At 43.4% G+C, this 72,089-nt stretch overlaps 1 protein-coding gene across 1 annotated transcript; it reads left to right on the top strand.

Moving 5' to 3' along the window:
- The first annotated feature begins 30,430 nt into the window (after positions 1-30,430).
- Positions 30,431-60,200, top strand: LOC146857483 (gap junction beta-3 protein-like). The gene is made up of 2 exons (XM_085648021.1): positions 30,431-30,560; positions 54,570-60,200. The coding sequence occupies exon 2, from the start codon at positions 54,581-54,583 to the stop codon at positions 55,385-55,387; it is 807 nt and encodes a 268-aa protein (XP_085504147.1). The 5' UTR covers positions 30,431-30,560; positions 54,570-54,580; the 3' UTR covers positions 55,388-60,200.
- Positions 60,201-72,089: the final 11,889 nt, after the last annotated feature.

Here is a 72,089-nt window from a genome sequence, read left to right as displayed (position 1 = left end):
GTGCACTTCTGGATTTCTTGAAGGGAATCCACTGAAGGGAGTGGAAAAAACTAGAATGCTGATCATGTAAGTGGGGCAGGCCTTAGGCAGGATATTTGTTGATGCACATCTTTTCAAGGAAGACAACCTGCAGAGGTTTGTTAAGAAGTTGGTGGCTGGAGTGAGGTGGTACAGAGGAGAGCAGAGAGGACTGGGACTAGAGATAATCTCGGCCCCTGATATACCTCCATAAAACAAATTGTTGTCAAGAGATTTTCATTTTTGCTTTGTGTTTTTGGATCATCAGAGAAGTAATTTAGCTGGGGTAGACATTGCTGATCTGGGCCAAATATTTGGGACGACCTTTTTAAAAATGGTAGATCTGTTGCAGTGATGATATAATATTTCAGGAACCATGAGAGCTATATACTTTATTTTGAAGGTCAAATAGCCTTATAGAAACAGAAAATAACTCCTTAGAGCAACCCTTCCACCATTTTCCAAAATGGCGGCAATAATAGAGGAAGAAGAGCCATATACAGTAATGAAACAAATAAAAATGTTTTTTAATCCTTTTATGTGCACACCAAACGATGTTTATGATCTGAATATAAAAAAATAAGGTTTATCATCCTGTTTTAAATACATTTTCATGATTCACGTTATTTATTTGTTTCAGCAATTGCTCGTGGCGCATTTGCAGAATGTTGAGCATATCAACAGGGACATCTTTTTATAGCACAGGTTTGGCAAGTACATGTACATGTAAGTTCTTTGGGTACAGTCTTTAGAAATTTTGTAGGTTTTACCACCCCATCTTCCCAACCAAATTCACACAGGTCTTTCCCTACTTATGCATGATCCAAAACATTTACACATCTTCTGATCAAGTAGAACGCTCTTTTAATGTATCTATGCACAGAATATAACGCGAGACTGATCTCTTGAATTCACTGCACCGAGTATCGTCAAATGTGCGACACTCTGAGCTTGTTTTGTACACACGCACAAGGTATTTTTCTACTTCTTTAACCCTTTCACCACGGCGGGAATTCCGCCGCGGTGCTGGGGGGTGCGGGGGGCAGCGCGGCGGCGCTGTGCTCATGACGGAGCCGCTCCGTCATGAGGCACGGTTGAGCTGTGCTCATGACGGAACGGTTCCGTCATGACTCCGCCCATTTGCGTTGTCCCCCCGCACAGGCGGGGAAACAGCGCCGCGTAGGCGGAGCGGCCGCCAACGGCCGTAACATGACGGAACCGTTCCGTCATGAGCACACGGCAACCGTGGCTCATGACGGAGCGGCTCCGTCATGAGCAGGGAAGGGGTTAAGTCACATTTGTCTTCTATCTCAGCAGATTATTTTAGAAACTTCACAGGTTCAGTAGTTAAAGCTCCAAAGTTCCAGTTTTGCTCAGAGTGTCATCACCCGTATGAATATGTGCCTCGAGAAGAACTTAAAGCAGGATTTAGTGTCTTTTCTCACTTGTTCCATAACGTATCTAAACCTCTGACAATCCTTGATTTATGAGCATTGCAACAAATCTAAGCAACACAATAATAACATCTGTGTCATTTGATAATACAATGACTCAATTGGAACCATTTTCAACAGGCAATTCAACATGTGGTGTAACACGAAGGTCAGCGTCCTCCAATTTGCAGTTAAGTTCTTGAACAATATGACCCATACCTTTGAAAATATATTTCTGCATGTCCCAAATCCTCCTTGACAATCTTTCGACTTGCAATAATTGGAAAATCAGTGTTCACTAAAGCATCAGCAATGTTTGGCAAGTTAGCATCTTCAAGTTAATCTTCTTCGAAGTCGATGACCAGAATTTATCAAGTTTCCCAGGTACAGGTGTCAAATTTTTGATGCAGGCAAGGTCAATTGTTATACTTGTATATATCTGTCTGATTCTCTCACATTCTTTGACAGATAGTTCAAGATAATCGGCAAAGACAATGTGCACTTCTTGCAAGGTGCACACTGACTTTGATATCTGTAGAACAGTCTGAATGATTTTTCCGAAGTTTTGCATGGATGAAATCTTGATCTTTCGTAATTGTGACATATAGTCCATAACAACAGCAGTTTTCAATGAAGACACCTATTCGAATTGAAATTCTTCAGGTGAAAGTTTTTTTTTAGCTCTTGTACGAGTTTGTGCTTTACTGGTTTAGTTGCAGCATCTCCATCAAATAATGCATTTGTTGGAAGAAGATCATGCAACAGATTGTCTTTGATAAATTCACCCCTTGCTACATCCATCTCTCTATGTGCGTGTGAAAGTTGTTTTTTGTAACCTGTTTTGTAATAGCTAGAGTGTACAAAACTCTTACTATGGCAATTAAAGTGTGGAAGTTTAGCTTTAGTGATTATGTCCAACAGCTTTTTCTCTTTCAATACAATTCTCTCCCACTTCAGTTCTGTGTATAGTTTCAATCCATGTTCCAGGACATCTTGTAGACGTGTCTTTATATCGTTATACATATATTATTTGGTCATGAAGTTGTGTAGTTGCACAGGCTCATTCATTTCAAAGAGGTTTACTTCCTGCTGCACAAAATAAAGAAGGATGTCAATATGTTTATTCAAATGTTCCCCTCTCTTTTTCACAAGTTTGTGGTGAGGAACAGTTTCACAATGGTCCAATAATTTAGAATTTGTCATCTCTCTGAAAACATTACAAAATAGAAAAGACTTCATGCCATTGAGCACCATATTCACTTTTACGTGTCTAACCAACAATTCCCTTAGAGCTTTTCTGTTATCACTGGATAGTCTGTTACAGTTTCATATCTGGAGTCACAGCATTGAATCTCTCCTCTCTGTCATTCACCACAAAATGTCTTTGGATGAATTTCCTGTAGAGGTATGGTTTGTCTACTTCTAGCTTCTTCACTTTTTCCAAATACCAGGACCCATATCTAAGGTAGTTTATGCAATAGATTTCACAAAACACAGTAATCAGTGACTCCACAGTCTTCACATGCAGCTACCAATCACCTTCCCGACCAGCATGTACCATGTTTTTCACTACAGATATTATGTGTAAAACATTCCCCCAGTACTTGCACAGTTCTATTTTTTCTTCACATTCTTTGACAAACTCTAAAAACTTTGTTTCAAGTTTTCTGATTTTTATCTGAGTGTATTGAACATTGCCTGGCTTTGCATTATGTCTTTTGAATGAAGTGCACACTGTGCTGTGTTCACTTCTGAGATAAGATATGCAAAACCTAATTTGTCATTCTTGTTCAAGAAAGCATTCCAATGCAATGTTTCTATAGCCTCAGATATGATGAGCATACCTTGTAGCGAACTAACATAGGGGCATATTATCAAGAAACAGAGTTCAAATTATCGCCACTTTAGCGGCAGAAAACTGCAGCTAAAGCGGTGATAATGGGCTTGATAATATGCCCTTGAGACTTCCCATAGAAGCCCATGTTTTGGTGACTACATGGGCTTCTACGGGAATTCTCTGCGGCATATTATCAAGACCATTATCGCCGCTTTAACGGCAGTTTTCTGCCGCTAAAGCAGCGATAATTTTAACTAACCCTGGGCGTAGTTCGTGAAGTAGCACTTCACGAAGCTACGCAAAGTGCAGTTCGCACTACGCGAGCTACACATAGCACTTCGCGAACTGCGTAGTACCTTGTTCGCACTGTGCCAGATGTCGTTTTCAATGATTGCACAGTGCGGACTAGCAACCGGCACTGTGCAATCATTGAAAATGGCATCTTGCACAGTGCGAGCTGTAGTTTTCTGCTGCTCGAGTAGATTTTTACTCGAGCGGCAGCTTTCTCAACGCGAACTGGTAGTTTCTCATCGCGAGCAGTCGCGAGCATACACGACCACTCGCAATGAGAAACCTGACCTCCTCGCGTTGGGAATCTCGCCGGGAGGTTTATTTTCCATGCTCGCGATCGCCAACTTGATGTTGCTGATCGTGAACAAGGAAAAAGTCTCGCCGGGATGTCATTTTGCTTGCTCGCGGTCGCCAACTTGACGTTGAGGACCGCGAGCAAGCAAAAAATGACCGCAGCACTACGCTACGCGTGTTCGCACTGTGCTACGTGCAATTCGCGTAGTGCGAAGTAGCGTGAACTTCGCAAACTACGCGAGCGTAGCGTAGTGCTTTGCCCAGGCTTAATTTTAACTCCATGCTTGAGAATATGCCCCATAATGAGTTTCGATCAATACTGACTAGACATTTTTGCTACCAAAGATTTCAGCCTCATTAAGAGCATCGTCTATGTCACATCGACTAAGATACGTTTCTGCACACGCAAAGCATCTTTTGTCATGTGGCAAATGCCCATCATTGTATAAAGATCATCAAATTCTACTCAATTGCTCCTAAAAATGTGAGCTACAATACGGAAAACAGCTTCATCACAGAACTTTTGCAGGATAGGCTGGTCTTCAAGCTGAGCACACACATTTTGGAATATTTTAGAGATGTGATACTGTTGCATAGTTTGTGACTGGAGATGGTATTCCTGAAACGGTATTCTGGGATATCAGAGCATGAATTCCAGCCCACAGAAGAACCGGCTTTTCTTTATCCTTCCGTCCGTATTGAATAAGCGATGTGATAACTTCAGGTAAATCAACTTTGTGGACTGCAGCATTAGGTGAAAGAAGATCCTCAGCCCCTTTGAAACTTTCTGGTATACTGGGACGTGTTGATGGCTTTTGGTGATTTTGCACACGTTGGCAAGGCAGTTTGGTTATCAGTTTGCAGCTTCATTTGCTTATGCCTATAGCTGACACAGCTTGTTTTCCACCAGCTACTTCATTGTCACAGTCTTGAAAAAGCACCACGGCAGTATCATGTGTGCTGGATGTTTCAGACAAAGAAGAGCTCTCTTCAAAATCATAATTATCAAAAGCAGCAATTGTAAATCCTTCCATGGTAAAGTGACTTGGAAGTGGGGTGCTGTCGGATTCACAAGATTTTGTAGCATGAGCTGCTAACAAGTTCCTGCTCCGTTCTAAGTTATTAAAAACTGTTGATACACCAATCCTATTCATTGAAGGAATTAGCTCTCTACTTTTGCACATGTCATAGGTTTCATGGGCAGTTATGATGTGCAGCAGGGTTTTCTTTTTGCTGTGACCAAATTCATAAAACATGATTTGGAAAAGACAGCACATTTGCACAGCATAAGCCTGTTGGTTTTGGATTGTCTTCAACTCAATCGCTTATATCTTCAAAGCCATCATCAGTGTTGTCGGCTTCTGTTCCAAACTGAAGAACTTTAGCTTGTAACAGGTTTGTTTTGCTGATATTAAACAATGATGTAAAAAAATGTTAAGACATCAGGCATTCATGTTGACTCCCATGATTTACGGAGCACTGGGACATCACAAAAATTGTCATTAGGTCCAAAATCTAAATCTTTCAGGATGTTTCTTAAATGGTTCTGGCTGATTTTACTGCATCCTGTGCAGAGGTGGGTGGAGCTCATGATGTGGAATTCGGCAGAGTTGAATCAAACCTCTGTGAAATTCTGCTTTGTCCTAAACCCTAAATCCGCCAATCCGGGGTAAGGGAAGCCAAGCATAGGGGGCCATTGCATTGCACTGGTATGGGGGAGATGGGCTATTGACTCCCGAGGCTGAGCAGAGGTGCTTGGGGATGATGCTGAGAAGCTCAGCCTAGGTCTCCTGCGAGTTCCGAGTCCCGCCTACTACTGGTAAGCTATGGAGCTGAGGCTAGGACAAAACAAACATCGAATGGCTCCAGTAGAAGTCATAGAAAGGGGCCCCCTGACCCACCAGCACTCACCTACCTGTCAGTTTTTGGACCATGGAGTGTTTCAGAGACCTTCTCCTTGGCTGCAGCTGCAGCTCCTTGAGGTCGATGATATTCTCTCGCTGCCTCCTGCAGCCATCCTCTGGAATGGATTACTGCAGAAGCACGCGCACCACAGACTGGCAGCTCAGAATGCAGCTGTAACAACAACAAAGGAAATGACTTTACAAGTTAAGGTAGAGGTGGGTGGTAACCTCCGCTACACAGCAGCAGAGGCAGAGTTTTTTGCCAGACTCTGCCTTCCAAGTGGAACGTGGAGTGACAAAACTCTGCAAACTTCGCTGGCGGAGTGAAGTTAACCGCCCACCCCTAATCCTGTGATCTTATTTTGGAAGCAAGAACTTCAGGAGTCAAATCAGCTTAAAACACCATAAGTGGCTCATTCTTTTTGTTATACTGACAAAAATAAATTCTGTCATTGTACATTCTCACCGGAAAAATCTTAATTTCATTATTATGGATCAACACAGTTTCATGAATGTTGACCGCTATTTCTTTGATATCACTTAGTGTGAACCCGTAGCCAGCATTCAAGAGTGGCTTTAAAACTTTGTTTCCTTTTTCAAAGAATGTAAACTTAATTGCAGGCTGGTGGTTACATTGCTGCTGGAAGCTCATTGTACATTCATATTTTCAAATGTATGCATGCATGCAGTTCATGGGGCATTCACCTCTGCGGCACATACTCTCACCTTGCTGTTTAGATTAGCTACTTGGCTTGAAAACTAGCTGCAGATAAAAACATGTTTGCCCTTTGAGACTCACAGACTCTGTACCTTGTTCTTTCAAACCATCGGGCCCTTGGTCTGGCTAAACCACAGATAACATATTGAAGATCATCCGCTTTCTGATTAGTTGTTGGAGGTGGATGAGGGGTAGCCATCGATCTTTTAATTGGATGGGCATTGTGTTTGGTTGTCGTCGCTTTCTCAGAAGACTCGGATTCTTGTTGTGATTCGCTTGTTTCTGCTATTTTTTGACTCATTTTTTGTCTAGCTTTTTTTCCATTGTATATGACATGTAGCACTTGTTTTTACAATGATAAAATATTTGATCCTCTTCACCCATCAGTTTCAATCTTTTGTGAACTCTGTCTTGTTGTATTTCTGCAGCTTCTCGAGCTCTCTCTGTCCAGCCACAGTTGATGTTAGCTTTTCTTTCGGATTAGTTTCTCACATAACACATTTTAATTTGTTGAAGGAGTCCTCAGATTTTGTAGTTAGCAACACTCTGTCAGGAGGTAAAGGTCCTCTGCTACCACCTGTTTCACTCATGTTTAGGAATATTAATCAACCGAAAACCTGAAACAAAAATAATATTAAAATGAATTACCAATATGATGGCTAAAACCAGGGCAATGGAGGAGGAGCGTCGCCCCACTGGCTGAGCTACCATTTTGGAAATTGGAGGAAGGTTTGCTCTGAGGATTTATATTCTGACTCTATAAGACTAAATGACCCCCAAAACCTATGCTTTGGCATCAAAATGAAGTATATTGGTCTCATGGCTCCTGAAATATTACATCATCACCGTATTTTTAAAAAGGGCGTCCAGAAAAATTTGGCTCAGATCAGCAAGCTAAATCAATTCTCTAATGATCCAAAAACACAAATCAAAAATTAAAATCTCTGGACAGCAATTTCTTTACAGAGCTATATAAAGGTGCCAGGAAAAAGAGGGGGGGAAGCAGACCGTTAGACATATTAGAAAAGAGATTGAAGGAGCAGATGTTGAGTGGGAAAAAACTGGAGTTCATAGAGGCATTATGAGAGTCAAAGAAGAGAGTGGGAGGAGAAGAAAGAAGGAAAAGAGGCAGAATTGGGAAACAATCAGCAGATCAGAAAAGGGAAGAGAGATGAGAGGAGGTCATGGAAAGAGAACACACAAAGCTAGAGTTCTAGCAGCTGTGCAGAACAAGGTTCTGATTTGATTCTACTGGAGCCAAGATTATATGTGAAGGCGTGATTGGGGGCAAAATACATTTGAACTTATTTGCTATTCTTGTGCTTGGTCACATTTCCTAGAGAAGTGGGGAAGTGGTATTAATTAGCTTCTCACATGACATTTGAGTTTGTTGTAAGAAGGTAAGCAGGATCCCTTGTACGATCACATGCAGGATCACATGCAGCTACCAATCACCTTCCCGACCAGCATGTACCATGTTTTTCACTACAGATATTATGTGTAAAACATTCCCCCAGTACTTGCACAGTTCTATTTTTTCTTCACATTCTTTGACAAACTCTAAAAACTTTGTTTCAAGTTTTCTGATTTTTATCTGAGTGTATTGAACATTGCCTGGCTTTGCATTATGTCTTTTGAATGAAGTGCACACTGTGCTGTGTTCACTTCTGAGATAAGATATGCAAAACCTAATTTGTCATTCTTGTTCAAGAAAGCATTCCAATGCAATGTTTCTATAGCCTCAGATATGATGAGCATACCTTGTAGCGAACTAACATAGGGGCATATTATCAAGAAACAGAGTTCAAATTATCGCCACTTTAGCGGCAGAAAACTGCAGCTAAAGCGGTGATAATGGGCTTGATAATATGCCCTTGAGACTTCCCATAGAAGCCCATGTTTTGGTGACTACATGGGCTTCTACGGGAATTCTCTGCGGCATATTATCAAGACCATTATCGCCGCTTTAACGGCAGTTTTCTGCCGCTAAAGCAGCGATAATTTTAACTAACCCTGGGCGTAGTTCGTGAAGTAGCACTTCACGAAGCTACGCAAAGTGCAGTTCGCACTACGCGAGCTACACATAGCACTTCGCGAACTGCGTAGTACCTTGTTCGCACTGTGCCAGATGTCGTTTTCAATGATTGCACAGTGCGGACTAGCAACCGGCACTGTGCAATCATTGAAAATGGCATCTTGCACAGTGCGAGCTGTAGTTTTCTGCTGCTCGAGTAGATTTTTACTCGAGCGGCAGCTTTCTCAACGCGAACTGGTAGTTTCTCATCGCGAGCAGTCGCGAGCATACACGACCACTCGCAATGAGAAACCTGACCTCCTCGCGTTGGGAATCTCGCCGGGAGGTTTATTTTCCATGCTCGCGATCGCCAACTTGATGTTGCTGATCGTGAACAAGGAAAAAGTCTCGCCGGGATGTCATTTTGCTTGCTCGCGGTCGCCAACTTGACGTTGAGGACCGCGAGCAAGCAAAAAATGACCGCAGCACTACGCTACGCGTGTTCGCACTGTGCTACGTGCAATTCGCGTAGTGCGAAGTAGCGCGAACTTCGCAAACTACGCGAGCGTAGCGTAGTGCTTTGCCCAGGCTTAATTTTAACTCCATGCTTGAGAATATGCCCCATAATGAGTTTCGATCAATACTGACTAGACATTTTTGCTACCAAAGATTTCAGCCTCATTAAGAGCATCGTCTATGTCACATCGACTAAGATAAGTTTCTGCACACGCAAAGCATCTTTTGTCATGTGGCAAATGCCCATCATTGTATAAAGATCATCAAATTCTACTCAATTGCTCCTAAAAATGTGAGCTACAATACGGAAAACAGCTTCATCACAGAACTTTTGCAGGATAGGCTGGTCTTCAAGCTGAGCACACACATTTTGGAATATTTTAGAGATGTGATACTGTTGCATAGTTTGTGACTGGAGATGGTATTCCTGAAACGGTATTCTGGGATATCAGAGCATGAATTCCAGCCCACAGAAGAACCGGCTTTTCTTTATCCTTCCGTCCGTATTGAATAAGCGATGTGATAACTTCAGGTAAATCAACTTTGTGGACTGCAGCATTAGGTGAAAGAAGATCCTCAGCCCCTTTGAAACTTTCTGGTATACTGGGACGTGTTGATGGCTTTTGGTGATTTTGCACACGTTGGCAAGGCAGTTTGGTTATCAGTTTGCAGCTTCATTTGCTTATGCCTATAGCTGACACAGCTTGTTTTCCACCAGCTACTTCATTGTCACAGTCTTGAAAAAGCACCACGGCAGTATCATGTGTGCTGGATGTTTCAGACAAAGAAGAGCTCTCTTCAAAATCATAATTATCAAAAGCAGCAATTGTAAATCCTTCCATGGTAAAGTGACTTGGAAGTGGGGTGCTGTCGGATTCACAAGATTTTGTAGCATGAGCTGCTAACAAGTTCCTGCTCCGTTCTAAGTTATTAAAAACTGTTGATACACCAATCCTATTCATTGAAGGAATTAGCTCTCTACTTTTGCACATGTCATAGGTTTCATGGGCAGTTATGATGTGCAGCAGGGTTTTCTTTTTGCTGTGACCAAATTCATAAAACATGATTTGGAAAAGACAGCACATTTGCACAGCATAAGCCTGTTGGTTTTGGATTGTCTTCAACTCAATCGCTTATATCTTCAAAGCCATCATCAGTGTTGTCGGCTTCTGTTCCAAACTGAAGAACTTTAGCTTGTAACAGGTTTGTTTTGCTGATATTAAACAATGATGTAAAAAAATGTTAAGACATCAGGCATTCATGTTGACTCCCATGATTTACGGAGCACTGGGACATCACAAAAATTGTCATTAGGTCCAAAATCTAAATCTTTCAGGATGTTTCTTAAATGGTTCTGGCTGATTTTACTGCATCCTGTGCAGAGGTGGGTGGAGCTCATGATGTGGAATTCGGCAGAGTTGAATCAAACCTCTGTGAAATTCTGCTTTGTCCTAAACCCTAAATCCGCCAATCCGGGGTAAGGGAAGCCAAGCATAGGGGGCCATTGCATTGCACTGGTATGGGGGAGATGGGCTATTGACTCCCGAGGCTGAGCGGAGGTGCTTGGGGATGATGCTGAGAAGCTCAGCCTAGGTCTCCTGCGAGTTCCGAGTCCCGCCTACTACTGGTAAGCTATGGAGCTGAGGCTAGGACAAAACAAACATCGAATGGCTCCAGTAGAAGTCATAGAAAGGGGCCCCCTGACCCACCAGCACTCACCTACCTGTCAGTTTTTGGACCATGGAGTGTTTCAGAGACCTTCTCCTTGGCTGCAGCTGCAGCTCCTTGAGGTCGATGATATTCTCTCGCTGCCTCCTGCAGCCATCCTCTGGAATGGATTACTGCAGAAGCACGCGCACCACAGACTGGCAGCTCAGAATGCAGCTGTAACAACAACAAAGGAAATGACTTTACAAGTTAAGGTAGAGGTGGGTGGTAACCTCCGCTACACAGCAGCAGAGGCAGAGTTTTTTGCCAGACTCTGCCTTCCAAGTGGAACGTGGAGTGACAAAACTCTGCAAACTTCGCTGGCGGAGTGAAGTTAACCGCCCACCCCTAATCCTGTGATCTTATTTTGGAAGCAAGAACTTCAGGAGTCAAATCAGCTTAAAACACCATAAGTGGCTCATTCTTTTTGTTATACTGACAAAAATAAATTCTGTCATTGTACATTCTCACCGGAAAAATCTTAATTTCATTATTATGGATCAACACAGTTTCATGAATGTTGACCGCTATTTCTTTGATATCACTTAGTGTGAACCCGTAGCCAGCATTCAAGAGTGGCTTTAAAACTTTGTTTCCTTTTTCAAAGAATGTAAACTTAATTGCAGACTGGTGGTTACATTGCTGCTGGAAGCTCATTGTACATTCATATTTTCAAATGTATGCATGCATGCAGTTCATGGGGCATTCACCTCTGCGGCACATACTCTCACCTTGCTGTTTAGATTAGCTACTTGGCTTGAAAACTAGCTGCAGATAAAAACATGTTTGCCCTTTGAGACTCACAGACTCTGTACCTTGTTCTTTCAAACCATCGGGCCCTTGGTCTGGCTAAACCACAGATAACATATTGAAGATCATCCGCTTTCTGATTAGTTGTTGGAGGTGGATGAGGGGTAGCCATCGATCTTTTAATTGGATGGGCATTGTGTTTGGTTGTCGTCGCTTTCTCAGAAGACTCGGATTCTTGTTGTGATTCGCTTGTTTCTGCTATTTTTTGACTCATTTTTTGTCTAGCTTTTTTTCCATTGTATATGACATGTAGCACTTGTTTTTACAATGATAAAATATTTGATCCTCTTCACCCATCAGTTTCAATCTTTTGTGAACTCTGTCTTGTTGTATTTCTGCAGCTTCTCGAGCTCTCTCTGTCCAGCCACAGTTGATGTTAGCTTTTCTTTCGGATTAGTTTCTCACATAACACATTTTAATTTGTTGAAGGAGTCCTCAGATTTTGTAGTTAGCAACACTCTGTCAGGAGGTAAAGGTCCTCTGCTACCACCTGTTTCACTCATGTTTAGGAATATTAATCAACCGAAAACCTGAAACAAAAAAAATATTAAAATGAATTACCAATATGATGGCTAAAACCAGGGCAATGGAGGAGGAGCGTCGCCCCACTGGCTGAGCTACCATTTTGGAAATTGGAGGAAGGTTTGCTCTGAGGATTTATTTTCTGACTCTATAAGACTAAATGACCCCCAAAACCTATGCTTTGGCATCAAAATGAAGTATATTGGTCTCATGGCTCCTGAAATATTACATCATCACCGTATTTTTAAAAAGGGCGTCCAGAAAAATTTGGCTCAGATCAGCAAGCTAAATCAATTCTCTAATGATCCAAAAACACAAATCAAAAATTAAAATCTCTGGACAGCAATTTCTTTACAGAGCTATATAAAGGTGCCAGGAAAAAGAGGGGGGGAAGCAGACCGTTAGACACATTAGAAAAGAGATTGAAGGAGCAGATGTTGAGTGGGAAAAAACTGGAGTTCATAGAGGCATTATGAGAGTCAAAGAAGAGAGTGGGAGGAGAAGAAAGAAGGAAAAGAGGCAGAATTGGGAAACAATCAGCAGATCAGAAAAGGGAAGAGAGATGAGAGGAGGTCATGGAAAGAGAACACACAAAGCTAGAGTTCTAGCAGCTGTGCAGAACAAGGTTCTGATTTGATTCTACTGGAGCCAAGATTATATGTGAAGGCGTGATTGGGGGCAAAATACATTTGAACTTATTTGCTATTCTTGTGCTTGGTCACATTTCCTAGAGAAGTGGGGAAGTGGTATTAATTAGCTTCTCACATGACATTTGAGTTTGTTGTAAGAAGGTAAGCAGGATCCCTTGTACGCGATCTACTCCCTCTACCACTAAGGGCACAACAATGGCACTTGTCAGTGGAACACCTGGGACCATATTATGGATGTGGCACATTTTCCTGGATTGCACTGGGCACACCTTTCAAAAGGTACGCCCAGCGCAATCGAGGAAAATGTGGCGCATTATGGTGAATGTATTGCCCCCTGGGCAGCCGTGAACTCGTGCTGCCCTGGGGAGAGTGCATTCATGTGAAAAACGGAGCGGCTGCTTTAACGTCGCTCCGTGTTTTCACATTCCATGCAGCAGCCCGTCTGCACTTTTAAGGGGTTAGAGGACCACTTTGCAGGTGGCTGCAGTCAGGGACTGCGCCGCCTGCATGGGGATGTCTCTCTCCCGCCAGAGGGCTGCAATCAGGAAGCACACTTATATCGTGCCTCCTTTTAGGTGGGGCATAGTCAGTGCTCCTCCTGAGAGCTTCTTTCACTCTGCACCCCCTCTGAAATATGGCGCGGGCGCAGAAGCAAAGGGATTCACTCATTTGCATGGGGCATGCCCCATGCAAATGACGGAAAGCCCTCTGAAGATAGGGCTGGCGCTTTAAGTGAGCCAGTGCTTTCAGTATTACAGTAGGGGCCGCACAAGCATCTGCGGCCCCTTCTGTAATACCAAAGTGCCTCGGGAGCAAACAAAGCAGGCCCTCACGCCCACTGTGCCTCCGGGGACACTTGTTTAATACGGCCCCTGTTCCTATTTTCACGGAATTAGGACTACTACAGTTACCTTAACGCTTTATGACGTTTTGATATGGGTGTCACCTTTTGCTTTGTTTCTTAGGAGGAGAAACACCTCTATACAGACAAAAGCATTTTTGGTTTTGAGAAACCAGAAGGATATCATTAATAAAAACCCTTTACACTGCTAAAACAACCTTTCTGACCCTTCTTACTCACTCCAATCTTTATACCAAGACATGGACGAAAAGGTAGTTTCAGCCATGGGTAACCCCAGTGGAAAAAGGTACTTTTAGAGTGAGACGATTTCTTAGTGCACTGCTCTTTCCAGTACAGGTGTTTCTGGGGCCCTATATGGCAGGCATCTATGGTGGCGCATAGAGCACGCTAGTGGTCACAATGGGGGTGTCAGGTGTTTGTGAAACATCTTTGATACGTTGGATGACTGCCCTTAATATGACTTTCATTCATTACCTATTAAATTATGTTTTTGGGGGGGGGCTCCACTTTCAGCAGTTTATTGACATAGTTCACCCCACAGGAGCCCTCAATGAAGAGTCTTTGAGCAGGTCATGGCGTTTTGTATGGTTTTAAGGAATGCACTTTTGTTCAGATCAACTCACTGAGTTGTTGCAGACGAGCTCTGCAGATTGGGCATCCCGTAATTGTGGTTTGCCAGATTTGGGGTCTCACAAATCAGTATTAGAATTGAATAGTTATCCTAAATGTCGCACTAGCCCTATTACTAACGAAGCATAGAAGAGTTGCCAGAAAAATCTCCAACAATCAAGCCATTTCAAATATGCTTCCCAATCCCCCCACTAAAGTCAGGGAAGGTGAGGTTCCAAGGGATCTTCAGAATGCCATAGACGCCTGCTCATGTCTTTATAACCTGCATACGAGCTCGAGATATTTAGAGGAACTAAGATCACATTGGTCAATATCGAAGGAAATCGCCCCACGGTGCTTGGCACAGGCCAACCTGGAGTTCTGATACTATTTCACTCGTTGATGGAAAGGATAAAGAGAAGGATATACTCCTGGACCACTTGGAAAAATGGGCATATCATCCCCGATGTGGACACAATTGTGTCTCAGAGTGAAGTCAATAGTGAAAATGGTCAATACCTAATCATGTCGACAAAGTGCCCTGTTCGGGGCTCCTCACTTTCTCCACAGCTGTTTTATCTGCAACTGAGACTGTACCCCAAGTAATAGAGCAATGCCAGTTTCAAATGTGGGCAGATGAGACACAGATTCTGTCGAACAACTTTGAGGACTGGAACAGGATCTCAAAGTGTCATAAACATATTGTTTATTGGGCAAGGGATGGTCTGTGCCTCAATAGGTCCAACACCAAGAACATGGAAACTGTGAGCAAGTTATTCTTTATCCATGTCAGCAAATCGAAGCAATTCTTCTATACATGCTGCAGAGATTAAGGTATAAAAAACATGCATCAATTATTATGTGTGGCCTCATGGAGACAATAGAATAATAATACAATGTCAATTTCTATATAATATTGTTTGGGTCTTGAAGGATGTGTGCTGAAAGGGCCCGAAATCACTATTTCTTTTTTAATGTATAAGAAATATTTTTTTAGTGGGGGACGAGTTGAAGAGCGGGAGGGCATAGATGGCCTGAGGCTCATCAGCAAGTGAATTCCAGTTCAAAGGGGCTTGGAGGCCGAGGTAACAGGACTTGGATATTGAACAGGTCAGTTTAGGGGAGCGTAGAAAAAGTTATAGGTGCTATACCGTATGTTACATGTAGGTATGTGGTGTGAGGGCGTGTGAGTGATGTAAACTGGGGCCATCCCATATATGACTGTAGGGGTTACTAATAGTGCTGTGAAGGTTGCTAATAGTGTCCTGCTTTGTGTATCTGGGTATGCCTGGAGACACTGAAAGGGGTTTTGTGTTGCTAAATGAATGACCATATCTAGGGGTGAGCAGACATACAAAGTTGAGCCTGCCAGAAGTCTACTACAATGGTCAACTTTAGTCAAAACTAGAGCTTTGTTCAGGCCCTTGGCTGCATGCAAGGTGAGGTGGAAGTGGGCCTTTCATATAGTAAGCTGCAAGGCTGTGGTTGTGATAGAGATGATGCTTCTAGGCTCATACAGGAGTTGAATAACACGTCATGGGGAAGGAGGCATAAAATGCCTGGCTGAGAAAGTAAATAATAAATAAATTATCTCTCTGTTTTGGCCGAATTCAGTGTGAATTATCAGAGAGACGTTGAGTGGCGAATAGTGCATAGGCTGTCAGGGGAGCAGAGCTGGAAATCGGGGGGAAGGTTGGAAAATGGGGTGTCTGGGGAGCAGACACAACAGGAAAGTGCACGGGAGGCTAAAACTGGCACTGCAGGAACACTTACGGGCTGCGGCCCTAGTCCCCGCTCTGATAGCATTAATTTCACTGTACCCTACCTAGTCTGTGCTAGGGAGCCGTAAAATGAAATCCATACATAACAGAAATCCATAGTTAGGTAAGGGGGAAGGTGAAACATCCACCAGAGAAATGGGCCATTTCACCGTAGGGAGGCTGCAAACGGTTACGATCTAGATGGGCTTTGCCAATGCATAGTGTGCCGCTGCTTGCGGCCCCTGAGCAGTTTTCAAGCTTCAACAAGTCCTGCCCAGGAAGAGCGGGCCCTCCTGCAACTTGCAAGCAGCCACTGAGTTGTTACAAGTAAGGTTGTCAGGACAGAACCGGCCTTTGATTCCATCGGCCTTTGCCCTGCGGAGCTGCAGCCTTTGGGGCCGGTTTTGAAAGCCCAGAGCAGCTTCCGGTGCCTCTGCCCATTTCTATATTTCCCAGATATTAATTACAGCAGGCTCAGGAGGCTTCTAGAGAGAGAAGGGAAGAGGGGGACGGCGAGAATGGAGAGATCAGAGAGAGAGGGCAAACATAGACGGATAGAAAGAGAGACAGGGAGGACAGGAAGGGAGTGGGCTGGTTTGAACAGGTTTCCCAGGCTGAGATTGGCTCCCCAATCCCGCCCTGCTGGTTGGGATCCAGGAGGGGCTCGGGAAGGAGCCTCTTGACCTTGAATGGGGGACTGGCCATCAGGTCCATGGACCACGGTGGGTTTGGCAGTGGATGAGGAGAGTAGTGGAGTAGGGGCTGAGGACATGCTGGGGGATGGGGCTAGACTGGGGGGCCTGAAGCTCTACAACGATCTAGGGCTACCCAAAGGAGCCCTTGGCATGGCAGAGGGTCTTGTAAGTGGTACAGAAGGATGCGAGTGTCAAGCTGGCCCAGAGGACAAGCTAGAGAAGCGCCTCTGATCTGTACATCTGCACAGTGACAACAGTAAACCTTCTGCTCCTCGTGTCAACAGCAAGAATGTATATCCTCAGGACAAAATGGGCCGCTGACTCTGGCCGTAAATGTTTTGAAGTGTTGCAAACAAGCTTAACAAAACAAATTGCAGAGTTGCAAGCCACCGGATTTTTTTACTTGCCACACTGTGGCCGGAGGCAAATTGCTCTTACGCTACGTCATCTGATGGTTATTGACATTGGTCAAAGTGCAATAAAAAAGTATAGGAACTGTGATGCTGCGTGCAAGGGGGACGGGTGAGTGAGTGATCGTGGGGGCCTGGTCAAAGGCGAGTGCACAAAAACTAAATATTCTGTTATTTGTTTCGGTCTTTCACCTTCAAGTAACTACATATATAATAACTGACATCTTTGATGAAACTGTAATGCAAGTTATGTTAATCCGTGGGAAATGCACTATCGGCCACTATGAAACCTCAACTAGTTAATGCACTGCACCAGAGAGCCACAGAATTGAATCCTGGTTGGTGCAGTGAAGAATAGTCACTTCTGAATAACTAATGCTACAAGGTCCCAGTCTGTGACAGAAAGCACTGTGAACATTTAACTCACTATTTTAAACTTGCATTAAACATAGTATAAAATGGGCTGCTGCAAATCATATACAAAATCTTATAAAAAAAAAACTGTTTCCAAAAGATAGATCTTTTTGTAGACTGTGCGTAGTGCAATTTTTTAAATAACTGTCTTTTTAAAAGCACACACTTCACAGCTTAGCCCTTACAATACCCCACAAAAACAATAAATGTGGGTCATCAGGAAGCACGTTTTTTATAACTGTCTTTTAAAAGCACACACCTCACAACTTAGCAGATAGCTCCCTTGCAATACCTCTCAAAAAGAATAAAGGCGTGTCATCAGGAAGCTTCAAGTGATTCCATCAATTGAAGTCAATGCCAGGTTCAAAGCAGCATTTACATTTGCAGATTGGCCAGTTGTGCACATTTACATTTCTGTCAGGGACTCAGGCACCCTGGCAAGAAGGCTTCTTTAGCTGCTTGCTCTCCCTAGGGGCCCCAGCCCAGGAGACTCCCTGCCTTACACTACAGCTGAAGCATTTTATATGTCGGAATTAACCATAGGGGGAACTGTTTTCCTAAAATTAAACAAGTATGGCCATGCTGTGCCCCTCAGTCTCCCCCCCCCCCCCCAGTTCGACCACTGGTTGTTAATCACTTTAATTGCTCTAATATTGTCTGTTCCTAATAGTTTTGTTGACCGCCTCTTCTTTGCTGCCTATTAGCATTAATTTTTGAGGGAGTACACGTTCAGCCTTTGAAAGATTATCTGTATTATAGTTGAAGAATCCTGAACGTCCGTTCTTGTAGACAATACTTGAACATAACAGATATTCAGCGGTCTTTGTGAAAGTTTTATAACAACAAAGGTATCTGTGGGTTCCGCATTTCTTGTGCCTGCACCTGGCACGTCCGTAAGCTTTTGTGTTAGTTTTTGCCTTTGTTCTTAATAGTTCTGTGTTTCGTGCCTCACGGCCGAGCGTGTTTGTATATGTCCTGCGGTTGTAGCCTTGTTTGGATTTGTCTTTTCTTTAGCCACGTCTTGTTTTCTTTGGTTTTGCTTGGCTTTGGGTACATTCTTCCCGTTCTCTATATTGAAACTCTTGACCTGCTTTTTAAAGGATGGGTTTCTAGGGGTTTTGTTTATTATGTCATCTTTCTTGTCACTGTCTAGGCTAAAGATGTCTGCTCTACTTGTGGAGGCAGAAGTTGTCCTGTATGTCACTGTTTTGGGTGGTTTGCCAACTTTGTCAAACTTTTCTGCAGAAGCAAATATATCTCTTGATTTTTCACATTGTTGTGCTTACTGTAAAGTTAGTAACCATTGAAGACGAGTTTAAGTATTTTCTAGTTGTGCTGTTTCGGCAAGGAGTTTATGTTTCTCGTCCGCATGCCTTATGAGAATATCCATCATACCATAAAGGGTATTATGTAAATAATTTGCAGATTCTTTTAATACATTTTCATCTAGATCCTCAAATCCCAAGAGAACGGCGTATTTCTGAAGGCCAGGCATGGGGCCATAAATACTGCAAGAATGGTATATATTGATTACAAATATTTTTCTGCCTTGAGAAAGATCCGTTAGGAACAAAACATGTCAGCTGACCATTCACTATAAGTGTAACTTCTTAAAGCATCAATCATTGGATCCACACCTTGCAATGCTATTTTATTCTTGGTCTAGATGAACAGAGACACCTTTTACGTCTCTTTCATAATATATATTACATTATTGCTCTATAAATTATTGTTTTTAATAAATGCACTTTGAAACACAATTATTTCTATTAATAAATCTTTGGTTCCTTTTGTCACCTGTTTTACTTTTGTAACTTGTTCTTACTACTTTAATCTATGCAAAAATATTGACTTTGTTTCATTGCTTACTTGTGGAGTGCAACCTTGTATTTCACAAATTTAGGGCTGATATAATGGTTCTGTATTAGATTTACTTTGGAGAAAATAGGCACTAAGTCTAAGCCATAGGTACTCAATCATTTTCTGAGGGAGGGACCAAAAGGTACAGTAGTGGGGGCCACACTGGTGCTAGTGAGGTCTGATGAGCAGAAAAAAATTTGCATGGTGGACTGAGTCACAAAGCACACTACTGGAGTTTTATTCCAGATCACGGTCTTCAGAATAAGGGACCTAGTTCTGTGTGTGATGTAAAGTGCTCTGACTCCCTACAGTGGTATGAGAGGTGCTATAAAACAAATTAAATACATGTGACAGTGGGGCTATGGAGAGATGATAGGCTCTGTTGGAGGGCAGAAGTGAGGGAATTATTGAAGATTGTCAATCATTAAAGATTGACAAAAGATTGTTGTATCCTGGTGCATAGTAAGGTCATTCTTTACTATGCTTTGAAAGCTAAAACAATTCAATATATAATGACAAATGTGTTGTAAAAAACACAATTTTCCCCAAAATTTTATTGGTGGAGAGGCCCCCAAAGCCCCCTTTGTAGGGGGTCAGGCTCACTCGCTGCACTGGTTGTGCACTGTGCGGGGACGCGTCTGACAACATTTGGCAGAGCAGCTTTTAGTTTTCAGTCCAACCTTGGCAGGAACAGGAGCCTTGGGTTGCAAAATAAAACCAACCAATGTAAAGGTAGTTGCGAGACGTAGCACCAACCTTCCCATTAGGATTTTTCGATTTTTGCAAATATCATTAATATAAAAATACTAAAATCTTTAGTAATTCAAGTCTAGTCTTTGTTTGATGTGCACACGTGTGCAGTTTTTTTTCTTCAAATTACAGTTTTAATGTTTGACATTTAAATCATACAATTTGCCTGGGGGTCCCCGGCTTCCAGTAGTGACTCAATGGGTGTCCTCAGGAGTGAAAAGTTTGGGAACTGATATAGAACTGAGCAGCCAGTGAGTTTATTAAATGTGATTTGCGTGTCATAATGATATCTTAGTTTTAATCTCTTTACCAATTCCTGTAAAGTAGTTTTGATGGCTAATGAGCACTATCATTGGCAGATTCTGAGGTCAAGTGCAAAGGGAGGGCCTAGGTTACCCAATCGGAATTTAAATGACACTGGGACATCAAACAGAAGTATCCACCACACATGCTACCAAGTCTGCATCTACTGCTCCACGACCCAAAGAAAAGGACTTGGCATGTTCTATTGCCTCCTGGCAAAATGCACAATTCAGTCAGTGAGTGTTGTAAAAACACAATAATTTACTGAGGTAGACATACACCTCCACCCAATCCACGCTGTTAGATGAGGTCTAGTGTTTAGAATTTAGACATGACTCTAGGGGCTTTTACCTCTAATACTAGCTTCATAACTTTGAAAACTTAGGTTGATGGTAAAGACTGTATTAAAAGTTTAGACCCCTCCCCCATTTCGCTAAGGAGGGAATACCCTGGGCCTCACCACTGGAACCACACCCACCTTAGTTGTGTAATAAGCAAGGTGGAAACGGTGGAACCTGAAGATATGGGTCGAAAACTCAGCTTCCATACAATACCAAACTGTGTACTCCTAGCTAATCGCTTTTTACACCTAAACCTCTAATATTCTTTTTTTTTTAAAGATTGGAATTACTAAAAAAAATCAGGCAAATCACTGTGTGTGGTTTTAAAACTAGAGTGGACTACAACGATAATTGGATCCTACCCCCGGGGAGGCAGCACCCAGTCTCACAAGCTACTCACTAAATTGTGCTATGGTGGGAAAGTTGCAGACCCTGAAATGAACAGTCCTACATTGTATTCGTGGTTCTCATTCGTAACAAATTTGTTTAACTTTCGTCTCCTTTTTTGCTGTATTATGAGATGATCTTTGAAACAAGTTTTTATATGGGAATTCACCACCACTGACAGTTTCCCAGGAGAGATCCACAGTGCACTGTTATGTTTATGTTATGCTTATGTTTTGTTACCTGTTATGTTTTGTTATAAGTATGTTTATTGGTTAAAGACGTCAATCCCTGCCCTGGATGCCCTACTGTACTGCTGACTGAATACCTAATGCTGATTCTTTGTCACAGGTAAGCCCGGATCATGTGTGTGTGCCATGACATAGGCCTGTCTCATGGACCAGGAGGGGCACCCAAAGCTCTGCCCTCATAGTGGTGGAAGGCTACCGTGTTCACCAAGAATTTAGCAGCACAAGTGTGATGACAGCAGCATACCGTGTAGTGATCAGTATTTGTGAACAGGCCCTTTTTAACCTGTGTCACTGGAATGAGGCCTATAGGCTTACTCATCTTTTTAAATGTTCTGCTGCTGTGTGCTTAACTCACCATTGGCCTACATCAGGTAGAAGTGAAGTGCTATGCAGCACAGGAGTCATGATGCTGCACTGGTTGTCTGTGTGCCTGGGAAGGGTACACTACAGGGATGGAGCAGTGTTGTGCAGTATATGTGTGGTTAGTGCACGTTCTGAGTGCATGTATGACTGCCAAGGCCTCCTACTCTCCCTGATGGGTGAGAGGACATTACCGAGGGAAACCAAAACCACCTGCGCTGGAGCGTGGAGCACCAGCACTTGCCTGCTTGCCAAGCCCAGTGTGCAATGAGGAGGAAGAGAGCACAGGAGGGAGCACGGTCCAGTGGGGAGCCCTAGCGTATGGACTCCCTGTATGAGGTGTGAGGATTCGGCTGTACACTGATAGGGATGTAGTCCATGTGTAGGATCATTTTTGGCAACTCCAACATATGCCAGGAGAGAGCTGCCAAGGACGGAGCCGAGTATCGAGCGCTGTGCAGAGGACGCCAGGACCGCACCACCTAGTAGCAGTGAACGCATATTCCAGAGGGGGCTACCTTTGAAGTAATTGTGTGACCAGACTGCCAGGACTCGTGACCACCTCAGTGGTGACCCTGTATGCCAGAAGGAAGAGTATATGTTGCGTCTGAAGTTTCCGCAGCAATGCTGTGTGGCAGGAGGAGCTGCTGGGGCCAAATCACCAAAGATTTCAGGCTGCACCCGGGACTGGAGTGCGGCTCTGACCAGTGGGTCTAGCCACACCACGAGATCGGCCCTGACTGACCCCTGAGGACCAAGAGGATGCCAAGGAGGACATCACACCCTTGCTGGGCACCGAGTCAGGAGCTGAAGAACTGAATTCCCTCCACTGGGAAGAAATTGGCTTACAGTGACTACGCAAGCTGGAAGCTGCTCTGATCCATAGGGAGAGCCGCCCGCTCTGCTCAGAAGAGTGAGCCTGCACCTGCCAGGTGCCGGCACATGCTCAGCGAATAGCCAGACTTCGAGGAGGAGGATCAGAAATCATGAATGCCTGTGCGCAGGAGACCTGTTGCTAGGCAGAACACGTTCATGCTGCAGAAGCATGTAAGACTTGAACTAGGCCTGTGGGATTTGCTGCTGAATGTGCTGCCTGCACCATAGACACTTTCGGCTAAAGTCATGGGAGTAAAAGGGGAACTCTTGAGTATGGCCTACTGGTAAGCATTGTCTGGATGTGGCCACCAGTGTATGGGGGAATAACCCCGAGCATGATGTAAGAAAGTGTGGGACAGGGATTTGCCTGAAATCTACTGGAGCCCAGACCTCAAGGGGATTTTGTTATTGCTCATGAATTTTGTTATTCCTTTGAATGTATAGAGATGGAAATAAAATACTTATTTTTATCATGAAAGTAAGTATTGGACTAGACATTGATTTATTGTTCATACTGTGTGCACTTTGGTTATAAGTTGTGTTCTCTTACTTGTTTCCACGCTTCTCAACTTGAGGAGCGTTTGACTGCTTGTCCATAGCTACCACTGGGAGTCAAGTTAAGAAGGTGTAGTTGGCCCAGTTGCTTGGGATCCATAGTAGGTTGGCCCCAGGACACCAGGAGTAAAAGGGCTTAATTACCAGAGTTAGCTCGGCAGCCTCTGCATGCCCTGTTGCCCTCTGAACGGGGTTCTGACAATGTTAATGTTATGTTAATGTTATGTTTTGTTATGTTTATGTTATATCTGTGTTATGTTTTGTTACGTTGTCTTACAAAAACGTGTAGAGCCCAAGGGTTTCTTGGCGCTGAGACACCTAGGAGGAAGAGGAGAAATGGCTCAGGCTAATCCAAAGCTTGTTGAAACAGCCAGGCCTTCAGAAGTTTCCCGAACCTCAAGAGGTTGGGTTTGAGCCTGACGGAGGGAGGGAGAGAGTTCCATAAGATGGGGGTCAGGACAGAGAAGCACTTGAACCGAAGGATCGTCAATTTTATGCTCATGGATAAGTGGTATATAATTGGTAGGTAATGATCTCCGGACTATAATTATCAGTGATTTAAAGAAACACCATAACACTATTTTGCTGGCAAGATGGCTCAGTGAGTTGGACACTTGCTGTTGACAAATGCAGTGAGATCAGGTGGTTACTAGCTTGAATATTGGCCAAACAAGCTCAGCCTTTCATCTTTCTGTTGTCAGCAGACTAGAGTGCCATACAGTTGGTTAAAAGCAACTTCTATTATTTACAGTGCCTAGAACAGTATCAAGCGCTATACACAAACATTATTAACTTAACTGAAATACTGGAACGAATAGCCCTGTCTTGTATAGATACATCCTGCACAAAATGACCACAAAGACATTTACGATTGTAAAGATAAAATTACCAGTTAGCTGCGAAAACCTCTTTAACTGTTCAGTACCACAATTAATGGATCGTTGGAGTACTGATGTAAAACATTCAAAAGGTACACATCGGAACTATGTTATATGATACCAATGCGTACACCGTTGTATTCTAAACAGTTCTTAAACTTGTTTTGTGAAACTGGTAAGAAAGACATGTACCTGATTCATATATATATATATTCACTGAAAAAACCATAGGTTTCACACATGTTATAGTTAGGAATTAGCATTTAAAAAACCTTGCAAATTCACTTAAAAAACCATAGGTTTCACACATGTTATAGTTAGGTGGATATTTCACTCGTAAAAAACCAATGAAATTTCCCCCGTTATAGTTAGTTCAGATAACTATAACTCGCGCGCCCGCAATCCTGCTCATGACGTCACATATTACATCACTCATGACATGGTCAGTGGCATCACTCATGACATCACTGATGACATCATCCTTGTGATAGAGTGGCGGTCGCGCGAGTTATAGTTATCTGAACTAACTATAACGGGGGAATTTCATTGGTTTTTTACGAGTGAAATATCCACCTAACTATAACATGTGTGAAACCTATGGTTTTTTAGGTGAATTTGCAAGGTTTTTTAAATGCTAATTCCTAACTATAACGTGTGTGAAACCTATGGTTTTTTCAGTGAATTTGTACGGTTTTTTAAATGCTAAGTTATGTATGTATTATTATTTTTTTTATATATTTATTTACAATAAACTACGTATTAAAAATGTTTTTTTTTTTTTTGGTTTGTCACCGTGCGCGCACGGTGCGCGCACCCATGCGATTTTTTTTTTTTTAAATTTAAAAAAAAATTCTGCCTTCGGGGTCCTTCAGGGACCCCCTGACAAAGGCTAGGGGGTCAGGAACTTTCTACCCTGCCCCCTTTTCACGTTCGCCACCTTCCTTTTTCACTCTCGCACTGAAAACAAACAAAATGGCGTCCGACACTTCCTGATTTCGACTGATTCGAACGTTGACTAACATGTAACTACCAATCAGAATTACGCTCGCGCACGTTAGGGTGCTCGCACGGTGCGCGCACGGTGCGCGGCTATAGATATGTATGTGCTTTTAACTGCCATTTTCTCAGGAACTACTGAACAGATTGACTCCATATATGCAAAAGGCACATCCCTGACCTGAGGACTACCACTCTGCCAAATTTCAAGTAATTCTGTTCAGCCGTTCGGGCTGTACCTTCGACTAAAGGTCCTATGGGAAAATGCATGGGGAAAACGCGTTTTGGGACCCCTCTTTTTTTTCGGCCCCCACTTGACGAATGCCCCCGAGACTTTCAGGGTAGGAGCTGAGCGGAGCGCCCCATTAGTTTTGAAAATTTTGCGAACATTCGTCAACCGGCGCCAAAGTTATTCAAAATAGAATTTTCAGATTTCCTATGGAAACACGGTCCTAACTATAACTATCTACTGGCGACCGCCAGTAGATAATATATTACTGCTGCTATACCAGTGTAATCTAAACTGTACGTATTGTAAATTGTGAAGTGCTCTGATACCCATGAGTCACGTTCGCGCTATATAAAACTCTATAAATAAATAAAATAAAACTTTAGGGCATTCCCCTTCCCCCAAACCAGGGCTGCTTCTCTGGAGATATTTCCATTTCACCTCAGCATTTCCAAAGTGAAGCAAATTCCTAAACAGGGGTTAGGCAGGAAGCTGTGTTGGGCAGGATGGATTAGGTGCTTGACATGTCTTACTCACATTCTCTTTGTAAATAAAGGCTGGCCTCCCTAGGGCTCCTCTGTGCAGTTCTGTTCACACTCCCAGGTGCATTATGCTGTGGCTCCTGGAGGCTTTCCAACCTGTCCCCTCTGCTCACATCCTCTCCGTTGTCAGCAGACAGCAAGGAGAATCACAGTAAAGGGATACTGTTCACCAGGGGGCTGCCAAAAAAGGGCAAGACGGTCGCAAGGGGCACTGTGGCCTCCTACTTTTCTTTTACGGAGTTTTATATAGCGCGAACTTGACTTGACCCGGTATGGGGTATCAGAGCGCTTCACATAGCAGCAGTTGCGTTACATGAGAACACATTCATTTTTGTAAGGCACAGGGAGATTAAGTGATTTGCCCAGAACCACAGATGTTCAACGTCAGAGTTTGTTAGGCAGAGGGAGATCAAGTGATTTGCCCAGAATCGCAGATGTTCAGCGTCATTGCTGTGACTCGAACCCGGTTCCCCAAATTCGAAGTCAACCGCCCTAGCCGTGAGGCCAACTCCTCTCCACAAAGTTTCCACGGTCTAAATGTGAGGAGTTACCGAGTGGTAATAGCGCCCAATGAAAAAAGAGCTGCAACAGAAGTGCTCCATCAACTGCGATATTCCCGAATGATTCAGGAGGGGGGGGGGTGGAGGGGGGAGGGTGTGGAGGGGAGGGGAGGCCGGTCATCCAGAATTTGGGGCACCATAAATGATTTGCCCACATTTCTTTGTTTTCCTGGTGCACATTTCACTAGATATAATCTAGTGAAAAGTGCAGGTAAAAATTCTCCACAGTATCAGATTCCTGCACAACACGGAATATGGCATTTGCTGCAAACCCTGTTACAGCCCGAACCCAGCATTTCCTCACGGTTTACTGTATGAGTGTTGTTGTCTCCACAAGGACATTGCTCAGACAACAGCTATGAAAAAGCTAAACTTCTGGAGAAAAAATCTGCAACAATTTGGCTGGCTCTGCTGTCTTTGAACCGAGTGGAAAGGATCTTGCTATATGAAGAAAACTTTTCAAGGTCGAAAATAAATCGTGACATTTTGGACATTTTACAACGTAGGAAGATCGGAAACTTCTCAAAACTTCACCACCAAATTAAAGTTATGTGAACACTCTTCAGCGCCCTTAGGGGAGGAGGCCAGAAATTCATATAAAATTGGTCCCTCACTTCTACCCACGGTATGTCTTTAAACCAGGCAGCTTCAGATTGGTTTAGCTGCCAAATGACATCAGGGGAGTAGCCAGAAAATTAAAATACCCCCCACTTTGAACCTCACCTCTAATGACACTCCGCGAGCAGAGAAAATTAGCCTGTCCCTTGCTATATTAGTTTCTTTCACCCCTGCATCCACCGGTCTGTCTATCCATCCTTCCACCCATCCTGAAGCCTTTCACCATTTCATCCATCCTTTTATTATTCCAACAGGCCACGGAAATTACATCCATTCCTTCACATATTCATCAGTCCTTTTCCCCATCCATCCACCTTTTGACCTTTCCATCCAACCAATCAATGACCATCCACTTCCCATGCAACTCTGTCATCTTTGCACTCTCTTGTCCGTCTTTCCATCCGCTCACCTGTCTCTCCATCAATCCTATCTTCCATCCTTTCACCAACTGATCCTTTCACCCTTTCATCCACCGATTCATCCTTTCAACCATCCATCCTTGTACTCGCTCTTCCTTTTTTCTTCTCAACCACCATTCCTTTCACATTGCTATTTCCTTCCTTCTTTGCACCTTTCAGTACTTTCACTTTGTGCCTTCTCCAGTTTGTCCATTCCAGTTTCTAACTACCACAAATCTTTCTTTTCTGGTATTATTTTTTTTCTTATATGCTTTTCTAAAACACTATTTCCTGCTCTCTTTGTTACTTCTTGCTTTGTGTGCATCATTTATTTTCCTCTCTTGCTGAATGTGGCTCACCTAGCGACGTTCAAACCCCCACTTTGTGGCTCTACCTTTGGCTTTTGTCTGTACCCCTGCTGCAGAGACCAATGCAAAACTATTAAACCTTAAGAAGTTATCTCCACTTAAGCTGCTAACTGGGGGGCTCACGACGCCACTGAAGGACATGCCACGTCATCCTAGGAGTGCCTTGGCAGTTCGGGCTGGACTGTGCCCATCAGGAACAGGCTCAAGACTGGCTTGCATATGGCTGGGTCCAAACTGGGGTAGCGTGGTGAGCAAAAGAACAAGGATTAAACCCAGATCTTTGTGACTGGGGGTGAATGTTTGCATTGTTCAGCATTCCGTCCATCATTTGTTCCTTTCACATGTGACAACAGAGTTGACATAGTGTTAATTCCCTGTCAAAGGAATTAACTTCTGTTCCTCTGTGTCACCATAAGGGCACCAGGCAGAGGGAGCCCTATCCACAGAAGATGTCACAGATGGAGGTGGGCTAAGGTTGGAGGGTATGACAGGGCAAAGGAGGCGAGCACCAGGGGCCTTGACTCTTTTGCGGTAGGCGTTCCCCCCTTAACCATCCATGGAGATACCAACCCACTCTGTCCTGTTACAGAATAACATTCTATGTGGAGCCCTTGTCCCCTGCACACTTACAGGGCCATAATTGTCATTAGTGCAGCAGGAGCAGGGGTGCCTGGGCCAGGCCGCTGAGGGGCATAATAATGGAGTCCTGCTTGTCCTTTGGTCCTCCATGGTGGCGCACTCCATGTCTTTCTTACTTGCACTGGTAAAGCGCCCTTGCTACGCAGCAGGCCCTTGTTATTGTCTGATATATTGTTGATGGCACTAACCTCTACGACATTTTGGGTAACATATCACTCTGAAGTGGCAACAGGGTGAAATCTAGACATGCACAAACTTTCCAAACAAGTAAATACACTGGTTGTGGGGTCACGGTTGTTCCAACTCGACTTTGCATGTTTAGAGATAAAATATCATATTATATTATATTACATTATATTATATTATATTACATTATATTATATTATAATATAAGATGTGTCCATGGCCGTGCCTCACCTTTGCACCAGTGCTTGATATGAGCCAGTGGTTATAGGTAGAGGTGGGTGAAAGTTTGAGCCAGCCATGCTGAAGCCCGAAGCCTGGCTCTGGCTGAGCTCGAGGTCCTGATGGAGCCTCGTGCCCATAACGAGCCAAGCTTTCATGTGGCTCCCGCCTGCCCCTGCCAAACCCCCCACTCTACCCAGGACGTGGAGTTGTGATCAGAGCTGCTAATTGTGGAACTGGGGAAAGTGAGGTTCATTCTTGGGGTCTGCTCAACATCCTGTGATTCTAAGCAAATCGAGTTTGCACCATATTTTAAAGTGCAGAAAACTGCACTAAGAGGCAAAAACAAATCCTTATCATAAGAAAAGAAAAATCAATACCCATTGAGTGGCTGATTTGTACAAAGTGAAACCAGAAATCCTGGCTAAATGGCAGGTTCTCTTCTTAAATTGTGTCATTTTAAGCAAATATTTAGTTTCACCAAAACAATTTTGATTTATTGTTCACGTATGAAAGGACTTTGAAACATGGGAGTTCAGGCTACCAGTTTTACAAAACTATCAGTTTTAATAAGCAGGTGCAGCTGGCACAGGTAACAGATGTGGGGCAGTGGGGCGAGGTGGGGAGTGGACAGACAAAGGGATAGAGAAAGTAAAATAAAAAATAAATAAAAAAAACACTTACCTTGCGTTTGCCGACTTGGCAATGCAGTGTGCCCAAGGTAAGTGGTTTTCTTTTTTTTATTTTACATTCCCTAAACCATCATCTGTCCACTTCCCACCCCCCACCGTCCGCCCACCAATGTTACCTGTACCTGCCGTGCCTTTTAACAAGCACTTCTCACTGCAGTACAATAATGTGCCCTATTATCGTCAAAGCTTCCATATGCTGAAGAAATACACTTATCACATTTTGAAATGACTTTATTATATTTTACGTGGTTTGTTGCATGTTTTACATAGCACATATTCCCAGGGCTCGGCTCGTGCACGGCCTCTAAGATCCGAGCCAGCCCTCTGCCTGGTAACCTGTCGGCTCGCCCACCTCTAGGTACAGGTGAGGGTCGCCAGCACTCATTTTTCAGGAAATAAAGTTGTTTTTCATCAACAGACTTTTATCCAGGGCAAGAGAAATAAAAACTTCGAAGTGGAAAAGAAGGAGGAATAGAAAGTCGGAAAACCAGTGACGAAGTGAAGAAAAGGAACCTGCAAAAGTGAGATGAGAAAGGGGGTGGCTGGTTGTGGGTGAAAGAGGCACGAGGTGACATGAAGACTAGTAGCTTTCGGTTTTAGGGCCAGCGCGTGATTGTGAACAAAACTTTGAGTCCGGCACTTATTCTTCTAAAGATTAAACACTGCTTCACACCACTGTAACCGGCCCCAAAGCGCGGAGGAAGAGCGGGACGGGTTAATCTATAGAAAAGAATGAAGAAACGGCGTCAAGGAGCCGAGAGCCACTCGTGCACAATAGAAGCAATCTACAAGGAACACATGTATTTCCCAAAAATGTCATCCGCGCTGGGACGGTGGCCCAGCCTCCCTCGCTCTGAGCAACACGCACGTTACAAACCTCTTCAGCGAACTCAGCCTCGAAGTATTTGTCTCCCTCAAGCCAGAGAGGCCCCGCCCCGCCTTGGCACATTCGAAGGTAGGAGGTAATCCTTGCTAGAGACCGAAAGGCAGCAACCCGAGCGCGGACTCTCCTCGGAGTGACTTTTATTGAGCGGCGATCAAAGCGGGCTTTGGGCGGCAGAGATTTCGAGAGCGGCTCCGGGGAAACTCAGGTAAGAAAACCCCCCCGTCGGCTTGTGAAAGGTGGAACAGAGTCTGGAGATGGGGCAGAGTTTAAGAATTGACCGGGCCCGCGAGAGGCGACTCCCGGCGCCTGGAAGCCGCTGCAGGTCTTTTGATTCCACCCAGAGACAGGGAAAGCGCCTCGAAGTCTAGAGGTAGGGGGTACAACTGACCAGACCTAGCAGTCCCAGAACTGCAACCACCCTAATCCGTCATACATGTGGACAGGCAGAGCTTGGTTCTACCCCTTCTGTGATACCCGAAAAGACACATTTGGGGCTTATCCCCCCACCTCTGATCCACTGCGTGTTCAGGTAGAGTTGTAAACTGGGACAGCAGTTCTATAGGGCACCGCATCCTATATTTGACCCGTTAAGAGTGTTGCCAAACAAGGCCTTGCTCTCAGTGTCCACCTGGCATCTTGGGCGTCAGTATGGATGTGAGCAGTAATGGGGCGTCAGAATAACCCTCAAAGCCCCCCTCTTCCAAAATATTTATCAGCATTTTGATGCGCCATGATAATGTAGACTTTGTGGTATGTAAGGTTTGTTTCTGCTTGTTGCGTCGCGTGGGACAATGAGAAAATGTGTCCTTGTGACAAGAACAGTAACACGAGCATGGCCGATGTATAGTTGATATTCTGAGAACTGTGAATGTAACCATTATATGAAAACAGATTTCTCGTCACTGCTTGCGGACTTGTAAACTCAATGTCGGTCCCGTGCCTGGACGCGCAGCGTCACTTCTGTTTGACTTACGGTGTTTGCACAATCATGTCCTCTGCGGAGGGCAGGTCGCCGCCTAATCTGCCGCCACAGGCAGCTCCAGTGCGGGTTGAGTGAGGAGTTTATTCTGAATATGTACAGGGGGATTCTGCAGCCTGGCTGATGGTCTCGAGACTAGACTACCCCAGAATGGGGCGCGAGGAGGCCCCTGCATAGAAGGCATGGGGGAAAGGGATGCAGTCCATGGAAGTACCCCGATTCTTTATTGACGTCGACTGGGGGCGGGGTGTCATAGATTGTTTGGTCAAATAATGTTTTATGTGTCCCGAGTCTATAACACCATAGTAATGTTAGTTATTATTAGTATAATTATTAGTATTAATAACAATAATAATAAAACCCCGGATGGATAGGGAAAAAAAGACAAATCAGAGTGTATTGGAACCATTACCTGCGTGTGCCTCGGTGTCACTACACCTGCTGCACCGCTGATATATGCTCCTGCTTAACCTCGTATACTGACCTGAAGGCCAATTACAGGTCCCCAGAGAGACAAGGACTGCTTTCTAGCAGAATGGCATCATAGGAAAATATATCTCAACACCAAGGGCCATATGTCATTGCTATTTAACGAGTTTCACTCAAATTTGTTGCGTCTAGAAAAAAAGGTATTTTTTCTATTACAAGCAAAACTCTTCATTAATGCTGTCTACAAAAAATTGCCACATTCTAGGTTTGAAACTTGCACGTTTTGATACCTCTTATTGAAAAAGCAGAAAATAAAGTGCAGATTTCAAGACTAGAGTATTAGAGTTTTGAAGACTGCTGAACAGGGCCCTTTACTTTTCTTTGCACAATTTTCTTCGCAAGCTGTACTTGACTGGAATTCCGATTATGCGTTTTGCCCAACTATATAGTTTTCCAATATTTTCCTTAAGCTGTTAGTCCCTGTTTGGCAGCAGGTAAGGGAGAACTGGAATGAAAAATAATGAGTTATTCCTGCTGTTTTCAATCAAAGAAAGAAACATTATACTATTGCATCCAGAAATAGGCCTTTGTGGGTTTTCTAGTAAAAAACAGGATTCTATCATGTCAAACATGGGTCTGGCGCTTTGAAGGAAAGTGTAGGCTAATTCTGCACCTGAAAGCTAAAGTGCCATTTGTAAGTAAATGCAAATGCTCTATTTTTAAAGCACAATAAAACAAAATGATCTGCCCAGGATCACACAGTTTGGTCGAGCTAGAACAGCTGGTTAGGCGCAGGTCTTGAACAGCTGCAAGTTTTCCAGCCTTATTAAATAATGTACACAAAGAAGTAAAACTCGATCCAACCCTCCTGTTGATATAACGTTTTTTCCCCCTTTAAAAGTCATGATTTGAAGTTCTTGCCATGAGGCGTGACTTCACAAAGACCCCATCTGAAGAAGACCCTTGGAAGTACAGAATAACATTCTGGTGATTCTAGGGGGCACAGGGAAACCCCGGTTGGCTGCGAACTAGCAGTCTGCTTTCAGGAATGGATAGACAGAGGGTAGCCAGCCTGGCAATCTGCCCTGAATGAAAACTAAAAATTTCTCTGAAGAAACTTACATTATTTGTCCCCCCTAAATCCCACTTAAGATGGTTGGAGACTCGCTCTCCACCCACGTGGTATGACCAGGGGCTGGTATGAACACATTTTCCTAGGCTGCCTTAAGTACCGGTCCACCACTGGTGAACGCTTATCCGCCCACCGGGACAAGGGAGGCGTGTGAATCCACACTTTATCGAACTCACCAGCAACACCAGCCGCAGAAAGGTTTCATTCTAGGTATTTAACGACCATGCAAGATCTCCGAAAGAGACTCACAATCAAACAGGGAGACACCAGCAATGAGCAAACAAGAGGTTTCTGAGCTTTTTCAGGAAGGGGTGGAATGACCAGGGGAGGTTTATGTAACTGAAGCCTTGTCCCAGATTCAGCTTGCACAAGAACCCACGTGGACTCACTCAAGAAAGTAACAAGTATTGGCAATGCCAGTAGGTCTGGTTTCAAAGGAATGTTGGATGGCAATGGGAATCATTAGAAGAAAATAGCGTGGGCATGGGTGGGCGTTTGTGTGGAAGCAAAGGACTGTAGAATAATATTGGTGTAGGTGAAAAGGTCAAGGGACAGGTGCTCTTTCAAGCCAGACTTAAAAATCAGTGTAGGTTTATTGTTATCCTCCTCTCCTCTGTGTTGCTGCCAGGGAAAACACCATATGTTATCTAGTCATCTAACACATTTTATCAACATTACAATGTCATGTGTGCCACAGAAAGTTCAAGCTCAGGCAGCTGGATAACTAAACAAAGCTGTGTGGAGGGCAAGATCTTTTTTATGAAAGCACACAACTTCTGCCCAATCAAAGTGTGTACTCCTGGCTCCCAACATGTGGGTGGAGCAAAGGTCCCCCCTCAAGTGGTGCTCACAGAGTTGTCTGATGACCGCTGTGCAGACGGTAGAAGCGGAGAGATGGTTACAGTTGGGGACCACGCACTTACTTCACGTGCTAAGAGAGGTGAACAGATGAGCAGACAGACGGCACACATTTACAAACCATGCATCCATATGGGAATTATTCACATAATCAGAAGTCATCCTTAAAATCTGGCACGGCTATGGCCCTGGTGGGCCTACAGTTGAACAACCTCGAACCAGAACCTGTCGCTTTAAAGGTTGCCTCTTCCACTTGTGCAAGTCCTTCCCTCCTGGGTTGTGTCTTTATTCCCTTTACTGTGACTTCGACTCACCTCAGTCACCACCATCTCTTGACAAGCCCCTCTTATGTGTTGCACATTCTAGTCTCCCTGTCTGGGCCAGGATAGGATATGGAATGTTTTGTTCCCACCTCTGTCCTGGGCTGGTTCGGTGGCTGGCAGTGGGCGCGGCCTCTTCCCATGGATGCTTCAGCACACCGTCTTGTCAAGCTGCCCATCTCCATGAGCTTGGCATGGGGCGTGGCTGGCACATGGTGTACTTTACTTAGTATAATCTTCAGAAGTTTGTTTGCTACAGTTCGCTACTGGCGACCTGGAACGCATCTCACACCTCACACCTCTGTCTTGTGACAATGACACGGCAACGACTCTTGTAAGGATATGTAAAGGTCTGTGAGCGTCCTCCACACACTCACATCCTAAGAAAGGCGGCCACTGCACTCGAGTTTCCTAAAGGGCACCGTATCATTAGCTTCGGTAATCCGGCAGTTTCATTCAGGGCTCCATTGTGCCTGCCTGAAAGGAAACCTCTCGTTAATGTAATGCTGCAGCCCAGCCCAGGCCTCCAAACCTGCTCCTCCAGTCTGGTGAAACTCTAGGCTTGTGGGAGTCGCCCGGCGAGGTCTCACGGGTGAAGGGATGTTTGTCTGAATAAAGTACACTCACTGTGACAGGCAAAGCGGCTCAGACTTCCGCGGCCCAACGAACACGACTACCGTAACCAGTTAAGACAGAGTGGGTCACGAGTAGAAATAGATGGTCTTAAATAGCGCCTAAACTCGCCGATTCAGTCGGGGCCATAATAGACGCTGTTATCAACGAACTCCGATTTACTCGTTTTATGGACCGCGCATGATTGAAAAAACTGGATTGGAACCAGGGAATTCCAGACTACACATACATCGCTGCAGCCCGTGCACATACCCATGGAACTAGCTTGCAAAGTACATGCTTGTCAGACAGGATCGGGCAGGTCGTTTGAATACCTCAGCCAATGACCTACTCTACCTCATCACAAAGGCCGCTGCGGTGTGTGCCTGTTCAGAAGTCCTCGAGGGTGGGCTTTTTGGCTGCCAAATTAGCAACTACGGGGGGACATATTTTTATTTTGTGAGCAGAGACTTGTGTAGGCACCTATAAGTGTCCTACACGCAGATTCCTACTTTTCCTACGTCTAAGCCTATACTAACGTTCCCTGCAAACTGCCAATATTTCCTCGCGAGGGGTTGTTGGCATTGAAAGCAGAGGTTCTGTTCTCTGTAGTATTAACTTTAAAACCGTATTCCTCAAATCTTTGAAACTGGATAGATATTGCTGATATTCGAAGAAAGTTAAAATGTGTGCTTTTGCCTGGAAACATGCACTGAACAGAGAAAACCGTGACGTACATGTAGTGAACGTCATATTCGTGAGAGGTGACAGTTTATTTTCTGGATTTAACGAACACCCTGTTACTGGCACTATGTGGCCCTGCTTGTTTGAACTACTTATTTTAAACCACGTGTTGTGCACGATTTGTCATCGTGGTCACGTGCGACGTTACATACACTACGTACCAGAAGTAGGTCACTGTAACTCACAAACGCAACCTCAAGTGTTAGAGTAATACATTGAAACATGTGCGAAATATGTCGTTAAAACACTGATTAATTCTAATGTAATGATGATCAAATCGTAAAGTCCAAATACATGGATATATGTGGTTTAACAAATGGCCAGAGTTAGGTTTGGGCATTAATTGCTCAAAAACAAGGTTTTATATCACGGTAATCAACAAAAGTAAACAATTCAGCTGTGTGGTAGCACATTGGGATTCTTCTTGGCCAGGAACGTGCCAGCTTGTTCCCAGTGTGACTCAACAACATGTCAGTGCAGTCTCCCACCAGAAGTAGAACAAGCATTGGCATAGCCAATAGGTCTCGCCTTTGGGACCTTATAAGTGTTTAGCCATGCAACAGTTGCATAACTAAATACTTATAAGGTCCCAAAAGCGAGACCTATTGGCTTTGCCAAGCGGCCATGCGGCCGCGAAAGTGAAAGTGATCGCGATTACGATCACGAACAAACATCAAAGCGGCCGTGAAAGTGAAAGTAATCGTGGTAAAGCGCGGCGCGAGCGCCCGCGCACTTGCACTGTAGCTCTAGGCTGGCCTGGTAGCACTTTTTGGAGCCCTCTCAATAAGTCTCGCCAGACCAGCGCATGCGCTGGGTCAGGCGAGACCTAAAAAAACGTAGGGGCAGATTTACAATTTTTCATGTAGCGCACTGCAGCAGCCGCAAATGCTGTGCTGCGCTACGTGAAAAGGAGAGAGGAGAGCGCCCTATGTACTAAAATAAGGCACTCTCCTCCCCTCTCACTAGCGCCAGCACTGAAATCAGCTGTTGTGCACTACAAAACAATTTTGCGCCATGGTGCAAGGGTGTCTCCGTGAGTCTAGGAGCCCTTCCAGTACAAAAAAATATGCACAGACTCACTGTAACAATTTCCCCGCTTTGTATGTGTGCTGTAAAGTACGGTGCACATACAAAGTCGGAAAAGGAAGGAGAAATAAAAGCATTTCCCCTTCCTTGCGCCTACTTAAAACAAGCATTGGCATAGCCAATAGGTCTCGCCTTTGGGACCTTATAAGTGTTTAGCCATGCAACAGTTGCATAACTAAATACTTATAAGGTCCCAACAGCGAGACCTATTGGCTATGCAAAGCAGCCGTGCGGCCGCAAAAGTGAAAGTGATCGCGAGGTCGATCACGATCAAACATCAAAGCGGCCGGGAAAGTGAAAGTAATCGCGGTAAAGCGTGGCGGGCACGCCCACCCGAGCACATGCACTGTAGCTCTAGGCTGGCCTGGTAGCACTTTTTGGAGCCCTCTCCATAAGTCTCACCAGACCAGCGCATGCGCTGGGTCAGGCGAGACCTAAAGGGCGCAGTTTTATTTAGTAAATTGGGTTTAGCATGAGAAACCTTGGGCGGTTGCATGGGGACGCCCTTGCGTCACCCATGGCACGCCCCCATGGCGCAAACAAATGCAAATCAGCGCTATGCACTTCTTCTCCTTACTTTTCCGTTATTTGCAGCGCTAAACACGTTTAGAGATCAAAAGTAAATTGGGAAAAAAAGATTTTGCGTCGATTTGCCTCACTTTTGTGATGCAAACACAGCGCAAAATCTTAGTAAATCTCCCCCAGGTCTGTCCAAGGTAGACTGGGATGTAGGTTTGAGAAACAGAGGGCGAATCTGCTATGGTGTTCCTAAAACATTTACAGGTGAATCACTTTGGTAGTAGGAGTTGTGGGAGAATATCTCAATAGCCAGAGTTGAAGTTAGCGCGAAGAGGAAGACAAAACCAGCAAAGGCCTCTTGGACTAAAGACAGATTCTCCTGTCATTTACCTTTTCGGAGTCATACTGTCATCGAAAAAGCACACCAGAAATAGGGGTGTGTAAATTATAAGCCCGGAACATGACATTAGGGACCTCCACGCTTCAGGTTGCTAACCATGCAGCTTCCCAACTTTGCTTTGTCAGAGAATTCTTGCACAAAATTCGCTATCATGGCAGAATTTCTGCAGCTTTAAGTATAGGGTTGTTAAAAGGACCATGGGCGTTGAAGGGTGTTTCTGAATCTTCACTCGGTTTTCCTCCTGTTATGTCACCACTCGTTGGGAGAAGGAGGGTGGATGCATAAGAGAGATGCTGTTGCACCAGGAACAACGAGGAACGAAAAAGTAAAGAGAAGATTGGGAATGGAAGTTTAAAAAACATAAAAAGCAAGTGCTGGAAACAACGAACAAGCAAGCACGAGGTGGGACTAACACTGAAAGCACCAGAGGAGGCATTTGAGCAGAGCTTCAGCGCATAAGAAAGCGAGCAGGAAAACACATGCATGCTCTCACAGGGAGTGCTGAAATGAAATAGGAACAGTTTCCCTGAATGTCAGGGGCGTAACACATGCTCCTGTAGCTGGAGGTGGGAGTGGAGGGTAAGGGGGGGCGGGAGTGAGAGAGGAGTGTTCCACCTAAGGCCTATTTATATCAGAAAAATACACGTGTCTCAGGGGTCTCTCACCGCATTCTGCAGAGGGGCCATTTCTTTTTGTGTCACACCACTGCTGAATGTAAGCAGTGGAAGTATGCGCGTCATCCAATCAAAAGAACGGTAAGGGAGCGAGGAAGGCAAGCAATTGAACAAGAACAAATACATGAAAGTGGCAAGAAAGCCAACCAATGGTCTGTGTCTGTAGACTGCCGGGCAAGAACCCAGCGCCGTGCAAGAAGACAGCAGAGCTGACCGAGCCTTTCATCCTTTGAAAGGTGATAACATCAGTATCAACATGCTTGATAATAACACCTGTTATTTCAGAACCAAGAGTCAGTTCAATGTGCGGAGTGCATCGTGTAGATCTTTAGTGTTCTTGTAGTTCTCATAGTGCCAGCCTGTCAGTTTGTGTCTTCTGAGCAGAAGTCTCCCCACGAAGGTTGGTTAATTGAATGACATCAGACCAGAAAGGGGGTAAGGCAGGGGTGCGTACTAGCACCATTCCTGTTTACCCTCTATATAAATAGCCTGGGGGATACCCTATCTAGGGATTGTCTAGATATACCCATTGTTGGCAAACGGTCTATTGGCGTACTTTTATATGCTGATGACGCAGTTTTAATAGCTCGTACACCACTAGGCCTGCAGAGACTAGTCACGAGTTTCGTGTTGTATATGTCTAATTTAGACCTAAATGTAAATATCGCCAAAACTTTTACAATTAAATGCACTAAGCCTTCTACTAAGTGCCGTGATATTTTTATTGGTAACAACAGGTTGGAATTTGCCAAGTCCTTCTCTTATTTCGGTATTGTGTTTGAAAATAGGGGTTCGTGGGCTCCAGCTATCAATTCCAGAAAATTGCTCTTTGCTAAAGCTGTGGGAGCTCTTTTAAATTTTGCTAGGAAGCTAGGCAAGCGTCCCATTAAAGATCTACTGACAATTTACAAGGCAAAATGCATTTCAACTGCACTGTATGGAGCTGGCATTTGGGGCTATGCAAGTGTAGAGTCTATGCAGAAAATCGAGAACAGTTTTTAAAAATGTCTTTTAGCTGTCCCAGCCAGCACCGCTACGTATGTTTGTCACGCCGAACTGGAACTACCATATGTGTCCGACTTAATAAAAATACAGCCAATATTATTGTGGCATAAAGTCTGGAATGGTATTTCCACCAGTCTCAACCGGGAAGTGATAAACGACTGTCTGAATTTACAAGGGGTTTTACGTATTCCCTGGTTGGTGTATGTCAAAAAAAGCCTGTATGACATGGGTCATCCCGAGTTTTTTGATAAACCTGACCGTTTGACTTCAATTACGAGGAAGGAGTTAAAGTCCCTATGTTTTAGTCATCTGGAAATGCTTACATTTTCCTCAAACATTATGAAATCAACGGTCAGTGCTAATCAACTGATCCAGACCGAACCAGGGTTACAACCATATTTGTCTTTTAATTTGAGTATATACGCTAGGATGCTTTTGACGCGTTTGCGTCTAGGCAATTTTTATAACATGGTTTCATTCCCCCAAATTAATGATTGGTCACATCTTTTGTGCCCATGCCCGTGCGATGACATCTCCCCACAGTCGACAATACATGTCATATTTTTCTGTAAGTTTTACATCATAATCAGGAAGAGATGGATCATACCCATTTTAAAATCACATGGTCTGAGACAGTGTCGACCTGCATTCATTAAACTGCAATATTTGGATGATGAAATCAGTACTGGCCATATAGCTATATTTTTAAATGGGGTGGTTAAATCTAGAAACTCGATGTAATCAGCGTCCAGCGTAACTTATTCTCGATTTTATTCACGTTAGGGATGTTTAAAGAAATCTGTATTGTATTTTTGATGTTCTTACATGGATTGATACATCATGTTTTTAAGTCTTTGTTTTTATGATGTGCTTTTATGATTTAATTGTTTTTAAATCGAATAAAGCGTATTTTTAATTTTTTTGATTTTGATTTTGACATCAGACTCAGATTTTTTCATTTTTGCATTCTCCTGGGATGGCTATTCTAGTGGCCAATAATGCTACTGTTCCCGGGATGTTTATGGAAGGATTCTTCACTCGACAGCACCAAGCATGCTGAAACCTGTAGAACTATATCTTTAAATTACAAATAACGGTATGCGTTGTGCTCTGCACTGACTCTTGCATAGCAGCTGGGTGGCGCTCGCGAAGGCTCATCTATGACTGCCTTTGTGCTCAGAGGTTGGGACAGTTGTACAGCACGAGCTCAAATGACCAATACCCACATGTGAAGAGTGAGGTGAGAAAAGGGAAACTATGAGAGCAGGAGTGAGAGTGACGAAAGAGAAGGTCGAGAAAGAGAATGGGATGAACATAAAAGCACGAGTGCAGAGGAAGGAGACATGGGGAGAAAAACAATGTGATAAAGATAGAGTAAATGAGAGAGACAGGGACAGAGAGGGTGCAAAAAAGAACTGACGAGAGAAAGAAGGGATGAGCGGGACAGAAGTAGAGAGAAAGACCACGAAAGAAAGAGGGAGAGAATGGACCTTTGAGTCAATACAAAACAAGCACTGGCAAAGTTAGTCTAAGCAAGAGCTAGTGGCTTTGCCAATGTTTTTTAGCCATGTTATACACCAGCCTGGCTTCTGTTCAGCATGGCTAAAACATAGTGGCATAGAGTGGAGTGACATGGAGTGTCGGAGTGCAATAGTGATAAGTAGAGTGTCGTAGAGTGGAGTGGAATAAAGTGTTGTGTAATGGAGGGGCATAGAGTAGAGTAGCATAGAGTGCAGTGTTAAAGAGTGACGCAGAGTAGAGTAAAGTGGTATAGAGTGGATTGGCATTGAGTGGAGTGCTGCAGAGTGCAGGGGCATAGAGTGAAGTAGTGGAGAGCAGAGAGGCAGAGTGTGCAGTGATGCAGAACAGAGTGTTGTCGAGTGCAGTGGTGTAGAATTCAGTGGCTTAGAGAGCAGTGGCATAGACCACAGTGGTGCAGAGTAGAGTGCAGTGGTACAGAGTGCAGTGGTGCAGGATAGAGTGAGGTATTGTAGAGTGGAGTGATACGGGGTAGAAAGTAGTAGTGTAGAGTAAAGTGGTGTAGAGTGATGCCGTAAAGTGGTGTAGAGTGCAGTGGCAAAGATTCCGTTGTTCTGAGCAGATTCGAGTGGCGTACAGTCGATTGCCATTGAGTGCAGGGGAATAGAGTGGAGTGGTACGGATTAGAGTGCATTGGCATAGAGTGTATTGGCTTACTGCAGTGGCGTAGAGTGAAGTGTTGCAGAGTGACAGTGGAGTTTTGTAGAACAGAGTGAAGTGGTATATACTGGAGTGGAGTAAAGGGGCAGTGGCAAAGAGAGGAGGGGCGTAGAGCAGAGTGGTACAAAGTAGACTAGAGAGGCATAGAGTGAAGTGGTGTAGAGTACAGGGCGTAGAATAGAGTGGTGTAGAGCAGAGTGCAGTTACACAGAGTGCAGTGGCAAGGGTAAAATGGAGTGGTGCAGAATAGAGTGCAGTGAGGTGGAATGGAGTGGGATAGAGTGGAATATGTATGGTATGGTAGCACACCTCTATTACAGACAACACATCTTCAATTGAAATCATTACATTTGCACAGACATACAGTTTCACTGATAAAAGCATGCAGCGCACAAACGATAATGTGTGGAAATATCATCACCTAGTGTATTTGTTTGTTTTGATCAACATATTTGTTTCCACCACACTTCAGAATTACTAAAAAATGAGCTTCATTTGGGCTTTTCTAATTCTGAAATATCTGCACAGTTCATTAATAAACTGTCAAATTTTTTTGTGTTCTAGAAAAAAATAACATAGTACAGCCTTCCTCAGGCACTGCTGGGAGCCAGCATGATTGTCACCTAAATCTTCTCACTTTGAAGTCAAAGAACAAAAAGTAAACACCAAGGGGCATATCAACAAGGGCTTTATCTCTGCTTTTTTGGCTTTAAAAGCCAAAAAAGGAGAGATAAAACTAGCGCCCTATCAACAACAGGGTGCTAACATGCAAATTTGAATGTTAGCACCCTTTTACTCTACGCTTCCCCATGCATCTCTAATGAGATGCAAAGGGGGCATTCCAGAGTAAAATAATAGGAGAAATGTCGCTAAGCGACATTTCTCCTATTATCAAGAATGTCGCTAACCCTGTTAGAGACAAAAAAAGCAGCGCTAACCACGGTTAACGCTGCTTTTTTACGTCTGGTATTTTTCTGACTTAGCCATGATATCCTATGGAATAAGGATATCATGGCTAAGATTGCCTGTCCCTATCAACAAGGTAACGTGAGATTATCGCGGGGTTTCCAGCGATAATCTCACGTTAGCCTGTTAGCATGAGGATTTTTATCGCTATTGAGATAAGCGTTGCTAATAGCACGCTATCTCAGCGATAAAAATTCACGCTAGCCGGCGATAATTATCCTAGCGCTAAGTGCGCTTAGAGATAATTATCGCCGGTTGTTGTTGATATGCCACCAAGTGCCCTAGAAGAGAGACCCTGACATTGGACCTCAGTCTTTGAATGCACAGCAAATGTGACAAGATAAGAACAAGATTTAAAGTCCTGTTTACAGAAATCGAGCACTGGTGGAGGAATACAATAAATAGGGTTTGGGCAAAGGGAGGGACGAATTCAGGCTGGACAGCCTAAAATAAATAGAGCCAGAAAATAGAAAGTAAGCAAATCAGAGTTACAAACCACGAAGTGAATGGTAAATACGGGGCCTTCCCAATGTGCCCAAGATGTCGTTAGCAGCCTAAAAAGCAGGAACATTTCTTACATTCCATAGAGTTTGACACACTGCTGCTGCCTTTCATACCTCAGAGAAGCGCTCAGCTGTTGTCTAATCTGTGCAGATAAAGTCCAAGGGGCATGACACATCACCTTATCTATTCACCTGAACGATGTCATAAACTCAAAGACAAGTTTAAAGGGAACTTGCATCACACTTGAGCACGTGGCGGGCGTGGGAAAACATGCTGGGCCTGCTACCTCAGAATGACAGTAACACACAGAGACTCCTGTGTTGCTTCATGGTAACACATTCTTGGTGTAATGACAGTGATTGTGCATTATGTGTGCTATGCGGTTACCCAGTCACTACCCCTAGTACATTCTCATTGCTTGTCCCTTAGCTGGCAAGTAGCCCCTTGACATCTCCGACTCCTTCTGACAGTCTTTATCCGAGTACAAGAAGTACAAATAGTTATCGTCAGTAGGTAGGAATCATGAACAGTACATACTTCTCGCGTATTATATTGTGGGAAGTCTTAATGTGTGGCTTACCTGTTACCGAGCACAATTTAAGGTGTGATTGAAGTGTTCTTCTTTTAACTAAATCACATCTGTTTCTGGACATTCCATTCTGAGATTGGTATGATTGTGCAGTACATTATCTGGCCTCAAACTTGACTCCACCTCTGAGCCAGTCCTTGACTGACTGCCATAGCTTCCCCACAGAGTCAAGCAAATGTTTGGAGGCCACCCTTCCATCGCAGATCAAGTACCCAATCAATATTCGTCAATAGTGAACACTTTATTTTATTTCTTCTATATATATATTTATTTTGAGGATAATGCAACACAGGACAATGAGGATAATACAATCCTCATAGGACATTTTTCACATATTGCAATGCGTGTTTCCAAACTGCTAACTTCATAACCTCCCCCCGCCCGTTCCCCAGACACAAAAAACACAGCACCAGTTGCTTCCTTAGTATGCTACCCCGAGACAGTTCACAAAACTGCTGGTAAAAATAAGTCCTTGTTTCTCCAGGAGAAGACCTATCTGGTTCACCCAGCATCATCTGATGATCACTCCCTTGATATTGCTAGGCTGTCTCTACAACTGAGCGGTCTGGAGAAAAGACTGACGGTAAGTAAGTATTGTGGGGTCTGGGACACAACCCTATTAATATAGGGTGGTCTGTAAAGTGGGTGTAGGGGGTAGGAGATGAACTGTTATTGTTAGTAAAGCGAGAGGAGTAGTGGCGGAGGCTTCTCGGTACAGAGTAAGCAAGGCCCACTTTGAAGGCTGATGAGGTGATGCATTTCACTCTCTGGTTCTGCTGACAAGGGCAGTTTACATGTTGGGAAAAAGAGAAATCAGAAACAAAACTGTTTAGAAATATATTTAGTTATACATGAATATTTTAATGATGATAAATTATGGGCAGGCGAAAACCAACGGCCCTTGTTTATAGTGGACAATAAAATTACGTCATCCAAACATTGATGGATGTCCCTTCTGGCCATCTCAAGATTCCAATCCGAATGTTTAAGTGGAGAAAGTGATGATTTTCCACCAGCAGAACTGCCTGCTACGCTGACACTGGAAACACAGTGAGAGCCAGCTGGACGCCAGTGGAAATAGTATCAGATAGCGTAGTCCAATATTTAGGTCGGGCCTTCAGATACTACATCTACCGTGTGCTTTACGCCATGTGATGGGTTTGCAAAATTCACGTAATTTGCTTCTGCGTTATTATGTGTGATTTTGGCAAAATTATGCCAAATGCAAATTTGTCATTTTGCAATATATTTTAGCATGATATGCGTTGTTGCGTCAAATTTGGAATGAGGACACTTTTAAACAAAGACAACAGCGGCTCGTGTTCTGTTGTTCCTGTGCATTTGTGATGAGTTTTTACTGCAAGTGGCACAAAATAACACTAAGTGGTGCAATGGCGAAATTTCACAGAACACCTGTAACACAAAATTCCCATACTTATGCTAGCGTAATTTAATTTTGCCCAGGTCTAATTTTTACTGTCAGGGTCCCTCATGTACAGCATGGTGGGCGACATCCAATATTAAACCCATTGGTGTCTCAAAGGTTCTAGAAGAAAACTTCAAGTGAGTCAAGGACACTGAGTTTGTTGATGTACACAAACAAACAGCTTTCGTGATTAGTTTACAGAGAAGCCTCAGTTAGTACATGCAATAGGGTAATAAAAAGTCTTACAGTGGAACTACTAGTGCTGCTCTGACTCATGGTCGGCATCCTTGTACCACACAGAACTCTTCTCTTAACAAATGTGAGACTACAGAAGGTATCCTTTGTCGCAGACACCATTGGGTCAATAACTCCCTGAGTTAAGCTGGTTATACCCATCAGTAGATTTAAGGTAAGATTTATTCTTACCTTATTGTACTTTCTGGGATGTAGTAGAGGCAAGTAGGAATCCAATCAACCCTGATAAAGGCCCAATACCACATGTGGGCAATACGAGGGCCTAAACATTTCGGCATTCTAACACTTTGTGGATGCTTGAGACCTAATTCTTTATTCTGCATCCAACTTCTTTGATTTTATTCCTACCCTGTGTGTACCTTTTCAATGAAAGTAATTTCTTCAGGTTTACACAGAGGGGGTTTTAGCAACATTCTGGATCCCTTGTTTATCCGACAGCCTATATTTTGAACTCCCTCATTTTGAGGTTGAAGCCTCAGTGGGAGTAATATCTTATCAGGGCAGGACATATAAGCCCATGAGTAAGCATGCCACAAACGTGTGGGTGAGGCTTTTCCATCCAATATCAACAATGCTGTACTGAAGAGGTCCGCGGAGCCTTAAAACAATCAATTAATTTATATCACTATCGTATTTTGTATGCTGGATTGATATATACAGTGAGGAGGGTGCACAATAGTGAAATACCTTTCTCTCTTTGTGGTACACCTCTGACGCCACAGCCACTGAGAGGAAGCCCTACTTTGGACTCTAAAATAGTCCAAATGTTTGATCTATGGAAACTTCACCATTATTCCTTGAAGTGAAATGTCTCTAGGTAATGGAAATTTCTTGTTGGCCTTTAAAATCAACAAATTCAGCTACGCATTTCAACATTTTCACTAGAATTATTAGGAAATGGAAAATGTATCCACAAGCTAGATACAAGCCACTTGAAGGGGGAAAGGCATTTTTGAGCCTGACTGAATTCTAACAGTACAAGTCAGTAGATGAAGTTCAACATAAGGCAAATCATCAAAATAGGGCCAAGATTACAAAGACTACAGCTTTCATGGACCACATTATATTATTAGTATTGCCTTGCCAGTTTGAGCTTGGCAAACAAAAAGTAAAATTCTTTATTTAATATGCTTTACTTTTGAACTGAAAGGAAGGGTCTAAAGTGCATAGTCGTTCTACACACTTTAATGTATACAATAAACCTTAGGTGCAACAAATGATCTTCAGTAAATATTTTGGTTCTTGGTGATTTTTCAACGTTTAGCTGATTCCTAAATTACACTCAGAGGAGTAGGAAAGGAAATAATTTCTAAAAATGTGTAAGCAATACATATAAAAAAACCCCCACAAAAGACAGCGACAGGTGTTCCCTGTGAAAAAACTGCCCTCACTCAAAAAATTCATAGGGCGTGCTACAGACACCCCCGCGCAGACCAATGCCTGGGGTGGAGCAACAGGGAGGGGAAGACAATAAAACAATGACATTTCTTGGGATAACCGAAGAAAAAGTGCAGACAGTGTGAGTCAAAACTAGCTCAGATGTATACCCACTCCCAAATTTATTCCGGGGCCATCCGGCTAGGTTTAAAAACGTGAAAGATGGAGGTGAAAGGAGAAAATGAAGATTCCTATACCCCTCCTTACTGCCAAGTTGTTGACATGTTTCTGCCGTAAAAGGTGTGCCCATAAAGAAGGGGTCACTCGGCATTCATCTGGACCCTTCGGGACCCAAGAAGGGATCCTACGTCCGGTATCTGTGGAATATACTCCTAGTCACGCAGAGATACTTTGATCAACACACAATTCATGTTCGCGTTTCATAGATAAAGTCTTTAGAAATGGCGAGGCATGGGGGTGACCCCCTGTAGTCAAACTTGCGTCAAGGTGGGTACACCGTTAAGAAAGCTTCCAAATCCTCGCCGCTTTTTGGAAACTATTTGAGCAGTGTACACACCTATCCTCTCCCCCTTCTTATTGTGCGCATTTTATTTTTCTAGCTGATACTTCCCAAAAACCAGATAACTGCCAGGCTATAATTGTGATTTTATTTATATAGCGCTTCCTACCCCTGTCATAGCTCGCTGGATAAAGGAGGGTGTTGAACTTTTCTGCTAGTGATAAAGCATGGCATGCTTCAACCCTTTTGGGTGTGTAGTTCTTTGCTTTTATTTTCACCCTTTTAATTAATCTTTTCCGTCTTCCAGATGGCATCTTATAATTGGTGGCCAACATTATTAACCTCGGTGTTTCTGCTTTTATTTCTCTCTGTATTTGTCAGTGAATAATCATTTGAGGGGGTATTGTGGTCCTATATTACATGTTAGAGGAAACCTCATCCGCCCTGTAAAATCCTGAAATCTTTCGCTTGTTGGGCCCTGATGGTGTGACCTCAACTTTGGCTGGCTAAAGAGGCTTGAGGTAGTGTATTCTCACTTAAAAATGACAGTCACAAATAATTTACCCCCATAGTTCTAAATTAAATCTGCAGTCACATCACTCCTAAAATAATGAATTGTTAATATTTCTTTAATCTGACCAGGTTTTAATTGTAACAGCTAAATATTTTTCATGAAATACTCAAATCAAGAGAACTTTGCATTAGAAGATTTAATTCAGATTCTTAGTGCAATGTAACTTTTAATATAATTCCTAATAATGAGATAATTCCTAGGATTATGGGGCAACACAAATGAACTAATGCTAATATCTTAGTTAGGAATTGCCAATGAATGTAGTTCAAAATCTTCATTGGAAAAGGCAGCATGAGGGATGGGTCTGCTATGAATTATCTCCAGTCTGTTTGAGAGTTGCGAATGGTCCTGGGTGTTCCTATGCTTTTTATTAGACAAGTCTAACCAGGCCTCCTGCCTGCAGAAAAACTCAAGAGGGGTTTCTTTCTGCTTTTTCCACCACTTAAGGAATGTCTTAGAAGTTTACATGGAACATTTGGTTTGTATTCACGTAGTGTAGCTTTGAGGAAGCCGTTTCCCATTTTGCTTTTTCCCCCCAGAACTGTCTTTGTGTTTTAGGGAGCATAAAAGAAAAAATCCCACAGGACTTGTGGTGTGCAATTTTGAAATGAAAGCTGGTGTTTTTATGTGTGGAAAATACTTCACAATATTCTGCCTCTAATGGCAAACTAGAATGCCTTTATATTGACACTGCTTTAAGCCCATGATGAGTTGTGGATGGCTAGCATGTTACTAAGTGTGTAGCTGGAAGATATGACATTGTAGTGTGGCCACTGTAGCTAGTGGTTTTGTGCTTTACATGATGGCCAGTTTTGCTGTTATTGTGCAAAATATCTTTGAACCTGAGGTAGCAGTGGATTGAGGTGGAGGGAAGGGATTTAAGCTTAAGTACATAGCAGTGCTGACTCTGGTTGAAATATTTGGTTTGCAGGAGCAGCCTATGTGACTTGTGGGGCAAGTGTTTTGATGTCACGCATGCTAAGCAAAGCTGGCGGTTTTGAACAAATTGTCACGATCGTGTACTCATGCACCCATGCCTGCCATGCAGCATGGGCTCAAAGTCAAAGTATTCCCCTGTTTGCTTGGGGCAAAGTTCCCACTCAAAGGAGGAAACACCCATTGTGATTGTATTACCGCAAATATGTGCACTAGCACAATCCATATTAAAGAAGAGGTTGGGCGAGCATCTGGAGCACCTTCTAAAATACCAACAAGCCCACGGGGCTCAAAAAGAGGTGGCCCGTTGCATCCCCGGCCCACTTTCTGTAAAATGGCCCCTAGTGGACTTAATTGTTTCTTCTGTTTGTTGGGAGTGTGTTCTTCACCTTTACTGCCTGTATGGGTGATGAGGCGGTTTCACCAACACCAGATTTCTTGTAGGGCGAAACACTCAGCAGGAATGCCAATTAGAACAGAGGGTTGTATTCTGCAAGTATTTTAGAAGCTTTACTCGAATGAGGAGTAGGCCTCTTTTGTAGGTGGCCCTGTGGGAAATGTAGGGGGATGCGTTTCCAGTGATGCACTTAGGTGTCTAATGTGATCTAGTCATGCAAACATCAATGTAGTAGTTGACGGGAGCTTGCATTTTGGATTATTTGTAGTATTTGTAGTAAGGAGCAGGATGGACCTGCATAGCCACTCATGTGGGCTTTCAAGATTTTAAAGGCAGGAGCCCCTAAGATATTCCTCCTGCACCTTTGGAAGAAGAGGAACAGCGCCCCCAACCTTCCTCCTAAAGGCAATGCTCACTTATTGAGACCAGTCAACCTCCTCAACTAAACTGCCAGTATTATTGAGGTCCAGCTCTGATATTTATAGTCTATGAGCCAAAAGGAGCTCCCACCTTATTTAGAGTGCTAAGGTGCTCAGAGAACTCAAATACATTGTGTGGTGTGAAATGGGGTCTGGTAAGACCACTCCAGCAACATTTTCCCCAAGCCTATGCGGTTACTGAGTTAAGTAACAATGGGGCAACCCGAAAAGCCACTGGGCCTGGGTAGATAATGGTACATTAAGATAATGTCCCAGTGCAAAGCAATTTAAGAAAGATAGATGTGTACAAGAGTTAATCCGTTGTATCGGAACAAAGTCAAGCACCACTATGCAATCTAACAACCAAATGAGTGTGATTTTATTTCATCACAACATTGAAGTTAATCCATTTATATACAGTAGAATGCAATTCATCAGTGGGTATTTTTTGAGCAAAAAGGTGCACAGAAAAGTGAGGTGGTAAGTGCATGGGAGGGATTGTGATGAATGACAGTAGTGCGCATATATATACATCAATTAATTGATAAACAACTATCCAGACAGTTTGCTACCAAAGCATAAAATGACAAATCATAACATAATTACAGATATAAATTCTCTGTCATATATGTCTGACAATACAAACAAAGGAGTCACTTTTCTGTGCACCTTTTTGCTCGAAAAATACCCACTGATGAATTGTATTCTACTGTATATAAACTGATTAACTTCAATGTTGTGATGAAATAAAATCACTCATTTGGTTGTTAGATTGTATAGTGGTGCTTGACTTTGTTCAGATACAACGGATTAACTCTTGTACACATCTATCTTTCTTAAATTGCTTTCCACTGGGACATTATGTTATTGTACCACCATGCGGTTACTGCACACCCGACCTGAACATGTTTGGAAGATCTGGCAAAAAAAACTCTTGCTAGCGATTTTGAAAGTTTTGAACGAAGAACCTTAATCTCAACTTTAATCTGGTTCACCATTCGGTCCAGTGAGCCTTACTTGAACTGCAGCCAGAAGAAGTACTATGCCCCACTTAAAGTCCTCCTTCTAGGAGCATAACTTTTACAGAGTTTACAGGATGGAAGGCTGAGGAGTTCTCAGATCTGTAAAATCATCTTTGTCACAATGCAGAAGAACGGTCAATGTGGAATCACCAATTTAAGGCCAACCGCACATACTTGCAGGTCAGTTAGATGTTTGACCGTGGCCTACTCAGAGTTCATGCAAGTCATATAGTGTAGTGTCCAAGTTAGTCTTTTACACTATTTGCCTTGATAATTTCATCTAAGCTCAAAGGTAACTTCTTTCAATGGTTCAAAATACTATATCATGTCCAACCAGCTGTGACAAAGTCTTACACATGGTTGACTGTAATCATCATTGCTTCACTGTTCTTTGCTTCTCATTGAGTGTTAATGGAATGCTTTCTACTGCTTACTTATAGGTGGGATTTTTCGCTGTCACCTGGTTTTCATTGATTTTGAATGCAATGCATTATTCAATTGATTTATGTACAGCTATTTTTCCTTTACCCAAAATATTTGTCCGTTTATCTTCATTTTTTCTTTATTTATCTTGTGGGGTGTTTACTTTTTTCATTATACTTGTGCGTACATTGACGTTCTTTATTTGGTTCTTCGTTTTGTACTGTATTATTTGACTGGTTGATTTATAGCACTTTAACCTGGATTGCCTTGTCCCCAATCCAAGCTACCAAAAGGTGAGCAATGGCTGGACCCATGGAAATGTGTTCCTCTTTGTGGTCAGGACTAGAGGACTAGAGGATGATTAATAAATATGCTCCCACATGCAACCTTCGCTCAGCGCACAAAAACCTCCTCCTTATCCCTCCTTTTAGACTCAAGCGCACGGTGATGCCAGGTTTTCAACCTTGGCCCCCTCTTTTTGGAATTTCCTGCCATCTGAAATCTGTCTCACCGCCAATCTTCTTGGCTTTAGAAGTCTCTTAAAAACATGGCTCTTTCGACAGGCTTTCTAATTCTTTTTTGGGGACCTGGACTTCTATCAAACTAGCGCCATGAAACCTCCCCAGTGTACGTGCGCTCTACAAATTCCTATTGACATAACATGACAGGACAGGTCAGAAAGCAGCTGCGGCCCGTGCAGATAAGAGCGGTTGGGCCTGGCTCTTTTTCGACAGACGAGAGAAAATTATTTATTTACTTTTCCCTCGTCAACATCTGTTGAAATCCCCCCCACCGGGCCCCACCCGCTTACCTGCAGTGGCCACAGCTGTCAGAAAGGTTAGTTTGCCTCATGTTTTAGAGTGATTTTTTTAACTGCGGGAGATTGTAAAAGTACTTGAACATAGTTGCAGCGTGGAAGGAGCGCTGTATAGATATCCAAAATAACCACATCAAAATCAGTTGTGGCCCGTGCAGGTAAGGGTGGTGAGGCCCTTGGGGGGTGGAGGGATTTCGACAAATGATGTTGAGGGAAAATTAAATTAAGATTTTTTTTTCCCCTCGTTATCGTCCGGCGAAATCCCACCCCACCGCTCTTACCTGCACGAGTCGCGGCTGATCAAATTAGCGAACAGTCCTTTTAGCCCATAACAGCTTAAAGGAAAATCTACAGAATTGTGGATGAATTTGTCTTTTGGACGAGCCCTCAAGTTCTAGACACAGATTATCTGAGTAGTGAGGAAGTGACTAAAGGGCTAAGGTTGCAGCATTAACCACAAAGCTCCTAGAGTGAAGGTAGTTAAAGGTGACTCAGACTGAGGTAGCAATATGTATATTAGGTAGCCAAGGAGTCGGCCTTTGCTCACCGTGAGGCGCTGCTGGGGAATCCTCACACTTTCTCCTTGAAGAGCACAGCGGTGGTGCGTCCCGTGGTTTTTTTTTGGTTTAAGTGTATATTCAGACGCTTCAGCCTCACAACTAATTCAAGATAAGACTGAATTTAAAAGATGCCAAAATCCGTGGGTATCTAGGCACTGGAACGGAAGGAAAGGAAGGCACACTGGGTCGCTTGGTTACTTAGGATGGAAAACAAGGCACACTGGGTCACTCAGTTACAGAGGATGGAAAACAAGGCACACTGGTTCACTCAGTTACAGAGGATGGAAAACAAGGCACATTGGGTCACTCAGTTACAGAGGATGGAAAACAAGGCACATTGGGTCAACTCTGTTACAGAGGATGGAAAACAAGGCACATTGGGTCATTCAATTACAGAGGATGGAAAACAAGGCACATTGGGTCATTCAGTTACATAGGATGGAAAACAAGGCACACTGGGTCACTCAGTTACAGAGGATGGAAAACAAGGCACATTGGGTCACTCAGTTACAGAGGATGGAAAACAAGGCACATTGGGTCACTCACTTACAGAGGATGGAAAACAAGGCACATCGGGTCACTCAGTTACAGAGGATGGAAAACAAGGCACATTGGGTCACTCAGTTACGCGGGGGCCTTGAAGATAAGGTACTTCAGTCTGCTCAAACACTGTTTCAGCCTGGTTTCTCAGATTGAGGGGAGGGCATTCCATTATTGCACCCCCCCGAAACTTGTAGCACTTTACCTCAATTGTTATTTTTTTTTTAATTGGGGCCCTCCAACTATTCCTTGTCCTGACATCCATGGGACCTGCCAGAGATACAGGATTTCAGTCTGACTCTACAGTGTGCCAGTTCTCGTTGGTGAATTGTCCTACACATCATAAACGCTGCACAGAATGTAATCAGAGGCCCTGTAGTGTCCATGACTGGGTTTCTATTCATGAGCCAGGTAGGTTCTCAGTAGAAAACAGTGAGGGAATCTGCTCGGATCACCTCGGTAACCTCGTATCGAAAAGTAGGAAACTAGCAGCCATGGCATGATCTAGCAGGAGTCAAAATGCGCCGATTGATGTTCCAGACCCAGGGGGCTAACGTTGAGAACGCGCCACCACACAGAGAGGACCTTCTTTAAGGCAGGTTCTTGACCACATGCGTGGAAGCTGAAAGATGGGGTATGGAGACAATGGACCTACGGTTCTATGGCTGCCATAGGAGGATGCAAGGCTGGATAAGGCATTCCTTCTTGAGGGCAACTTTTATTCGAATCAGCAAGTAACCTAGGACCCAGAACACTGACTTGATGCCATAAGTATATTGAACATTTTTGACTTTATACATTTATAGTGAAGATAAAATGGCGTTCCCTTTGTTTACTATTTCTAATTGTACCAGCTACACATTGGTGCAAACTGGGAGGTTTGACAGCTTACTTGATAGATAGAATATGAAAATCCAGTGCTCGATTTGTGAAAATTTATATTAGTGATGGTGCCTAATATTTTGTTTAGAAGCCCGTAGCAGGTGTTATTGAATGTTGACAGGCCGAATACCAGGGCTGCGTGGTCTTGACTCTACCTCATGGCTCTTTAATCCCCCACCAGACTTTCCCTGTCCCTTTATCTCACTCTTGCAGGTCGCTGCTTTCTACCACTGTCACCGGGTCAAATTAAGCACTGTGGGAGTATAATAGGACCTTTGTACCTCTTGGTGGATGGGTAGATATTTGGTGATATGGTTGTCCTTTCCATTCAGAGCCAGGCTCACACCACGAGCCCTCAGGAATGAATGCAACTGCTGCATTTTCACACGGTTCGTTCATTTGACTAAAGCGTGCAATCCAGTAGGCAAGGCAAGCAGCGCGCTCATGAAAGCGATGGGTGTTCCCCATCACAGGATCACCTTATAATTAGCTCTCCCTTGGTAATGACTGCATTGGTATGAAGCGCACTTTGGCCTCCTGCCGCTAACATACACCAATCCAGATGCCACGAGGGTGAGTCACTGGACCATGCTGCTTCCTGTGGGAACTGTGCAGTTTTCCCGTGATTAACAAAGTTCCACACTTGGATTGGCACGTGGTTCATTGGTGCCCCACCCACCACTGAGTGTGCCTGACCTCTGGTAGGTTATTAATGTATAAAGATCTGCAGGACAGACTTTTTCTCATTTTACAACGGACAAGTAAATATATCAGCGATTAAGGTGAGCAAAACAGAAAGGCAATAGGTAGAATTTGCTCTGTCTGGAAGCACCAAAAGACCCAAAGCGGACACCATAGCGCAAACAGTCGTCCTTTACTTAGACTTCTTGTTGACATACAATCATCAAGTGGAAGGGAATGTGCATTTAGGGATAAAAAGTGTGAAAATAGGCAATTCTAATGTCAATAATAATATAACTCTTGCTATTTGCTATAGTTTTTATTACATATACCCATGGAATTCATCACCATTCTTTGTTTTCTTTCTAGGTGAAACCACCATGGACTGGAAGACCTTCCAAGCATTGCTGAGCGGCGTCAACAAGTACTCAACTGCCTTTGGTCGCATCTGGCTGTCTGTGGTCTTCGTCTTCCGTGTGCTGGTCTATGTGGTGGCAGCAGAGAAGGTCTGGGGGGACGAGCAGAAAGAGTTTGACTGCAACACCAGGCAGCCCGGCTGCACCAATGTGTGCTATGACCACTATTTCCCAATCTCTCATATCAGACTCTGGGCCCTGCAGCTGATCTTTGTCACCTGCCCATCTCTGCTGGTCATCATGCACGTAGCCTACAGAGATGACCGGGAGAAGAAAAACCAGCTAAAGAATGGAGAGAACTGCTCCAAACTCTATTCCAATACTGGCAAGAAGCACGGGGGACTGTGGTGGACCTACCTTCTCAGCCTGTTCTTCAAGACGGGCATAGAGATCACCTTCCTCTACATCCTGCATAAGATGTGGGACAGCTTTGACATCCCCCGGCTGGTCAAGTGCATCGACGTAGACCCCTGCCCAAACATAGTCGACTGCTACATTGCTCGACCCACTGAAAAGAAGGTCTTCACCTATTTCATGGTGGCTGCTTCTGCTATTTGCATTGTGCTGAGCACCTGCGAGATCTTTTACTTGATCTTCAAGAGGCTGGTCCGCTGTGCGCAGAAATACAACAAGAAAAGCAACCATTCCGTAACCTACAGCAAGGCTTCCACCTGCCACTGTCACATGAAGCTTGAAAACATGGAGACAAAACCCAAAAACAAGGACCAAGATTCTCTGAGAGCCTCTGCACCAGACCTCACATCAATTTAACCTACAAGGAAGCACCATGCAGTCTCTGCAAGGCTACACTGTACTTTCAAGATGGTGGCCAAATGCTCCCTGTATGACCAGATTGCTTCCAGGGACACGTGCAATCTGTTGACTGAGAAGGGACGATGATGCTGGGGCTGGCCAGCCTCTTTTTCAGCAGAACAGTACAGCTGTTCATTATGATAAGCACTCATAACCATTTCACTGGATACTGCCTTAGAGCGCTGGGCATTGTAATGTTCTGATGTGGACCTCCAAAGCCCCAGCACAGCCATTTTGCTCATATCCGCCTATATTCTTGGAGTGAAAAGTATGGCAACGCGCATTGGATGTTTACATGCCCTAGCCTGCTGCCTAAAAGACATGTTGTTGGACATAAATGGACAAACAGGCCAGTCCCAAGCACTGCCCTAGTAATCGCTTTGTAATATGCCTCAGTGTTCATAGTGATCAAGTTATTTTTGTGAATAATCTTCAAGTCTAGTCCTTGTTAGGAATGGGAAGGTTTGCAGTTTTGAGCTTGTCTACTACGGCTGCCTCTAAATATTTCCCAAAGTATACCCCTACAGAGAAATGCAAACATCATAAAGTAAGGGGCAGCCATTGTTCAGCAGAGGATGTACCAGGAAAGCTGCATGTGTGCATGCCATCTCTTAACTCTGCCTCCAACCCCACATTTTGATAAATTAAATAATTAGGAATTAAGACTTGCACTTTTCCTCCAACATTAGATGCATGGACAAAGGTAGCTGACAATGTCTTCTAGAGCATGACCCGTGGGATCCACTGATGGCCCAGCTCTTCCCCAAGCCCCTTCCCTAGAGCACAAGTGGATAAGGCAGGAGGCTGCAATGGGGTCACCTAATGGGGTCAGATCACTCAGTTACATGTCAGAAGTAACTATTAACACTGAACCCAGTGGTAGCCGATATCACACTGTCAACGGAGACAAGTTTAATGAAAAGTATGAAAACAGGGGCACTAGTCTAAGTGTTTGTAGAGATGACATTGGAAATGAAGCACAGGCCCTGTAACAACTTCTGTCAGGGACATCTGCGCTCCACTTGGTGTAGAAATCTCAGTACAGGCACAAACAGGAGTTAAGAAGTTTTGTACAAATGTTGCCCTTACAGCTTTTTGACTGCACGATTTTGGCAAGGTAAAACACGGCGGAACGCAGGTGGGCAAACCCATATTCAAAGTTTGGACACCTCTGATGGGAATAAAACACATGATGTTTGCAAGTTGTACAGAGGACCACTGGAATTATGGAGCTGGGAGATAACAATTTTAGTAACTTTTAATCTGTTTGAGCTAGAAGAATATTTTTTTGTTAAAACCTGCAGGGTTGACTAAATTATGCAGCAAGAAAAGGCAAATTATGCAGCGTAATGCAGCACTTTTTGTGATTCTATTACTTCATTATGTTGTCATTTTTACACAGGTTAGCACTGTGTGAGCAAAGGTTTTACCTCATTAATACCAGCTTAACATCCAAATATAGCAATGGGCAACAGAAAGGGGTGTAGTCAACCCTTGCATAGGGCCTTCTGCTGCTCAGCAACACGTGTTGCTGCATTGTAGTAACTTTTAATACGTTTGAGGTAGAAGAATATTTTTTTGTTAAAACCTGCCGACTATGTAACAGATGATACATTATGTGGCAAATGCAACAGATCCATAATTATCTGGAAAATGCCACAAAATTGCAGAATTCCAGTGGCCCTGGTTATTCACCACGATTTTAAGAGGTCAAAATGGTGCAGGGAACCCTCAACGTGGTATTAGTAGTTACCAAGTGCAAGAAATTGCAGGCACCTCGTAAGGAGGATCTTAGTGTCATTTCACCTTATAAGCAAATTAGTTTGCCCTGTCAATCAAGTGTCCTTGTGTCAGTTAACTGTCCTTCTCTGAGTGTTGCCAGATCCTTCCTCCAACTCCTTTAACTTAAAAAGATCTTGTTACCTTTGCAAAGTGGATGAAACTAATGGGTGGATAGCCATTCACATTGTTTTGGGGTCACCATCCTCTTGCTCAGAAATCTAGCTGCTGGGAAGATAGAGTCATTCCTACTGAGAGACAGGCAGAAATCCCATGAAGTGGATGCCCCTGAGTGATTTGTAGGCCGGGGAAGATCTACTTACATGCTATTCATGCATCTAAACTACGATAGATGCTACCCACCCCTGCCAGCCTCGCAGGGGTAAAGGCATATTGGGGGAAAAGCTTAGGATATCCATTTACGCGCACAAACCTATGCTCTGAGTCATACTCTCACTGATTGTGGAGTGCAAGAGATCACACTTTCACAACTTGAGCACAGGCTGTCTCACCATAGCAGGTTATTCAATCATGCCACTAATATTCCATGCTGCAGGACAGGCGGTGGGACCAATACCCTTTCAAGAGAGTCCAATCCATGAGCGAAATCCAGGGAAGGGGGACAATAGCTAAGCTCTGAACGTCCTTTGAGAGAAGCACAGTAGTTCAGATGAAGATAGTGGAACAGTAGCAAAGATCAAGTGCTCCAAGCCTTGGAGAGTAGAGGTGACCGAAGGTCAAACTAAAAGAGACCAGCAAAATGCCTAAGACCAGTCCAAGTTTTAGAAGGTAGGAGAGCTCAGTCGCAGCCCATGCAGGTAAGTGCAGTGGGGCGGGGGTGGAAGTTACAAATGACAGAAAAGGGAAAATAATATAAAATAAATAAATAAATACAGTTACCTTGCGCTTGTCGCATCGCTGAGTCGGCACTGCGGTGTGCGCAAGGTAAGTGGATTTATTTATTTATTTTTCCTATTCCATCATTTGTCACTTCCACCTCTGCCTACCTCGCCCCTCCTCGCCGCACCGCGCTTACCTGCATGGGCCGCCACTGGGAGAGCTAGTAGAACTTTGGTACACCACATAGTGCTCAATAAAAACACTTCATTGTACTGATGCGAAAGTCTACAACTGCAATATTCGGGATGCTAAGGTGCACCGGTAGTTTTGATAAAGCTTTGTAATGGTTTGGCTATCCATTGAATAGAAAATCTAGTTTTTAAATCTTTAACAAATCCCACCTTGTAAACAATCGCCTGTAGCCGGGATTATAGAGTGACTGGTTCAATGATGTCTGGTTGGGCTTTGAGACTTTCTGTGACCCCACTGACTGCATGGTATAGTAAAGGATCCAATGTACACATACAATCATGGAAGACGAGGTGGGGGTGCACCAGTAGCTGCTGCAGAGTTGGGCCAATCTACACCTGCAGTTCTTAGCAAGGATCAGTGCTGCAAATGCAGTGTATGTTGTGCTGCAGCTTTGGAGGTTGGTAGATGGTGAGAAAAGTGTAATTGCTCCAATAGGGAGATTCCACAGGCACTGGATGTCAACGTTTGCATGAAATGGCAAAGTGCAGGAATATATCACAAGACTGTGCTGGCATGAACAGGCAGTCCTCTGTGCAGGAGCTGGACAGCTTTGTGACCACGGTTTGAATTGAAATGATGTTTAAACGTTTAAAATGTAAACCACTTCTACGGTGGCGGTTTGTATTCATCTGCACAGCTGTAAACAGGCCCGGGTTAGACCTGGCAACATTTAATTACACAGGTGACATTCCCCAAATTCCCACATTTTCCATTACATGCATTTACGCAGTATGGCATTTTGCATACATTTTACCAACATGAAACTGGTTCAGGCAGATAATGACTTGCTGAGACACATTTTGAGCTCGCAGCAGTCTATGGCCTGCATCTTGCTTGACTATTTAATGCGAGTTAAGCCCTCATAAGAAAACGTCAGGCAAGATGCCAGCAAACAGCATTTCACCTAAAGAAAAACACAATTTCACAAAGTGTTTTAGAATAAATAGAAGGAATGTCACACACTCCTATGGATTGTCATGCTTTGTACACATAAGCTGACCTGGATACTAAACCGGCCTAGATGTGATCGATATCAGGTGTATGGTCACCATTTGTGCGACTCTGCAGGACTGTACACAGTCCCAAGACTAGAGGCCAGTTGTATAGGTATAATTTTTTATCAATTTGCATACATTTAAAAGGTCTAGAACTTCCAGGTGTATGCCTACAACTTTTAAGCATCCGGACTACTGCTCGCAGTGTGTAATCACATCCTACAGGAATCTGCAAAGCTGCATCCAGGCCAGAGACGAGAGAACAGGAGCTTCTACAAACAACTTGACATGATTTGGAGAAAAAACCCCAAACCTCTGGAGCAAGTTTAGAGGCTTTCAGTGAACTCAAAATGTGAGCCTCAAAGCACTGCCGTTGCCGTTGGCGATCAAGCTTTCCTTACAGGGCCTACCACTATAGTCAGTTGTTGCACCCCAAACATTGCTCATTGCCTGCCAACTAAAGGTGGACGCTGGCTCATTGCGACAAACTATGCATTGACCAAGATCACACATCTTGTAACGTGGCTGAAATGGGACCAACAGCCAATGCCTAACCCATTCTTTGTAGAGCTGGAACAGACTTCCTTATAAGAATCCTACGTTTTATAAAGCCCCTGCGTTGCACATGCTGATAATACGTGTACAATATAAGGGACCTCATTGCTTAATTAAAAAATGTAAGACGTTTTCCACACATGATACAATTGTGTTAATATTTTGTATTTATATAAAGTTTATATGTATATCTTCTACTTACTGAATGCCTTCTGCTCATCATGTACCATGTTGTTGCAGTTTGAACAAATACTGTCTTTCTCCAGCAGTACTCCAATGCGTAGACAATTGAATGCAACGTCGGTCTTTTGTTTTTTTTAATGAATAAAGTCTGATATTTTCTACCATAATATTGATGACTGTTTCTCAACCCTGACAATGATCGAGGTAGTTCCGGCTCTACTGCTTCAACCATGGCTGTATGCTCTGTCCTACACAAGGAACCACAAGGTCAATTTTGACTGAGTGCCACCAAGTCAGCCCTGTCATTTCTCGGATCTCTCATTTCACCCGCAGTAGGTTGTGGCAATTTGTGACTTTTAAATTATTCTCTCTATCCCAAATGTCCGCAAGCTTCTCTTAGACTTCAATATGGGTCACTAGCCGCACAAACAACCTAAAAATTGTTACATCGACTACAACTGCACTAGGTACCACAAATACTTGCTTTGACCTTTGAGACTCAATAGGCTGAAGGATGAGTGAGTTTCTAAGGGCCAAATTACGAGTCTGGCGGTCCGAGGACCACCAGCATCATGGGGGCATGGCAGTGGTAGTCCAGCCACTGACCCATTGGCGGTCCGACTGCCCCATTATGAGTTGGGCAAAAGGATCACCATTGCCCTGCCATAGCCGCCAAGTAACAGCCAATCCCTGTTGGTGGTGCTGCGGTCAGGGCCTGAGAAATATGCTGGTAGTGCTGCTGTGGCACCGCCATTCATATTACGAGTTTAAGGACCATCAGCAGTGTCATGGAGGCCTTTCCTCCATGAAAAGACTGGCGGTCCTGAAACAAACGGGGCGTTACAGGGCCCATTGTTGTTCATTTGCATGGGGATGCATGCAGGGGGCACAACATGTGTCCCCGTGTGCATGCACCCCAGTTCCTGCACGCCATAGACTTTATAGTCTATGCCATACAGGAAATGTTTTTTGCATTCCCATTGCGGTGCCTATTTTCAGAGGCACCACCATGGGACCACCCAAAACAGACCGCCAGACACGAGGAAACAATCTGGCATGTGGTGCAACCACAGGTTTGGCAGATTGGGAGCAGGTCGCCGGCGTGGCGGTTCGCTCCTGCACCGCCAAATTCGTAATTAGGCCGAGTCTATGTTAAAGTTCCATGGTTCCCTTTGTCCAGGATAGGCCCTGAGCATTAATAATGGACATTGTCACATCCTGCCAATACTTTAATTTAGAACTAAACATGTTGCATGTCTAAAAAAATATGGTCCATTCAATAAAATGATTCGTTCTTCAAAAATAGTGCAACGCCAGTCTCCATTCCTGACCAGAACCAACTGCAAATGCACATAGCGGTTTGTCCATGCAATGATTATAGGAATCGTCCTGGATTGGATTTAGGGAACAGAGATTTAAGCTTGCACACAACGTCTGAGTAGAGAATGCAGCGCTATAATTGTGAAAAAAAGCAGTAATGGACATGTGCATCTTGTTAAAAAATGTTTTAATTTATTCCACACTTATCAAACAGTTTAGCAGCAATCGTATTTTAAAAGTTCATGCGATCCTCCTGTTTTTTGAACTGCCTTCAAACTTTGAAATGAGAAGAAACATCAGAGAAGGAGAGGCAGTGAAGTAAACAGCAAACAGACTAATTAGCGCATCAAAGGTGCAAAGTACATTAAAGCAAACGGCAAAGAAACCGCACTTAGGGAAGAATATCCATGTGCTCGAGGACCTGGGTTGATTTAAGGAGCATTGTAAACACTAAGAAATTTGAGCTGAGCTAAACTAAGCTTGAGGGTACACGTCTCAAGCATGGTTACCAAGGTGATTATTTACAATAGTGTGCAGAGCAAACTTCAGACACACAAGTTACATATTAAAGAATAACATGTTAATGCTGACGCAAACCTATTTTATTTGAGCTATCAACAGCATATGAACATTCTCCATGCTTGAGGAATCTCTCTCTGCTCTCTGCTGTAACATGAATACCCTTCAGATGTTCAAGAAGCAAGCTGACCTTCTTGAGACTTGAAAAGAAGGGTGCACTGCTGGTTTGTGCTCAGACTCATTTAAAAAGATCAGGTGTCGTTCCGAAATTCTTGCATCTGGTGACACAGTGTCCACATTTCAATCGATTGAATACACCACTCTGATCTACTCTGCACAAGTGCACTCTACACCACTGCACTCAGTTCCTCTGCACTCTGTTCCACTGCACTCTATCGTGCACCACTCCACTCTACACCACTTCACTGTACTTTGAAACAATCTATTCTGTGTACTGTACTCTAACACTGCACTCCACGCTGCACCACTGCACTGTATGCAAGTGTGCTCTACTCGACTTTACTCTAAACAAATGCACTCTATGTCACTATACTCTGCAACACTACGCCACTGCACTCTACACCATTGTACTCTACGTCACTGCACTCCAAGCCACCCTGTTCTACTTTGAACCACTATACTGTATGCTACGGCTCTCTATGCTACTGCACTCTACACCATTGTACCGTACGTTACTCTACACCACTCGGTTCTCCACAACACTACTGTACTCTATGCCATTGCATCTACGCCAATGCACTCTACACCACTCTATTGTACACCGCTACACTCTACAACAGTCTACTCTGCAACACTGCACTCTATGCCACTACACTCTACTCTGCACCACTCTGCTCAATGCCACTCTATGCCAAAGCATTTTACGCCACTGCAGTCTACGCCACTGCAGTCTATGCCAGTGTAGCCTATGCCAATCAACCGTATGCCTCTCTAATCTACTGTTCACCACTGCACTCCATGACACTGACTGCACTCTATGCCACTTCATTCTACATGTTTCTATGCCACTCTATGCCAATGCACTCTACACCTCTATGCACCACTGCACTGCGTCACTGCACTCTACACCACTCCAGTCTAGGCCACTCCACTCTGCACCACTTTACTCTGTGCCAGTGGCTCTATGCCACTCCATTCTACCCTGCACCACTCCACTCTACGCCACTTCACTCTACTCTGAAATAATCTACTCTACACCATTTGCACTCTATATCGCTGTAATCTAAGCTACACCACTACAATTTATACTGCTCCACACGTCTCCGCTCTGCATCACTGCACTCTATGCCACTGTGCTCTGCGCTATTCTAAACCACTGCACTCTATGCCAATGTACAGTACACCACTTTGCTCAAAACCAATGCACTCTATACCATCTACTCTGCACCACTGCACTCTATGCCACTAGACTCTAATCTGCAACACTCTACTCTATGCCATTGCACTCTATGCTACTGCACATTACACTATTTTACACCATTGCTCTATACATCACTGCACTTAATGCCACTCTATTCTACTCTGCAACCACTGTACTGTGCACCACTGTACTGTACACCGCTGCTGTTTACAGCACTCTACTTTGCACCACTTTACTCTGCACCACTGCACTCTATGCCAATGTACTCTACACCACTGCACTCTGTGCCACCACACTATACACCACCCTACTCTGCATGACTGCACTCTCCGCTACTGAACTTTATGGCACTGCTCTCTACTCTGTACCGTTCCATTCTACACCACTCTACTGCACTTTGTGCCACACTATTCTGCATCACTCCAATCTATGCCACTAAACTCTTTGCCACTCCAATCTACTATGCACCACTGCAATCTACGGCACTCCACTCTATGGCACTCTACTTTACACCTCTGCACTCTATCCTGCACAACTCCACTCTACCCTGCACCGCTTCACTGTACTCTGTAACAATCTACTTTATACCACTGCACTCTGTAACTCTACTCGGCGCCACTCCACCCTGTGACACTCCAATCTACACCATCACACTCTACACCACTGCAATCCATGCTGCACCACTCCACTCTACTCTACACCACACTACTCTATGCCTGTTTCCGCTATGTCACTGCACCCTATGCCAATGCACTCAACACCACTTTACTCAAAACCAATGCACTCAGCACACTGCATTCTACGCTAACCTACTCTGCACCACTGTACTTTACACCATTTCAATCAAGGCCACTCCATTCCACTCCACTCCACTCCACTCCACTCTACTCTACTCTACTCTACTCCAATCTACAACAATCCACTCCACTCCACTCTAGTAAACTCTACTCCACTCTCTTCCACTCTACAACACTATACTCCACTCTATGTCACTCTTCAAAACTACTCCACTCTACAACGCTCTACACAACTCCCTCTATGGGACTCCATTCCACTTTACATTACTCTATCCTACAACACACAACTCAACTCTATGCCACTCCACTCTACTACACTTCTCCACTCTATGCCACTCCACGACAATCTACTGCGCTCTATGCAACATCCTCTACACCACTCCACTACGCTATACACCACCCCAGGACACTATGCCACTTCACTCTATGACACTCTACTCCACTGTGACACTCTACATCACTCTACCCCACTATACGTCCTTTCCTTCTAGGTTGCTCTACTCCCTCCACAACACTCTATGCCACTCCATAACACTCCACTCCACAATACTCTATTTTATGGCACTTTACGCTACTCTCCTTTATCGACTAACCTTGAGCCGCCAGCAGCCACTCTTGTGTACAACATGCCTAAAACGTATTGGCAAAGCCAATAGCTCTGGCATAGGCAAGACCTATTGGCTTTGCCAATCCTTGTCTTTATGAGTTGCCATTTCATTCACTATAGTATTCTAGCTCTCTTTGTTCAGCTTACCTATGCAATTGAACAAAACAGATGTGAGAAGCTGGAGAGACTGCCGTATTTGCTATACTTGCATCTGAATAATAACATGTTTTTTATTGCATATTTTACCTGCAGCCTATGCTGCAGGACATTTTTTATTTTACGTTAAATGCAGTGTGACATTTAATTTATAACTTTTGCTTGGAAAATGCTAGCAATATGAGGTTCACAACATACAAGGCAATATGTGTTGCCCATACCTTTACGTCACCACCTTTACTTCAGTCTCCATTCACTTTGCTGCTGAGCCATTAAATTAAATGTAGTGCCCTCTGCACTCTCTCATATTCCTTCTTTCGCCTATTTCTAATTCTGAATGTAACAATGATGCTTCTTATTTTTAATTGAATTTACTAACATGATCATTAAAACGAAACAATACCCTGGCATACATTAAATATAATGAATAACATTGAGATGCTAACATTACCTATCCATAATTAGATTGAATGGTAATTAAGTACTTTTTATAAGTAATTAATACTATCTCTGATGTTGTGTTTGTAATCCATTTAATTAAATTCAGACTAGATAAATAACCTAATTATAATCCAACCCCCAACTATTTAATCAATGCCATTTAAATATGATTAATGCAATAAAAATATTGTATTACATTAATTCTTGTTTTAACCATAAATTACAATAAATACAAGCTTTATTCTAACCCTAATGTCATATTTTAAGACAAACCTTTTTTATTTATTTGTATTTGATTATTTTGAAAGTAAGTATAGCACTAACTGTATTTGTTATGGATTAACTAAAATTGAATTTATAGATAGTTAGGTAAGCATAAAACCTAACACTTAATTTGTTTTATGCTATTGCTCAATTTGTAATTTTAAGTTTAAATTAACAGACTTTTATTCATATATAATATCCAATAATGTAGTTATCGTATTAACCAACATACTAGATTATACTTAGTTAAAAAATGTGTTACCATGATTTCAGTAAAGTAAATGTGTAACCTTAATAAGGTACAGGTGGTGTTAAAGCAGTTTCAGGGGTATAATTGCCAGGCAAATTAAAGGGGGTAGGATATTGATAATTTCTTATAGGTAACATGGCCTAAGAAAACCAATGGTGAAGATAGATTACAGTTCCCAAATATCCTTACAGCAGTTGTGAGCTATGAAAGAAACTTTGGCGGAGGTTGTTTGAAAAGCATTTCAAAGACACTCTGCTCTCCTGAAGCACAGCCAGGAAGCACCAGAGAAGACACAGCTTGCAGGAGGTGGAGGTTGGCTGATGGAATGAGATTTCTTTTGAAGGTTGGGAGACTAAGCTGAGCAGGATGGCTTTGGATGGTAGTGGAGTGATAAGCAGATCTTAGACAATATTTAACTTATTTAGAGTTTTTGGTACATGGATCTCCTGAATGATATTTGTTGTCCACTAAAAATTTACCCAAGGGAAAAATAACATTGCTTTGCTGAAAAACGTTCACAGGCTCAGTAAATAAATTGTGTTAGATGGTTTAAACATAACTGGTGAATTTCAGTGCTTTTATTCATATTAACCTCTAACATTAACTGTGTTTTTTCAGTGAATTTAAGTTTTTGTTTACTAAACTTTCAAAACCTTCTGCCCAAGGCCTATGGTTGTGTGCAGCGAGGCCTGAAGTCAGACTCTCCTCTGAAGCTAGGATTATTACAAAACCATGGGCATTGGCTGGGCGCTGAGGAGTTTGGCTGCAGGGCCAATACTCGTGTGCTACCTGCTGTGGCAACCCAACCACCACTGCCCATGGCCATGTACCCACTCTGTGCTGTGCACAGACTTTGGACAGCCACAGGGCCACTTACATTTGGCTGTGTGCAAGTGTGGTTAGGTGCTGGACTTGTATGACCTTGCCTCAGGCTTAGTTTACTTGTCACCAAATTTTATGCAGATTAATTGAACAGCAACAATGTTATTAGAGAATGAAACTCTAATTGCTCTCCTATTTATCCCCTCCTCAACAGAACTTCTCAAAACTTTACATAACTAACAGTATGCTAACCCCAATACACATCTTTTACATTTTGTGTGGATCCTATAAACAGTGCCAAACATATTAGGCGATGAACACTTCTTTCACCACTCCTTGAAATCCCCCCTCCCAACCCCAGACAGGTCAGAATAAAATAAAGACAAACAAGAGTGGGCTATACATGCTAAGTGTCCCCCGTTTCGTGATCCATCAGACAGTGCCAACGTTTTTAATAAATCAAATGTGTTTTGAACCCATCTTTAGTATCTCCCCATTGGAAATGCACAAAAACTAAAATACAAGCACTGAGTGTAACTTGTTAACTGTCTGTCATGTGATGTGGATTCATCAAACAGTGCTAACATTATAAGCGAAGGAAAATCTTATGGCCCCCATTATTTAACTTTATCCCCCTTGATTGAGTCGTACAAACCTTAACCTACCAATTGACAGAGCGCTGGGCTGAATATCCAAATTTCCCCACAACAAACCTTTGTAGGAGCCTGAGGAATAAAGAAGAGTTAGCAGCATCATCAACAAGTTGAATTCACAGAGTAACCCATTTGGCTATACAGTGAGAGTCCAAGTCGATAAATGGGATCAAATTATGTTTATTACAAATTCAAAGCCAGACTGATTTATACAATTCCCAAGAATATATTGTAAAAGTATATAATCACTACTGGCAGGCCAAATCCTTTAACAAAGTTTAGTCTCATTAATATGAAGCATACAAGGAATTTGGTAATAGCAATGAAGAAAATAAAGAGAATTTGGTGGTCATATACGATTTGCGGTCATCTAGCCTGTTATGCACAAGGAAATGTAAATCTCACAAATCTAAACTAAACAGCACTAATTAGGGAGACTCTAATTAGATCCAGTAAAGTAGGAAGTTGTCCGCATTGCAGAACTTCTGTTTAAATTCTCCTAAAGAAAGTGCATTGAATAGCACATAGTCATACAGAGATATCACAAAGAGGTCTGAAACTCTTCGAGTCTAAGAGGGAATCTGTCTAAAGTAACAAATGGGACCACCTTTAAACTCCACAGAACATTTGAGAATCTTATATCATGTGTTGCAGTATTTCCCCCCTTATCACAGAGAAACTTGGCACCCTCTGTTGCCATCTCCTGTCCTTGGATTTACAACCGTCTCCGGATATCACCCAATTGGGGATACTCTCTTTGTTCATTAGTGTTTCTTATCTTTGCCAAAGTTCCTCTCTGAGCCTCTCTATCTCTCATACAGCCTGTGCCTCTCACTAACTAATGAATGCCTTCAGACTGCACCTGCAGAAAAGAGAACATGCAAAGCAAAAAACTTTCACGTTAAAGGTTAAACGTTAAGCCTAAATGCTTAAGGCCTTTGATCAAGGTAACATAGCAAAAAACGTCAATACATATTTGAATGCATGGTTATATATTCATATATGGTTAAAAAATAAATGTAGGGTACTTTCAAATGAATGAGTGAATATATGAGAGTTAACAAAATGATTCAAATAACATAAATGCAGATATATAGAAGATCTGCAATTTGGTATCAATATAAGAAAACATTAGAATGTACACTCATGTACGTCTAGATTATACAGCAAGTACGCCTTCAGTTTATTGGTCAAGTGCACCACTTTACATTAATGATAATAAAACACACAAATATATGGGACCATGTGTATATGTATTTAGCATGGTCAAAACGTAAAAGGGTGGAGTCAAAAGTATGCTGCTCCAATCCCCCCTCTGATGGGGAATCAAGCCAGGAGAGATTAACATCTAATCTTATCAGACAAACTACCTAAAACTTTAATATTTTTAACATCTTTCATCTAGATTCTTCCAGATGCTTCATGTTGTCATAATATTTACTCTGACTCTCCTCTTACTCTACATCGTCTCTTTTTCTCTTCACTCCCCTTTTGACTTTTATGTACTGATATCACTTAAAGGTCATGAGTAGGAAGATCACACAAATAGCAATTATCACAAGAGGTTTCAAAGCATCGCCCAATACTCCACTCCTCATGTTTCCAAATTATTTGCCCACTGAAGAAAATCTATTCCCAAGTGCTTCACAATCTCCTGTCACTTCCAACTCTTAAATCTCCTTTCAGACTGGAAATATTCAAAATATACTTCTGTAAGTCCTTACTTTTGTTAGGAATGTAGGTGCAGCATTGCTGAACCTTTAACATCCGACTGACTCTGCCCTCTTTTGTGAGAAGGATGTCTAACACAAGTCTATGCTGCAAAACAATGGACCTAATCGCTACCATTTCATTATCTACAACCAATAAAGCTCCAGCTGTACTAGTAGCCAACTTATCCACTATGGTAGATAACTTTCTAATATTGATGTAATTCAAAATCACATCCACAGATGGAATCATTTCACCAAACATATCTTCCACCACTTCTCCAGTGCTAACATCTCGCTTTGGCCTGGAATTCTGTTCCCACACAGAGTCATTGAGATGTTCCACAAGATAAATCTTTGGGAAAGTTACGCCTAGGTAGCAAGTACAATTCCAGCCTCTGGGCAATGTGAAATAGGCATGTCCTGTATAATACAGTGAACTCCAGGCATAACAGGCACATCACCCATCAAAAATAAATTCCAATTTCCCCAATCTTCAAATATAAGGTTGCACTGACTCTTTCCCACAATATGATGACGAATGAAGGCCTCTCCATAAATATACATATTTTCCGATTATTTTTCAAATCTACAGTCAATGCTGCTTGATTTCCTGGCTCTAAATGTTCTATTTTCTCCTCACTACACTTATGTTCATTTTTAAAATTCTTGTCTGTTTTTGACTTAGATTAAAAATTTCTCCTCCTGTCTTCAATCAAATGTAAAAATGTCTTCTCAATCTCTGTTAGAAGGCAAGGCAAACTGTGTCTGTGAGCATAAGCAGTGTCTATGGTCATGATGGGTTTAAAGAAGATTTTATTAAGTTCAGGAAACTTAGCATTGGGGTCAATTCGACAACTTAGGTGCTCAAGTATGGGGAACTCCGAGAGAACTAAATCCTAATTGGAAAAATAATATTCAAAATGTTCCCTTCCATACAGGAAGCTCATCAAAATACTACAGGTACCACTATAAGTCAACCGAACATGGTGATAGCACCCTCTGCACCTGATCCAGGCGGTTGAGTACAAACATAGCAATCCCTGTAATCCATCTTTTCAATATACTCATAAAACAGTTTAAAATGAGAATTCCCGGAATCATCGCTTCTAGATGTATCTATGTGTAATTCTGTCTCATTTAATGAATGAAAGCCATTACCTCTGAGGTGTGAGGATTTAGGAAGTATTGCAGATTCAGGGTCTGATTAGGAGTCTAGCGGACCGTCATGGTGGCATGGCGGTGGCGGTCCGAACGCCCTATTACAACTAGGGTGGTCGGTCCACTATTGCACCGCTACAACCACCAGGCATCATAGATCTCTGGCGGTGGCACAGAGGTCTTGAGGCTGCAATAGGCTTGGCGGGACTGCCGCCGTCCATCCAAGCATATAACGAGTTTCCTCTCCGCCACGGTTTTCATGGCAGTTCCTACTCCATGAAAACCGTCACAGAGATGAAAAACCTCAGAGCCATGGAGTGCATGCAGGGGGACACGTGCCCCCCTGTGCGCATGCACCCCAGTACCCATCTAGTCCATGATGTGCAGGTACTGCCTTTGACGTTCCCATTCCGATGCCTATTTCATAGGCAGTGCCGAAGAGCCATCCGCCAGTGACAAAGAAATTTGTAATCTGTCAGGTGGTGTGCACACGAGTTTGATGGTGCAGGAGTGGGGCGGCGGCATGGAGGACCCACTCCTGCACCGCGAAAACTTGTAATCAGGCCCTTAGTCTCTTCTGGATTATATGTAGATAGAGATTATTCTACAAGAAAAAGAATTAGTGCTACGGCTAAAACCACAAATGCTCCTGCTATTATGTGCCTACATCTACTAGTGTTAGGATTGGCTTCCATTGGTTCCCTAAAAGTGGACAGTTGAGTGGAACTAAGCAGCAGCAGAATCCTCTCTCTTGATTTCCATCTGTGGAAATGGCAAAACCAGAGTTCAAGCAGTATGCAGTAACTTGATTATTTACAAAACCTTCATGAGACTTCCTAAACCCATGTACTTTGTAATGACAACCTTATATTTCTTCGGCAGATTTGGGCCTGCACACTCTTCTCATTTCCCTACAAAGTTCATTAAAATGTCTCTGATAATAATCTGGTGCAACTCACTGATAATCCTATCCAGAATACAGTGTCTCAGTCTGTTTACTGACACACGAAAATTGATCTCATCCAGGATAAAATGTCTTAGTTACTTAGTAACAAAGGGAATTAGAAGTAGAGTTCAAGCGCAAAACTCAGCTCACAGATGCTCAATTGAATCTGCATTATTATCCCAGTATTCCTAGAACTCTATCTCGCTCTGTCATTTGCAGCAAAGTTAGTCCATTCAGAAGATGAATACCTCTGACAGGGTACTCTAGCTCGTTTTGATCTTCTGAGAGCACTCCCTTCACCTCCTTTGTCACTTTGTCACTCAGATCAGATACCGCAGTACCCTCTGGAATAGTCTGGGGCCCACTGTCTCCTCTTGGATTCATTCTCCCTCTCTCCTGCCTTGTCAGCCAACATACTCCCACTGCCACTCATGGTTCTACAGAATTAGGCCCTTTGTCAGGGTCTGAATCTGACTGAGTTACTACCACAAGATTCTTCTAATTCTGCTCCAGCTTCCGACTCTTCAAGACCCCACTCAGGTTGAACAAGTGCTGCTTCAGTTTCCTGCTGATCCCAGACAGCTTGGCTAACCTGCTCCAGTGATCTCTGAGCCACCACTGGCTCTTCTGGGAGAGGCACGGTTAAATCATCAAGGGGACACGGAACTCTGCAAGTGTGGGAAGACTGCACCCAGTTAGGTAGACTTTGTCTTCCGCACTTCACTACAGTTGTCATGATCAGAATCACTTGGAGAAGAGCATGCCAGCAGCACTCCAAACAGCTATTTTGTTTGTGCGTTTTCACCAACTCCCAGTCTATTGGACTAAGATCATGGCACAGATTCTGATGTGGTGGGGATGTGGTGGTTTCAACCTGATGAGACACAGAACCACCACATCAGCTAGTCCTTTGCAGTAATCAGCTATCATGTCATAGTAATGTTCACAAGAGCATTTGCTGGTACATCTGGCATTCGCATTGCTCTGTCAGTGATGATTTCATGGAGAGACAATCCTGTCCTATGTTCGG

Source organism: Triturus cristatus, chromosome 3_2 (genome assembly GCF_964204655.1).
Source record: "Triturus cristatus chromosome 3_2, aTriCri1.1, whole genome shotgun sequence".
Classification (NCBI taxonomy): Eukaryota; Metazoa; Chordata; class Amphibia; order Caudata; family Salamandridae; genus Triturus; species Triturus cristatus.
Note: the sequence above shows the minus strand (reverse complement) of the source record. Positions and strands in the feature narration are given on the sequence as shown.

What these genes read in the sequence shown, in the direction of transcription:
- LOC146857483 (XM_085648021.1), top strand. Translation starts at nt 54,581, where the DNA reads ATGGACTGGAAGACCTTCCAAGCATTGCTGAGCGGCGTCAACAAGTAC.